Here is a 72,089-nt window from a genome sequence, read left to right as displayed (position 1 = left end):
TCACACTGTGCTCCCAGATCACTCCCGTTCACACTGTGCTCCCAGATCCCGTTCACACTGTGCTCCCAGATCACTCCCGTTCACACTGTGCTCCCAGATCACTCCCGTTCACACTGTGCTCCCAGATCACTCCCGTTCACACTGTGCTCCCAGATCCCGTTCACACTGTGCTCCCTGATCACTCCCGTTCACACTGTGCTCCCAGATCACTCCCATTCACACCGTGCTCCCAGATCCCGTTCACACTGTGCTCCCAGATCCCGTTCACACTGTGCTCCCTGATCACTCCCGTTCACACTGTGCTCCCAGATCACTCCCATTCACACCGTGCTCCCAGATCCCGTTCACACTGTGCTCCCTGATCACTCCCGTTCACACTGTGCTCCCAGATCACTCCCATTCACACCGTGCTCCCAGATCCCGTTCACACTGTGCTCCCAGATCACTCCCGTTCACACTGTGATCCCAGATCACTCCCGTTCACACTGTGCTCCCAGATCACTCCCGTTCACACTGTGCTCCCAGATCCCGTTCACACTGTGCTCCCAGATCACTCCCATTCACACTGTGCTCCCAGATCACTCCCATTCACACTATGCTCCCAGATCACTCCCGTTCACACTGTGCTCCCAGATCACTCCCGTTCACACTGTGCTCCCAGATCACTCTCGTTCACACTGTGCTCCCAGATCACTCCCGTTCACACTGTGCTCCCAGATCCCGTTCACACTGTGCTCCCAGATCACTCCCTTTCACACTGTGCTCCCAGATCACTCCCGTTCACACTGTGCTCCCAGATCACTCCCGTTCACACTGTGCTCCCAGATCACTCCCGTTCACACTGTGCTCCCTGATCACTCCCGTTCACACTGTGCTCCCAGGTCACTCCCATTCACACTGTGCTCCCAGATCCCGTTCACACTGTGCTCCCAGATCCCGTTCACACTGTGCTCCCAGATCCCATTCACACTGTGCTCCCAGATCACTCCCGTTCACACTGTGCTCCCAGATCCCGTTCACACTGTGCTCCCAGATCACGCCCGTTCACACTGTGCTCCCAGATCACTCCCGTTCTCACTGTGCTCCCAGATCACTCCCGTTCACACGGTGCTCCCAGATCCCGTTCACACTGTGATCCCAGATCCCGTTCACACTGTGCTCCCAGATCCCGTTCACACTGTGCTCCCAGATCACTCCCGTTCACACTGTGCTCCCAGATCACTCCCGTTCACACTGTGCTCCCAGATCCCGTTCACACTGTGCTCCCAGATCCCGTTCACACTGTGCTCCCAGATCACTCCCGTTCACACTGTGCTCCCAGATCCCGTTCACACTGTGCTCCCAGATCCCGTTCACACTGTGCTCCCAGATCCCGTTCACACTGTGCTCCCAGATCCCGTTCACACTGTGCTCCCAGATCACTCCCGTTCACACTGTGCTCCCAGATCCCGTTCACACTGTGCTCCCAGATCCCGTTCACACTGTGCTCCCAGATCACTCCCGTTCACACTGTGCTCCCAGATCACTCCCGTTCACACTGTGCTCCCAGATCACTCCCATTCACACTGTGCTCCCAGATCACTCCCGTTCACACTGTGCTCCCAGATCACTCCCGTTCACACTGTGCTCCCAGATCCCGTTCTCACTGTGCTCCCAGATCACTCCCGTTCACACTGTGCTCCCAGATCACTCCCGTTCACACTGTGCTCCCAGATCCCGTTCACACTGTGCTCCCAGATCACTCCCGTTCACACTGTGCTCCCAGATCACTCCCGTTCACACTGTGCTCCCAGATCACTCCCGTTCACACTGTGCTCCCAGATCACTCCCGTTCACACTGTGCTCCCAGATCCCGTTCACACTGTGCTCCCAGATCACTCCCGTTCACACTGTGCTCCCAGATCCCGTTCACACTGTGCTCCCAGATCACTCCCGTTCACACTGTGCTCCCAGATCACTCCCGTTCACACTGTGCTCCCAGATCCCGTTCACACTGTGCTCCCAGATCACTCCCGTTCACACTGTGCTCCCAGATCACTCCCGTTCACACTGTGCTCCCAGATCCCGTTCACACTGTGCTCCCAGATCCCGTTCACACTGTGCTCCCAGATCCCGTTCACACTGTGCTCCCAGATCACTCCCGTTCACACTGTGCTCCCAGATCCCGTTCACACTGTGCTCCCAGATCCCGTTCACAATGTGCTCCCAGATCCCGTTCACACTTTGCTCCCAGATCCCGTTCACACTGTGCTCCCAGATCCCGTTCACACTGTGCTCCCAGATCCCGTTCACACTGTGCTCCCAGATCACTCCCGTTCACACTGTGCTCCCAGATCCCGTTCACACTGTGCTCCCAGATCACTCCCGTTCACACTGTGCTCCCAGATCCCGTTCACACTGTGCTCCCAGATCACTCCCGTTCACACTGTGCTCCCAGATCACTCCCGTTCACACTGTGCTCCCAGATCCCGTTCACACTGTGCTCCCAGATCCCTCCCGTTCACACTGTGCTCCCAGATCACTCCCGTTCACACTGTGCTCCCAGATCACTCCCGTTCACACTGTGCTCCCAGATCCCGTTCACACTGTGCTCCCAGATCACTCCCGTTCACACTGTGCTCCCAGATCCCGTTCACACTGTGCTCCCAGATCACTCCCGTTCACACTGTGCTCCCAGATCCCGTTCACACTGTGCTCCCAGATCACTCCCGTTCACACTGTGCTCCCAGATCCCGTTCACACTGTGCTCCCAGATCACTCCCGTTCTCACTGTGCTCCCAGATCCCGTTCACACTGTGCTCCCAGATCCCGTTCACACTGTGCTCCCAGATCACTCCCGTTCACACTGTGCTCCCAGATCACTCCCGTTCACACTGTGCTCCCAGATCCCGTTCACACTGTGCTCCCAGATCACTCTCGTTCACACTGTGCTCCCAGATCCCGTTCACACTGTGCTCCCAGATCCCGTTCACACTGTGCTCCCAGATCCCGTTCACACTGTGCTCCCAGATCACTCCCGTTCACACTGTGCTCCCAGATCCCGTTCACACTGTGCTCCCAGATCACTCCCGTTCACACTGTGCTCCCAGATCCCGTTCACACTGTGCTCCCAGATCACTCCCGTTCACACTGTGCTCCCAGATCACTCCCGTTCACACTGTGCTCCCAGATCACTCCCGTTCACACTGTGCTCCCAGATCCCGTTCACACTGTGCTCCCAGATCACTCCCGTTCACACTGTGCTCCCTGATCACTCCCGTTCACACTGTGCTCCCAGATCACTCCCGTTCACACTGTGCTCCCAGATCAATCCCGTTCACACTGTGCTCCCAGATCACTCCCGTTCACACTGTGCTCCCAGATCACTCCCGTTCACACTGTGCTCCCTGATCACTCCCGTTCACACTGTGCTCCCAGATCACTCCCGTTCACACTGTGCTCCCAGATCACTCCCGTTCACACTGTGCTCCCAGATCACTCCCGTTCACACTGTGCTCCCAGATCACTCCCGTTCACACTGTGCTCCCAGATCCCCTTCACACTGTGCTCCCAGATCCCGTTCACACTGTGCTCCCAGATCACTCCCGTTCACACTGTGCTCCCAGATCCCGTTCACACTGTGCTCCCAGATCCCGTTCACACTGTGCTCCCAGATCACTCCCGTTCACACTGTGCTCCCAGATCCCGTTCACACTGTGCTCCCAGATCCCGTTCACACTGTGCTCCCAGATCACTCCCGTTCACACTGTGCTCCCAGATCCCGTTCACACTGTGCTCCCAGATCACTCCCGTTCACACTGTGCTCCCAGATCACTCCCGTTCACACTGTGCTCCCAGATCACTCCCGTTCACACTGTGCTCCCAGATCACTCCCGTTCACACTGTGCTCCCAGATCCCGTTCACACTGTGCTCCCAGATCACTCCCGTTCACACTGTGCTCCCAGATCACTCCCGTTCACACTGTGCTCCCAGATCCCGTTCACACTGTGCTCCCAGATCACTCCCGTTCACACTGTGCTCCCAGATCCCGTTCACACTGTGCTCCCAGATCACTCCCGTTCACACTGTGCTCCCAGATCCCGTTCACACTGTGCTCCCAGATCCCGTTCACACTGTGCTCCCAGATCACTCCCGTTCACACTGTGCTCCCAGATCCCGTTCACACTGTGCTCCCAGATCCCGTTCACACTGTGCTCCCAGATCACTACCGTTCACACTGTGCTCCCAGATCCCGTTCACACTGTGCTCCCAGATCACTACCGTTCACACTGTGCTCCCAGATCCCGTTCACACTGTGCTCCCAGATCACTCCCGTTCACACTGTGCTCCCAGATCACTCCCGTTCACACTGTGCTCCCAGATCCCGTTCACACTGTGCTCCCTGATCACTCCCGTTCACACTGTGCTCCCAGATCACTCCCATTCACACCGTGCTCCCAGATCCCGTTCACACTGTGCTCCCAGATCACTCCCGTTCACACTGTGATCCCAGATCACTCCCGTTCACACTGTGCTCCCAGATCACTCCCGTTCACACTGTGCTCACAGATCACTCCCGTTCACACTGTGCTCCCAGATCACTCCCGTTCACACTGTGCTCCCAGATCACTCCCGTTCACACTGTGCTCCCAGATCCCGTTCACACTGTGCTCCCAGATCACTCCCGTTCACACTGTGCTCCCAGATCACTCCCGTTCACACTGTGCTCCCAGATCACTCCCGTTCACACTGTGCTCCCAGATCCCGCTCACACTGTGCTCCCAGATCACTCCCGTTCACACTGTGCTCCCAGATCCCGTTCACACTGTGCTCCCAGATCACTCCCATTCACACAGTGCTCCCAGATCACTCCCATTCACACTATGCTCCCAGATCACTCCCGTTCACACTGTGCTCCCAGATCACTCCCGTTCACACTGTGCTCCCAGATCCCGTTCACACTGTGCTCCCAGATCACTCCCGTTCACACTGTGCTCCCAGATCACTCCCGTTCACACTGTGCTCCCAGATCACTCCCGTTCACACTGTGCTCCCAGATCACTCCCGTTCACACTGTGCTCCCAGATCCCGTTCACACTTTGCTCCCAGATCACTCCCGTTCACACTGTGCTCCCAGATCACTCCCGTTCACACTGTGCTCCCAGATCACTCCCGTTCACACTGTGCTCCCAGATCACTCCCGTTCACACTGTGCTCCCAGATCACTCCCGTTCACACTGTGCTCCCAGATCCCGTTCACACTGTGCTCCCAGATCACTCCCGTTCACACTGTGCTCCCAGATCACTCCCGTTCACACTGTGCTCCCAGATCACTCCCGTTCACACTGTGCTCCCTGATCACTCTCGTTCACACTGTGCTCCCAGATCCCGTTCACACTGTGCTCCCAGATCACTCCCGTTCACACTGTGCTCCCAGATCACTCCCATTCACACTGTGCTCCCAGATCACTCCCGTTCACACTGTGCTCCCAGATCACTCCCGTTCACACTGTGCTCCCAGATCCCGTTCACACTGTGATCCCAGATCACTCCCGTTCACACTGTGCTCCCAGATCCCGTTCACACTGTGCTCCCAGATCACTCCCGTTCACACTGTGCTCCCAGATCACTCCCGTTCACACTGTGCTCCCAGATCACTCCCGTTCACACTGTGCTCCCAGATCACTCCCATTCACACTGTGCTCCCAGATCCCGTTCACACTGTGCTCCCAGATCCCGTTCACACTGTGCTCCCAGATCCCATTCACACTGTGCTCCCAGATCACTCCCGTTCACACTGTGCTCCCAGATCCCGTTCACACTGTGCTCCCAGATCACGCCCGTTCACACTGTGCTCCCAGATCACTCCCGTTCTCACTGTGCTCCCAGATCACTCCCGTTCACACGGTGCTCCCAGATCCCGTTCACACTGTGATCCCAGATCCCGTTCACACTGTGCTCCCAGATCCCGTTCACACTGTGCTCCCAGATCACTCCCGTTCACACTGTGCTCCCAGATCACTCCCGTTCACACTGTGCTCCCAGATCCCGTTCACACTGTGCTCCCAGATCCCGTTCACACTGTGCTCCCAGATCACTCCCGTTCACACTGTGCTCCCAGATCCCGTTCACACTGTGCTCCCAGATCCCATTCACACTGTGCTCCCAGATCCCGTTCACACTGTGCTCCCAGATCCCGTTCACACTGTGCTCCCAGATCACTCCCGTTCACACTGTGCTCCCAGATCCCGTTCACACTGTGCTCCCAGATCCCGTTCACACTGTGCTCCCAGATCACTCCCGTTCACACTGTGCTCCCAGATCACTCCCGTTCACACTGTGCTCCCAGATCACTCCCATTCACACTGTGCTCCCAGATCACTCCCGTTCACACTGTGCTCCCAGATCACTCCCGTTCACACTGTGCTCCCAGATCCCGTTCTCACTGTGCTCCCAGATCACTCCCGTTCACACTGTGCTCCCAGATCACTCCCGTTCACACTGTGCTCCCAGATCCCGTTCACACTGTGCTCCCAGATCACTCCCGTTCACACTGTGCTCCCAGATCACTCCCGTTCACACTGTGCTCCCAGATCACTCCCGTTCACACTGTGCTCCCAGATCACTCCCGTTCACACTGTGCTCCCAGATCCCGTTCACACTGTGCTCCCAGATCACTCCCGTTCACACTGTGCTCCCAGATCCCGTTCACACTGTGCTCCCAGATCACTCCCGTTCACACTGTGCTCCCAGATCACTCCCGTTCACACTGTGCTCCCAGATCCCGTTCACACTGTGCTCCCAGATCACTCCCGTTCACACTGTGCTCCCAGATCACTCCCGTTCACACTGTGCTCCCAGATCCCGTTCACACTGTGCTCCCAGATCCCGTTCACACTGTGCTCCCAGATCCCGTTCACACTGTGCTCCCAGATCACTCCCGTTCACACTGTGCTCCCAGATCCCGTTCACACTGTGCTCCCAGATCCCGTTCACAATGTGCTCCCAGATCCCGTTCACACTTTGCTCCCAGATCCTGTTCACACTGTGCTCCCAGATCCCGTTCACACTGTGCTCCCAGATCCCGTTCACACTGTGCTCCCAGATCACTCCCGTTCACACTGTGCTCCCAGATCCCGTTCACACTGTGCTCCCAGATCACTCCCGTTCACACTGTGCTCCCAGATCCCGTTCACACTGTGCTCCCAGATCACTCCCGTTCACACTGTGCTCCCAGATCCCTCCCGTTCACACTGTGCTCCCAGATCCCGTTCACACTGTGCTCCCAGATCCCTCCCGTTCACACTGTGCTCCCAGATCACTCCCGTTCACACTGTGCTCCCAGATCACTCCCGTTCACACTGTGCTCCCAGATCCCGTTCACACTGTGCTCCCAGATCACTCCCGTTCACACTGTGCTCCCAGATCCCGTTCACACTGTGCTCCCAGATCACTCCCGTTCACACTGTGCTCCCAGATCCCGTTCACACTGTGCTCCCAGATCACTCCCGTTCACACTGTGCTCCCAGATCCCGTTCACACTGTGCTCCCAGATCACTCCCGTTCTCACTGTGCTCCCAGATCCCGTTCACACTGTGCTCCCAGATCCCGTTCACACTGTGCTCCCAGATCACTCCCGTTCACACTGTGCTCCCAGATCACTCCCGTTCACACTGTGCTCCCAGATCCCGTTCACACTGTGCTCCCAGATCACTCTCGTTCACACTGTGCTCCCAGATCCCGTTCACACTGTGCTCCCAGATCCCGTTCACACTGTGCTCCCAGATCCCGTTCACACTGTGCTCCCAGATCACTCCTGTTCACACTGTGCTCCCAGATCCCGTTCACACTGTGCTCCCAGATCACTCCCGTTCACACTGTGCTCCCAGATCCCGTTCACACTGTGCTCCCAGATCACTCCCGTTCACACTGTGCTCCCAGATCACTCCCGTTCACACTGTGCTCCCAGATCACTCCCGTTCACACTGTGCTCCCAGATCCCGTTCACACTGTGCTCCCAGATCACTCCCGTTCACACTGTGCTCCCTGATCACTCCCGTTCACACTGTGCTCCCAGATCACTCCCGTTCACACTGTGCTCCCAGATCAATCCCGTTCACACTGTGCTCCCAGATCACTCCCGTTCACACTGTGCTCCCAGATCACTCCCGTTCACACTGTGCTCCCTGATCACTCCCGTTCACACTGTGCTCCCAGATCACTCCCGTTCACACTGTGCTCCCAGATCACTCCCGTTCACACTGTGCTCCCAGATCACTCCCGTTCACACTGTGCTCCCAGATCACTCCCGTTCACACTGTGCTCCCAGATCCCCTTCACACTGTGCTCCCAGATCACTCCCGTTCACACTGTGCTCCCAGATCCCGTTCACACTGTGCTCCCAGATCCCGTTCACACTGTGCTCCCAGATCACTCCCGTTCACACTGTGCTCCCAGATCCCGTTCACACTGTGCTCCCAGATCCCGTTCACACTGTGCTCCCAGATCACTCCCGTTCACACTGTGCTCCCAGATCCCGTTCACACTGTGCTCCCAGATCACTCCCGTTCACACTGTGCTCCCAGATCACTCCCGTTCACACTGTGCTCCCAGATCACTCCCGTTCACACTGTGCTCCCAGATCACTCCCGTTCACACTGTGCTCCCAGATCCCGTTCACACTGTGCTCCCAGATCACTCCCGTTCACACTGTGCTCCCAGATCACTCCCGTTCACACTGTGCTCCCAGATCCCGTTCACACTGTGCTCCCAGATCACTCCCGTTCACACTGTGCTCCCAGATCCCGTTCACACTGTGCTCCCAGATCACTCCCGTTCACACTGTGCTCCCAGATCCCGTTCACACTGTGCTCCCAGATCCCGTTCACACTGTGCTCCCAGATCACTCCCGTTCACACTGTGCTCCCAGATCCCGTTCACACTGTGCTCCCAGATCCCGTTCACACTGTGCTCCCAGATCACTACCGTTCACACTGTGCTCCCAGATCCCGTTCACACTGTGCTCCCAGATCACTCCCGTTCACACTGTGCTCCCAGATCCCGTTCACACTGTGCTCCCAGATCACTCCCGTTCACACTGTGCTCCCAGATCACTCCCGTTCACACTGTGCTCCCAGATCCCGTTCACACTGTGCTCCCTGATCACTCCCGTTCACACTGTGCTCCCAGATCACTCCCATTCACACCGTGCTCCCAGATCCCGTTCACACTGTGCTCCCAGATCACTCCCGTTCACACTGTGATCCCAGATCACTCCCGTTCACACTGTGCTCCCAGATCACTCCCGTTCACACTGTGCTCACAGATCACTCCCGTTCACACTGTGCTCCCAGATCACTCCCGTTCACACTGTGCTCCCAGATCCCGTTCACACTGTGCTCCCAGATCACTCCCGTTCACACTGTGCTCCCAGATCCCGTTCACACTGTGCTCCCAGATCACTCCCGTTCACACTGTGCTCCCAGATCCCGTTCACACTGTGCTCCCAGATCACTCCCGTTCACACTGTGCTCCCAGATCACTCCCGTTCACACTGTGCTCCCAGATCCCGTTCACACTGTGCTCCCAGATCACTCCCGTTCACACTGTGCTCCCAGATCACTCCCGTTCACACTGTGCTCCCAGATCACTCCCGTTCACACTGTGCTCCCAGATCCCGCTCACACTGTGCTCCCAGATCACTCCCGTTCACACTGTGCTCCCAGATCCCGTTCACACTGTGCTCCCAGATCACTCCCATTCACACAGTGCTCCCAGATCACTCCCATTCACACTATGCTCCCAGATCACTCCCGTTCACACTGTGCTCCCAGATCACTCCCGTTCACACTGTGCTCCCAGATCCCGTTCACACTGTGCTCCCAGATCACTCCCGTTCACACTGTGCTCCCAGATCACTCCCGTTCACACTGTGCTCCCAGATCACTCCCGTTCACACTGTGCTCCCAGATCACTCCCGTTCACACTGTGCTCCCAGATCCCGTTCACACTTTGCTCCCAGATCACTCCCGTTCACACTGTGCTCCCAGATCACTCCCGTTCACACTGTGCTCCCAGATCACTCCCGTTCACACTGTGCTCCCAGATCACTCCCGTTCACACTGTGCTCCCAGATCACTCCCGTTCACACTGTGCTCCCAGATCCCGTTCACACTGTGCTCCCAGATCACTCCCGTTCACACTGTGCTCCCAGATCACTCCCGTTCACACTGTGCTCCCAGATCACTCCCGTTCACACTGTGCTCCCTGATCACTCTCGTTCACACTGTGCTCCCAGATCCCGTTCACACTGTGCTCCCAGATCACTCCCGTTCACACTGTGCTCCCAGATCACTCCCATTCACACTGTGCTCCCAGATCACTCCCGTTCACACTGTGCTCCCAGATCACTCCCGTTCACACTGTGCTCCCAGATCCCGTTCACACTGTGATCCCAGATCACTCCCGTTCACACTGTGCTCCCAGATCCCGTTCACACTGTGCTCCCAGATCACTCCCGTTCACACTGTGCTCCCAGATCACTCCCGTTCACACTGTGCTCCCAGATCCCGTTCACACTGTGCTCCCAGATCACTCCCGTTCACACTGTGCTCCCTGATCACTCCCGTTCACACTGTGCTCCCAGATCACTCCCGTTCACACTGTGCTCCCAGATCAATCCCGTTCACACTGTGCTCCCAGATCACTCCCGTTCACACTGTGCTCCCAGATCACTCCCGTTCACACTGTGCTCCCTGATCACTCCCGTTCACACTGTGCTCCCAGATCACTCCCGTTCACACTGTGCTCCCAGATCACTCCCGTTCACACTGTGCTCCCAGATCACTCCCGTTCACACTGTGCTCCCAGATCACTCCCGTTCACACTGTGCTCCCAGATCACTCCCGTTCACACTGTGCTCCCAGATCACTCCCGTTCACACTGTGCTCCCAGATCACTCCCGTTCACACTGTGCTCCCAGATCCCCTTCACACTGTGCTCCCAGATCCCGTTCACACTGTGCTCCCAGATCACTCCCGTTCACACTGTGCTCCCAGATCCCGTTCACACTGTGCTCCCAGATCCCGTTCACACTGTGCTCCCAGATCACTCCCGTTCACACTGTGCTCCCAGATCCCGTTCACACTGTGCTCCCAGATCCCGTTCACACTGTGCTCCCAGATCACTCCCGTTCACACTGTGCTCCCAGATCCCGTTCACACTGTGCTCCCAGATCACTCCCGTTCACACTGTGCTCCCAGATCACTCCCGTTCACACTGTGCTCCCAGATCACTCCCGTTCACACTGTGCTCCCAGATCACTCCCGTTCACACTGTGCTCCCAGATCCCGTTCACACTGTGCTCCCAGATCACTCCCGTTCACACTGTGCTCCCAGATCACTCCCGTTCACACTGTGCTCCCAGATCCCGTTCACACTGTGCTCCCAGATCACTCCCGTTCACACTGTGCTCCCAGATCCCGTTCACACTGTGCTCCCAGATCACTCCCGTTCACACTGTGCTCCCAGATCCCGTTCACACTGTGCTCCCAGATCCCGTTCACACTGTGCTCCCAGATCACTACCGTTCACACTGTGCTCCCAGATCCCGTTCACACTGTGCTCCCAGATCACTCCCGTTCACACTGTGCTCCCAGATCCCGTTCACACTGTGCTCCCAGATCACTCCCGTTCACACTGTGCTCCCAGATCACTCCCGTTCACACTGTGCTCCCAGATCCCGTTCACACTGTGCTCCCTGATCACTCCCGTTCACACTGTGCTCCCAGATCACTCCCATTCACACCGTGCTCCCAGATCCCGTTCACACTGTGCTCCCAGATCACTCCCGTTCACACTGTGATCCCAGATCACTCCCGTTCACACTGTGCTTCCAGATCCCGTTCACATTGTGCTCCCAGATCACTCCCATTCACACCGTGCTCCCAGATCCCGTTCACACTGTGCTCCCAGATCACTCCCGTTCACACCGTGCTCCCAGATCCCGTTCACACTGTGCTCCCAGATCACTCCCGTTCACACTGTGCTCCCAGATCCCGTTCACATTGTGCTCCCAGATCACTCCCATTCACACCGTGCTCCCAGATCCCGTTCACACTGTGCTCCCAGATCACTCCCGTTCACACCGTGCTCCCAGATCCCATTCACACTGTGCTCCCAGATCACTCCCATTCACACCGTGCTCCCAGATCCCGTTCACACTGTGCTCCCAGATCACTCCCGTTCACACTGTGATCCCAGATCACTCCCGTTCACACTGTGCTCACAGATCACTCCCGTTCACACTGTGCTCCCAGATCACTCCCGTTCACACTGTGCTCCCAGATCACTCCCGTTCACACTGTGCTCCCAGATCCCGTTCACACTGTGCTCCCAGATCACTCCCGTTCACACTGTGCTCCCAGATCACTCCCGTTCACACTGTGCTCCCAGATCACTCCCGTTCACACTGTGCTCCCAGATCCCGCTCACACTGTGCTCCCAGATCACTCCCGTTCACAATGTGCTCCCAGATCCCGTTCACACTGTGCTCCCAGATCACTCCCATTCACACTGTGCTCCCAGATCACTCCCATTCACACTATGCTCCCAGATCACTCCCGTTCACACTGTGCTCCCAGATCACTCCCGTTCACACTGTGCTCCCAGATCCCGTTCACACTGTGCTCCCAGATCACTCCCGTTCACACTGTGCTCCCAGATCACTCCCGTTCACACTGTGCTCCCAGATCACTCCCGTTCACACTGTGCTCCCAGATCACTCCCGTTCACACTGTGCTCCCAGATCCCGTTCACACTGTGCTCCCAGATCACTCCCGTTCACACTGTGCTCCCAGATCCCGTTCACACTGTGCTCCCAGATCACTCCCGTTCACACTGTGCTCCCAGATCACTCCCGTTCACACTGTGCTCCCAGATCACTCCCGTTCACACTGTGCTCCCAGATCACTCCCGTTCACACTGTGCTCCCAGATCACTCCCGTTCACACTGTGCTCCCAGATCCCGTTCACACTGTGCTCCCAGATCACTCCCGTTCACACTGTGCTCCCAGATCACTCCCGTTCACACTGTGCTCCCAGATCACTCCCGTTCACACTGTGCTCCCTGATCACTCTCGTTCACACTGTGCTCCCAGATCCCGTTCACACTGTGCTCCCAGATCACTCCCGTTCACACTGTGCTCCCAGATCACTCCCATTCACACTGTGCTCCCAGATCACTCCCGTTCACACTGTGCTCCCAGATCACTCCCGTTCACACTGTGCTCCCAGATCCCGTTCACACTGTGATCCCAGATCACTCCCGTTCACACTGTGCTCCCAGATCCCGTTCACACTGTGCTCCCAGATCACTCCCGTTCACACTGTGCTCCCAGATCACTCCCGTTCACACTGTGCTCCCAGATCCCGTTCACACTGTGCTCCCAGATCACTCCCGTTCACACTGTGCTCCCTGATCACTCCCGTTCACACTGTGCTCCCAGATCACTCCCGTTCACACTGTGCTCCCAGATCAATCCCGTTCACACTGTGCTCCCAGATCACTCCCGTTCACACTGTGCTCCCAGATCACTCCCGTTCACACTGTGCTCCCTGATCACTCCCGTTCACACTGTGGTCCCAGATCACTCCCGTTCACACTGTGCTCCCAGATCACTCCCGTTCACACTGTGCTCCCAGATCACTCCCGTTCACACTGTGCTCCCAGATCACTCCCGTTCACACTGTGCTCCCAGATCACTCCCGTTCACACTGTGCTCCCAGATCACTCCCGTTCACACTGTGCTCCCAGATCCCCTTCACACTGTGCTCCCAGATCCCGTTCACACTGTGCTCCCAGATCACTCCCGTTCACACTGTGCTCCCAGATCCCGTTCACACTGTGCTCCCAGATCACTCCCGTTCACACTGTGCTCCCAGATCCCGTTCACACTGTGCTCCCAGATCCCGTTCACACTGTGCTCCCAGATCACTCCCGTTCACACTGTGCTCCCAGATCCCGTTCACACTGTGCTCCCAGATCCCGTTCACACTGTGCTCCCAGATCACTACCGTTCACACTGTGCTCCCAGATCCCGTTCACACTGTGCTCCCAGATCACTCCCGTTCACACTGTGCTCCCAGATCCCGTTCACACTGTGCTCCCAGATCACTCCCGTTCACACTGTGCTCCCAGATCCCGTTCACACTGTGCTCCCAGATCCCGTTCACACTGTGCTCCCAGATCACTCCCGTTCACACTGTGCTCCCAGATCCCGTTCACACTGTGCTCCCAGATCCCGTTCACACTGTGCTCCCAGATCACTACCGTTCACACTGTGCTCCCAGATCCCGTTCACACTGTGCTCCCAGATCACTCCCGTTCAGACTGTGCTCCCAGATCCCGTTCACACTGTGCTCCCTGATCACTCCTGTTCACACTGTGCTCCCAGATCACTCCCATTCACACCGTGCTCCCAGATCCCGTTCACACTGTGCTCCCAGATCACTCCCGTTCACACTGTGATCCCAGATCACTCCCGTTCACACTGTGCTCCCAGATCACTCCCGTTCACACTGTGCTCACAGATCACTCCCGTTCACACTGTGCTCCCAGATCACTCCCGTTCACACTGTGCTCCCAGATCCCGTTCACACTGTGCTCCCAGATCACTCCCGTTCACACTGTGCTCCCAGATCACTCCCGTTCACACTGTGCTCCCAGATCACTCCCGTTCACACTGTGCTCCCAGATCCCACTCACACTGTGCTCCCAGATCACTCCCGTTCACACTGTGCTCCCAGATCCCGTTCACACTGTGCTCCCAGATCACTCCCATTCACACTGTGCTCCCAGATCACTCCCATTCACACTATGCTCCCAGATCACTCCCGTTCACACTGTGCTCCCAGATCACTCCCGTTCACACTGTGCTCCCAGATCCCGTTCACACTGTGCTCCCAGATCACTCCCGTTCACACTGTGCTCCCAGATCACTCCCGTTCACACTGTGCTCCCAGATCACTCCCGTTCACACTGTGCTCCCAGATCACTCCCGTTCACACTGTGCTCCCAGATCCCGTTCACACTGTGCTCCCAGATCACTCCCGTTCACACTGTGCTCCCAGATCCCGTTCACACTGTGCTCCCAGATCACTCCCGTTCACACTGTGCTCCCAGATCACTCCCGTTCACACTGTGCTCCCAGATCACTCCCGTTCACACTGTGCTCCCAGATCACTCCCGTTCACACTGTGCTCCCAGATCACTCCCGTTCACACTGTGCTCCCAGATCCCGTTCACACTGTGCTCCCAGATCACTCCCGTTCACACTGTGCTCCCAGATCACTCCCGTTCACACTGTGCTCCCAGATCACTCCCGTTCACACTGTGCTCCCTGATCACTCTCGTTCACACTGTGCTCCCAGATCCCGTTCACACTGTGCTCCCAGATCACTCCCGTTCACACTGTGCTCCCAGATCACTCCCATTCACACTGTGCTCCCAGATCACCCCCTCTTTCACACTGTGCTCCCAGATCACTCCCGTTCACACTGTGCTCCCAGATCCCGGTCACACTGCGATCCCAGATCACTCCCGTTCACACTGTGCTCCCAGATCCCGTTCACACTGTGCTCCCAGATCACTCCCGTTCACACTGTGCTCCCAGATCACTCCCGTTCACACTGTGCTCCCAGATCACTCCCGTTCACACTGTGCTCCCTGATCACTCCCGTTCACACTGTGCTCCCAGATCACTCCCATTCACACTGTGCTCCCAGATCACTCCCATTCACACTGTGCTCCCAGATCCCGTTCACACTGTGCTCCCAGATCCCGTTCACACTGTGCTCCCAGATCACTCCCGTTCACACTGTGCTCCCAGATCACTCCCGTTCACACTGTGCTCCCAGATCACTCCCGTTCACACTGTGCTCCCAGATCCCGTTCACACTGTGCTCCCAGATCACTCCCGTTCACACTGTGCTCCCAGATCCCGTTCACACTGTGCTCCCAGATCACTCCCGTTCACACTTTGCTCCCAGATCCCGTTCACACTGTGCTCCCAGATCACTCCCGTTCACACTGTGATCCCAGATCACTCCCGTTCACACTGTGCTCCCAGATCCCGTTCACACTGTGCTCCCAGATCACTCCCGTTCACACTGTGATCCCAGATCACTCCCGTTCACACTGTGCTCCCAGATCCCGTTCACACTGTGCTCCCAGATCCCATTCACACTGTGCTCCCAGATCCCGTTCACACTGTGCTCCCAGATCACTCCCGTTCACACTGTGCTCCTAGATCACTCCCGTTCACAATGTGCTCCCAGATCCCGTTCACACTGTGCTCCCAGATCCCGTTCACACTGTGCTCCCAGATCACTCCCGTTCACACTGTGGTCCCAGATCACTCCCGTTCACACTGTGCTCCCAGATCCCGTTCACACTGTGCTCCCAGATCACTCCCGTTCACACTGTGATCCCAGATCACTCCCGTTCACACTGTGCTCCCAGATCCCGTTCACACTGTGCTCCCAGATCCCATTCACACTGTGCTCCCAGATCACTCCCGTTCACACTGTGATCCCAGATCACTCCCGTTCACACTGTGCTCCCAGATCCCGTTCACACTGTGCTCCCAGATCACTCCCGTTCACACTGTGATCCCAGATCACTCCCGTTCACACTGTGCTCCCAGATCCCGTTCACACTGTGCTCCCAGATCCCGTTCACACTGTGCTCCCAGATCACTCCCATTCACACTGTGCTCCCAGATCACTCCCATTCACACTATGCTCCCAGATCACTCCCGTTCACACTGTGCTCCCAGATCACTCCCGTTCACACTGTGCTCCCAGATCCCGTTCACACTGTGCTCCCAGATCACTCCCGTTCACACTGTGCTCCCAGATCCCGTTCACACTGTGCTCCCAGATCACTCCCGTTCACACTGTGCTCCCAGATCACACCCGTTCACACTGTGCTCCCAGATCCCGTTCACACTGTGCTCCCAGATCCCGTTCACACTGTGCTCCCAGATCACTCCCGTTCACACTGTGCTCCCAGATCCCGTTCACACTGTGCTCCCAGATCACTCCCGTTCACACTGTGCTCCCAGATCACTCCCGTTCACACTGTGCTCCCAGATCACTCCCGTTCACACTGTGCTCCCAGATCACTCCCGTTCACACTGTGCTCCCAGATCACTCCCGTTCACACTGTGCTCCCAGATCACTCCCGTTCACACTGTGCTCCCAGATCACTCCCGTTCACACTGTGCTCCCAGATCCCGTTCACACTGTGCTCCCAGATCCCCTTCACACTGTGCTCCCAGATCCCGTTCACACTGTGCTCCCAGATCACTCCCGTTCACACTGTGCTCCCAGATCACTCCCGTTCACACTGTGCTCCCAGATCACTCCCGTTCACACTGTGCTCCCAGATCCCGTTCACACTGTGCTCCCAGATCCCGTTCACACTGTGCTCCCAGATCACTCCCGTTCACACTGTGCTCCCAGATCCCGTTCACACTGTGCTCCCAGATCACTCCCGTTCACACTGTGCTCCCAGATCCCGTTCACACTGTGCTCCCAGATCACTCCCGTTCACACTGTGCTCCCAGATCACTCCCGTTCACACTGTGCTCCCAGATCACTCCCGTTCACACTGTGCTCCCAGATCCCGTTCACACTGTGCTCCCAGATCCCGTTCACACTGTGCTCCCAGATCCCGTTCACACTGTGCTCCCAGATCACTCCCGTTCACACTGTGCTCCCAGATCACTCCCATTCACACTGTGCTCCCAGATCACTCCCGTTCACACTGTGCTCCCAGATCCCGTTCACACTGTGCTCCCAGATCACTCCCGTTCACACTGTGCTCCCAGATCACTCCCGTTCACACTGTGCTCCCAGATCCCGTTCACACTGTGCTCCCAGATCCCGTTCACACTGTGCTCCCAGATCACTCCCGTTCACACTGTGCTCCCAGATCCCGTTCACACTGTGCTCCCAGATCACTCCCGTTCACACTGTGCTCCCAGATCCCGTTCACACTGTGCTCCCAGATCCCGTTCACACTGTGCTCCCAGATCCCGTTCTCACTGTGCTCCCAGATCCCGTTCACACTGTGCTCCCAGATCACTCCCGTTCACACTGTGCTCCCAGATCACTCCCGTTCACACTGTGCTCCCAGATCACTCCCGTTCACACTGTGCTCCCAGATCCCGTTCACACTGTGCTCCCAGATCACTCCCGTTCTCACTGTGCTCCCAGATCACTCCCGTTCACACTGTGCTCCCAGATCCCGTTCACACTGTGCTCCCAGATCACTCCCGTTCACACTGTGCTCCCAGATCCCGTTCACACTGTGCTCCCAGATCACTCCCGTTCACACTGTGCTCCCAGATCCCGTTCACACTGTGCTCCCAGATCACTCCCATTCACACTGTGCTCCCAGATCACTCCCGTTCACACTGTGCTCCCAGATCACTCCCGATCACACTGTGCTCCCAGATCCCGTTCACACTGTGCTCCCAGATCACTCCTGTTCACACTGTGCTCCCAGATCCCGTTCACACTGTGCTCCCAGATCACTCCCGTTCACACTGTGCTCCCAGATCCCGTTCACACTGTGCTCCCAGATCACTCCCGTTCACACTGTGCTCCCAGATCACTCCCGTTCACACTGTGCTCCCAGATCCCGTTCACACTGTGCTCCCAGATCACTCCCGTTCACACTGTGCTCCCAGATCCCGTTCACACTGTGCTCCCAGATCACTCCCGTTCACACTGTGCTCCCAGATCACTCCCGTTCTCACTGTGCTCCCAGATCACTCCCGTTCACACTGTGCTCCCGGATCCCGTTCACACTGTGCTCCCAGATCACTCCCGTTCACACTGTGCTCCCAGATCACTCCCGTTCACACTGTGCTCCCAGATCACTCCCGTTCACACTGTGCTCCCAGATCACTCCCGTTCACACTGTGCTCCCAGATCCCGTTCACACTGTGCTCCCAGATCACTCCCGTTCACACTGTGCTCCCAGATCACTCCCGTTCACACTGTGCTCCCAGATCCCGTTCACACTGTGCTCCCAGATCACTCCCGTTCACACTGTGCTCCCAGATCCCGTTCACACTGTGCTCCCAGATCACTCCCGTTCACACTGTGCTCCCAGATCACTCCCGTTCACACTGTGCTCCCAGATCCCGTTCACACTGTGCTCCCAGATCCCGTTCACACTGTGCTCCCAGATCCCGTTCACACTGTGCTCCCAGATCACTCCCGTTCACACTGTGCTCCCAGATCACTCCCGTTCACACTGTGCTCCAGATCACTCCCGTTCACACTGTGCTCCCAGATCACTCCCGTTCACACTGTGCTCCCTGATCACTCCCGTTCACACTGTGCTCCCAGATCACTCCCATTCACACCGTGCTCCCAGATCACTCCCGTTCACACTGTGCTCCCAGATCACTCCCGTTCACACTGTGCTCCCAGATCACTCCCGTTCACACTGTGCTCCCAGATCACTCCCGTTCACACTGTGCTCCCAGATCACTCCCGTTCTCACTGTGCTCCCAGATCACTCCCGTTCACACTGTGCTCCCAGATCCCGTTCACACTGTGCTCCCAGATCCCTTTCACACTGTGCTCCCAGATCACTCCCGTTCACACTGTGCTCCCAGATCACTCCCGTTCACACTGTGCTCCCAGATCCTTTTCACACTGTGCTCCCAGATCACTCCCGTTCACACTGTGCTCCCAGATCACTCCCGTTCACACTGTGCTCCCAGATCCCGTTCACACTGTGCTCCCAGATCCCGTTCACACTGTGCTCCCAGATCACTCCCGTTCACACTGTGCTCCCAGATCACTCCCGTTCACACTGTGCTCCCAGATCACTCCCGTTCACACTGTGCTCACAGATCCCGTTCACACTGTGCTCCCAGATCACTCCCGTTCACACTGTGCTCCCAGATCACTCCCGTTCACACTGTGCTCCCAGATCACTCCCGTTCACACTGTGCTCCCAGATCACTCCCGTTCACACTGTGCTCCCAGATCCCGTTCACACTGTGCTCCCAGATCACTCCCGTTCACACTGTGCTCCCAGATCACTCCCGTTCACACTGTGCTCCCAGATCACTCCCGTTCTCACTGTGCTCCCAGATCACTCCCGTTCACACTGTGCTCCCAGATCCCGTTCACACTGTGCTCCCAGATCACTCCCGTTCACACTGTGCTCCCAGATCCCGTTCACACTGTGCTCCCAGATCCCGTTCACACTGTGCTCCCAGATCACTCCCGTTCACACTGTGCTCCCAGATCACTCCCGTTCACACTGTGCTCCCAGATCCCGTTCACACTGTGCTCCCAGATCACTCCCGTTCACACTGTGCTCCCAGATCCCGTTCACACTGTGCTCCCAGATCCCGTTCACACTGTGCTCCCAGATCACTCCCGTTCACACTGTGCTCCCAGATCACTCCCGTTCACACTGTGCTCCCAGATCACTCCCGTTCACACTGTGCTCCCAGATCACTCCCGTTCACACTGTGCTCCCAGATCCCGTTCACACTGTGCTCCCAGATCCCGTTCACACTGTGCTCCCAGATCACTCCCGTTCACACTGTGCTCCCAGATCACTCCCGTTCACACTGTGCTCCCAGATCACTCCCGTTCACACTGTGCTCCCAGATCACTCCCGTTCACACTGTGCTCCCAGATCACTCCCGTTCACACTGTGCTCCCAGATCCCGTTCACACTGTGCTCCCAGATCACTCCCGTTCACACTGTGCTCCCAGATCACTCCCGTTCACACTGTGCTCCCAGATCACTCCCGTTCACACTGTGCTCCCAGATCACTCCCGTTCACACTGTGCTCCCAGATCACTCCCGTTCACACTGTGCTCCCAGATCACTCCCGTTCACACTGTGCTCCCAGATCACTCCCGTTCACACTGTGCTCCCAGATCACTCCCGTTCACACTGTGCTCCCAGATCCCGTTCACACTGTGCTCCCAGATCACTCCCATTCACACTGTGCTCCCAGATCCCGTTCACACTGTGCTCCCAGATCACTCCCGTTCACACTGTGCTCCCAGATCCCGTTCACACTGTGCTCCCAGATCACTCCCATTCACACTGTGCTCCCAGATCACTCCCGTTCACACTGTGCTCCCAGATCACTCCCGTTCACACTGTGCTCCCAGATCACTCCCGTTCACACTGTGCTCCCAGATCACTCCCATTCACACTGTGCTCCCAGATCACTCCCGTTCACACTGTGCTCCCAGATCCCGTTCACACTGTGCTCCCAGATCACTCTCGTTCACACTGTGCTCCCAGATCACTCCCGTTCACACTGTGCTCCCTGATCACTCCCGTTCACACTGTGCTCCCAGATCACTCCCGTTCACACTGTGCTCCCAGATCACTCCCGTTCACACTGTGCTCCCAGATCACTCCCGTTCACACTGTGCTCCCAGATCCCGTTCACACTGTGCTCCCAGATCACTCTCGTTCACACTGTGCTCCCAGATCACTCCCGTTCACACTGTGCTCCCAGATCACTCCCGTTCACACTGTGCTCCCAGATCCCGTTCACACTGTGCTCCCAGATCACTCCCGTTCTCACTGTGCTCCCAGATCACTCCCGTTCACACTGTGCTCCCAGATCACTCCCGTTCATACTGTGCTCCCAGATCACTCCCGTTCACACTGTGCTCCCAGATCACTCCCGTTCACACTGTGCTCCCAGATCACTCCCGTTCACACTGTGCTCCCAGATCACTCCCGTTCACACTGTGCTCCCAGATCACTCCCGTTCACACTGTGCTCCCAGATCCCGTTCACACTGTGCTCCCAGATCACTCCCGTTCACACTGTGCTCCCAGATCACTCCCGTTCACACTGTGCTCCCAGATCCCGTTCACACTGTGCTCCCAGATCCCGTTCACACTGTGCTCCCAGATCCCGTTCACACTGTGCTCCCAGATCTCGTTCACACTGTGCTCCCAGATCACTCCCGTTCACACTGTGCTCCCAGATCCCGTTCACACTGTGCTCCCAGATCACTCCCGTTCACACTGTGCTCCCAGATCCCGTTCACACTGTGCTCCCAGATCACTCCCGTTCACACTGTGCTCCCAGATCACTCCCATTCACACTGTGCTCCCAGATCACTCCCATTCACACTGTGCTCCCAGATCACTCCCGTTCACACTGTGCTCCCAGATCACTCCCGTTCACACTGTGCTCCCAGAACCCGTTCACACTGTGCTCCCAGATCCCGTTCACACTGTGCTCCCAGATCCCGTTCACACTGTGCTCCCAGATCACTCCCGTTCACACTGTGCTCCCAGATCACTCCCATTCACACTGTGCTCCCAGATCCCGTTCACACTGTGCTCCCAGATCACTCCCGTTCACACTGTGCTCCCAGATCACTCCCGTTCACACTGTGCTCCCAGATCACTCCCGTTCACACTGTGCTCCCAGATCACTCCCGTTCACACTGTGCTCCCAGATCACTCCCGTTCACACTGTGCTCCCATATCCCGTTCACACTGTGCTCCCAGATCACTCCCGTTCACACTGTGCTCCCAGATCACTCCCGTTCACACTGTGCTCCCAGATCACTCCCGTTCACACTGTGCTCCCAGATCCCGTTCACACTGTGCTCCCAGATCCCGTTCACACTGTGCTCCCAGATCACTCCCGTTCACACTGTGCTCCCAGATCCCGTTCACACTGTGCTCCCAGATCCCGTTCACACTGTGCTCCCAGATCCCGTTCACACTGTGCTCCCAGATCACTCCCGTTCACACTGTGCTCCCAGATCACTCCCGTTCACACTGTGCTCCCAGATCACTCCCGTTCACACTGTGCTCCCAGATCACTCCCGTTCACACTGTGCTCCCACATCACTCCCATTCACACTGTGCTCCCAGATCACTCCCGTTCACACTGTGCTCCCAGATCACTCCCGTTCACACTGTGCTCCCAGATCACTCCCGTTCACACTGTGCTCCCACATCACTCCCATTCACACTGTGCTCCCAGATCACTCCCGTTCACACTGTGCTCCCACATCCCGTTCACACTGTGCTCCCAGATCCCGTTCACACTGTGCTCCCAGATCCCGTTCACACTGTGCTCCCAGATCCCGTTCACACTGTGCTCCCAGATCACTCCCATTCACACTGTGCTCCCAGATCACTCCCGTTCACACTGTGCTCCCAGATCACTCCCGTTCACACTGTGCTCCCAGATCACTCCCATTCACACTGTGCTCCCAGATCACTCCCGTTCACACTGTGCTCCCAGATCACTCCCGTTCACACTGTGCTCCCAGATCCCGTTCACACTGTGCTCCCAGATCACTCCCGTTCACACTGTGCTCCCAGATCACTCACATTCACACTGTGCTCCCAGATCCCGTTCACACTGTGCTCCCAGATCACTCCCGTTCACACTGTGCTCCCAGATCCCGTTCACACTGTGCTCCCAGATCACTCCCGTTCACACTGTGCTCCCAGATCACTCCCGTTCACACTGTGCTCCCAGATCACTCCCATTCACACTGTGCTCCCAGATCCCGTTCACACTGTGCTCCCAGATCACTCCCGTTCACACTGTGCTCCCAGATCCCGTTCACACTGTGCTCCCAGATCCCGTTCACACTGTGCTCCCAGATCACTCCCGTTCACACTGTGCTCCCAGATCACTCCCGTTCACACTGTGCTCCCAGATCCCGTTCACACTATGCTCCCAGATCCCGTTCACACTGTGCTCCCAGATCACTCCCATTCACACTGTGCTCCCAGATCACTCCCGTTCACACTGTGCTCCCAGATCCCGTTCACACTGTGCTCCCAGATCACTCCCGTTCACACTGTGCTCCCAGATCCCGTTCACACTGTGCTCCCAGATCCCGTTCACACTGTGCTCCCAGATCACTCCCGTTCACACTGTGCTCCCAGATCACTCCCATTCACACTGTGCTCCCAGATCCCGTTCACACTGTGCTCCCAGATCCCGTTCACACTGTGCTCCCAGATCACTCCCGTTCACACTGTGCTCCCAGATCACTCCCGTTCACACTGTGCTCCCAGATCACTCCCGTTCACACTGTGCTCCCAGATCACTCCCGTTCACACTGTGCTCCCAGATCCCGTTCACACTGTGCTCCCAGATCACTCCCGTTCACACTGTGCTCCCAGATCACTCCCGTTCACACTGTGCTCCCAGATCACTCCCATTCACACTGTGCTCCCAGATCCCGTTCACACTGTGCTCCCAGATCACTCCCATTCACACTGTGCTCCCAGATCCCGTTCACACTGTGCTCCCAGATCACTCCCGTTCACACTGTGCTCCCAGATCCCGTTCACACTGTGCTCCCAGATCACTCCCGTTCACACTGTGCTCCCAGATCCCGTTCACACTGTGCTCCCAGATCCCGTTCACACTGTGCTCCCAGATCACTCCCGTTCACACTGTGCTCCCAGATCACTCCCGTTCACACTGTGCTCCCAGATCCCGTTCACACTGTGCTCCCAGATCACTCCCGTTCACACTGTGCTCCCAGATCACTCCCGTTCACACTGTGCTCCCAGATCACTCCCATTCACACTATGCTCCCAGATCACTCCCGTTCACACTGTGCTCCCAGATCACTCCCGTTCACACTGTGCTCCCAGATCACTCCCGTTCACACTGTGCTCCCAGATCACTCCCGTTCACACTGTGCTCCCAGATCACTCCCGTTCACACTGTGCTCCCAGATCCCGTTCACACTGTGCTCCCAGATCCTGTTCACACTGTGCTCCCAGATCACTCCCGTTCACACTGTGCTCCCAGATCCCGTTCACACTGTGCTCCCAGATCACTCCCGTTCACACTGTGCTCCCAGATCACTCCCGTTCACACTGTGCTCCCAGATCACTCCCGTTCACACTGTGCTCCCAGATCACTCCCATTCACACTATGCTCCCAGATCACTCCCGTTCACACTGTGCTCCCAGATCACTCCCGTTCACACTGTGCTCCCAGATCACTCCCGTTCACACTGTGCTCCCAGATCACTCCCGTTCACACTGTGCTCCCAGGTCACTCCCATTCACACTGTGCTCCCAGATCACTCCCGTTCACATTGTGCTCCCAGATCCCGTTCACACTGTGCTCCCTGATCACTCCCGTTCACACTGTGCTCCCAGATCCCGTCCACACTGTGCTCCCAGATCACTCCCGTTCACACTGTGCTCCCAGATCCCGTTCACACTGTGCTCCCTGATCACTCCCGTTCACACTGTGCTCCCAGATCACTCCCGTTCACACTGTGCTCCCAGATCACTCCCGTTCACACTGTGCTCCCAGATCCCGTTCACACTGTGCTCCCAGATCACTCCCGTTCACACTGTGCTCCCAGATCACTCCCGTTCACACTGTGCTCCCAGATCCCGTTCACACTGTGCTCCCTGATCACTCCCGTTCACACTGTGCTCCCAGATCACTCCCGTTCACACTGTGCTCCCAGATCACTCCCGTTCACACTGTGCTCCCAGATCCCGTTCACACTGTGCTCCCAGATCACTCCCGTTCACACTGTGCTCCCAGATCACTCCCGTTCACACTGTGCTCCCAGATCCCGTTCACACTGTGCTCCCAGATCCCGTTCACACTGTGCTCCCAGATCACTCCCGTTCACACTGTGCTCCCAGATCCCGTTCACACTGTGCTCCCAGATCCCGTTCACACTGTGCTCCCAGATCCCGTTCACACTGTGCTCCCAGATCACTCCCATTCACACTGTGCTCCCAGATCCCGTTCACACTGTGCTCCCAGATCACTCCCGTTCACACTGTGCTCCCAGATCACTCCCGTTCACACTGTGCTCCCAGATCACTCCCGTTCACACTGTGCTCCCAGATCCCGTTCACACTGTGCTCCCAGATCCCGTTCTCACTGTGCTCCCAGATCACTCCCGTTCACACTGTGCTCGCAGATCACTCCCGTTCACACTGTGCTCCCAGATCACTCCCGTTCACACTGTGCTCCCAGATCCCGTTCACACTGTGCTCCCAGATCACTCCCGTTCACACTGTGCTCCCAGATCCCGTTCACACTGTGCTCCCAGATCCCGTTCACACTGTGCTCCCAGATCCCGTTCACACTGTGCTCCCAGATCCCGTTCACACTGTGCTCCCAGATCACTCCCATTCACACTGTGCTCCCAGATCACTCCCGTTCACACTGTGCTCCCAGATCCCGTTCACACTGTGCTCCCAGATCACTCCCGTTCACACTGTGCTCCCAGATCCCGTTCACACTGTGCTCCCAGATCCCGTTCACACTGTGCTCCCAGATCACTCCCGTTCACACTGTGCTCCCAGATCCCGTTCACACTGTGCTCCCAATCCCGTTCACACTGTGCTCCCAGATCACTCCCGTTCACACTGTGCTCCCAGATCCCGTTCACACTGTGCTCCCAGATCACTCCCGTTCACACTGTGCTCCCAGATCACTCCCGTTCACACTGTGCTCCCAGATCACTCCCGTTCACACTGTGCTCCCAGATCCCGTTCACACTGTGCTCCCAGATCCCGTTCTCACTGTGCTCCCAGATCACTCCCGTTCACACTGTGCTCCCAGATCCCGTTCACACTGTGCTCCCAGATCCCGTTCTCACTGTGCTCCCAGATCACTCCCGTTCACACTGTGCTCCCAGATCACTCCCGTTCACACTGTGCTCCCAGATCACTCCCGTTCACACTGTGCTCCCAGATCCCTCCCGTTCACACTGTGCTCCCAGAACCCGTTCACACTGTGCTCCCAGATCCCGTTCTCACTGTGCTCCCAGATCACTCCCGTTCACACTGTGCTCCCAGATCCCGTTCACACTGTGCTCCCAGATCACTCCCGTTCACACTGTGCTCCCAGATCACTCCCGTTCACACTGTGCTCCCAGATCCCGTTCACACTGTGCTCCCAGATCACTCCCGTTCACACTGTGCTCCCAGATCACTCCCGTTCACACTGTGCTCCCAGATCACTCCCGTTCACACTGTGCTCCCAGATCCCGTTCACACTGTGCTCCCAGATCACTCCCGTTCACACTGTGCTCCCAGATCCCGTTCACACTGTGCTCCCAGATCACTCCCGTTCACACTGTGCTCCCAGATCCCGTTCACACTGTGCTCCCAGATCACTCCCGTTCACACTGTGCTCCCAGATCCCGTTCACACTGTGCTCCCAGATCACTCCCGTTCACACTGTGCTCCCAGATCCCGTTCACACTGTGCTCCCAGATCCCGTTCACACTGTGCTCCCAGATCACTCCCGTTCACACTGTGCTCCCAGATCACTCCCGTTCACACTGTGCTCCCAGATCCCGTTCACACTGTACGCCCAGATCACTCCCGTTCACACTGTGCTCCCAGATCCCGTTCACACTGTGCTCCCAGGTCACTCCCGTTCACACTGTGCTCCCAGATCACTCCCGTTCACACTGTGCTCCCAGATCACTCCCGTTCACACTGTGCTCCCAGATCCCGTTCACACTGTGCTCCCAGATCACTCCCGTTCACACTGTGCTCCCAGATCCCGTTCACACTGTGATCCCAGATCACTCCCGTTCACACTGTGCTCCCAGATCACTCCCGTTCACACTGTGCTCCCAGATCACTCCCGTTCACACTGTGCTCCCAGATCACTCCCGTTCACACTGTGCTCCCAGATCCCGTTCACACTGTACGCCCAGATCCCGTTCACACTGTGCTCCCAGATCACTCCCGTTCACACTGTGCTCCCAGATCCCGTTCACACTGTGCTCCCAGATCCCGTTCACACTGTGCTCCCAGATCCCGTTCACACTGTGCTCCCAGATCCCGTTCACACTGTGCTCCCAGATCCCGTTCACACTGTGCTCCCAGATCACTCCCATTCACACTGTGCTCCCAGATCACTCCCGTTCACACTGTGCTCCCAGATCACTCCCGTTCACACTGTGCTCCCAGATCACTCCCGTTCACACTGTGCTCCCAGATCACTCCCGTTCACACTGTGCTCCCAGATCCCGTTCACACTGTGCTCCCAGATCACTCCCGTTCACACTGTGCTCCCAGATCACTCCCGTTCACACTGTGCTCCCAGATCACTCCCGTTCACACTGTGCTCCCAGATCACTCCCGTTCACACTGTGCTCCCAGATCACTCCCGTTCACACTGTGCTCCCAGATCACTCCTGTTCACACTGTGCTCCCAGATCACTCCCGTTCACACTGTGCTCCCAGATCACTCCCGTTCACACTGTGCTCCCAGATCACTCCCGTTCACACTGTGCTCCCAGATCCCGTTCACACTGTGCTCCCAGATCACTCCCGTTCACACTGTGCTCCCAGATCACTCCCGTTCACACTGTGCTCCCAGATCACTCCCGTTCACACTGTGCTCCCAGATCCCGTTCACACTGTGCTCCCAGATCACTCCCGTTCACACTGTGCTCCCAGATCCCGTTCACACTGTGCTCCCAGATCACTCCCGTTCACACTGTGCTCCCAGATCACTCCCGTTCACACTGTGCTCCCAGATCACTCCCGTTCACACTGTGCTCCCAGATCACTCCCGTTCACACTGTGCTCCCAGATCACTCCCGTTCACACTGTGCTCCCAGATCACTCCCGTTCACACTGTGCTCCCAGATCACTCCCGTTCACACTGTGCTCCCAGATCACTCCCGTTCACACTGTGCTCCCAGATCACTCCCGTTCACACTGTGCTCCCAGATCACTCCCGTTCACACTGTGCTCCCAGATCACTCCCGTTCACACTGTGCTCCCAGATCACTCCCGTTCTCACTGTGCTCCCAGATCACTCCCGTTCTCACTGTGCTCCCAGATCACTCCCGTTCACACTTTGCTCCCAGATCACTCCCGTTCACACTGTGCTCCCAGATCACTCCCGTTCACACTGTGCTCCCAGATCACTCCCGTTCACACTGTGCTCCCAGATCCCGTTCACACTGTGCTCCCAGATCACTCCCGTTCACACTGTGCTCCCAGATCCCGTTCACACTGTGCTCCCAGATCACTCCCGTTCACACTGTGCTCCCAGATCACTCCCGTTCACACTGTGCTCCCAGATCACTCCCATTCACACTGTGCTCCCAGATCACTCCCGTTCACACTGTGCTCCCAGATCACTCCCGTTCACACTGTGCTCCCAGATCACTCCCGTTCACACTGTGCTCCCAGATCACTCCCGTTCACACTGTGCTCCCAGATCACTCCCGTTCACACTGTGCTCCCAGATCACTCCCGTTCACACTGTGCTCCCAGATCCCGTTCACACTGTGCTCCCAGATCACTCCCGTTCACACTGTGCTCCCAGATCCCGTTCACACTGTGCTCCCAGATCACTCCCGTTCACACTGTGCTCCCAGATCCCGTTCACACTGTGCTCCCAGATCACTCCCGTTCACACTGTGCTCCCAGATCCCGCTCACACTGTGCTCCCAGATCACTCCCGTTCACACTGTGCTCCCAGATCCCGTTCACACTGTGCTCCCAGATCACTCCCGTTCACACTGTGCTCCCAGATCACTCCCGTTCACACTGTGCTCCCAGATCACTCCCGTTCACACTGTGCTCCCAGATCACTCCCGTTCACACTGTGCTCCCAGATCACTCCCGTTCACACTGTGCTCCCAGATCCCGTTCACACTGTGCTCCCAGATCCCGTTCACACTGTGCTCCCAGATCACTCCCGTTCACACTGTGCTCCCAGATCACTCCCGTTCACACTGTGCTCCCAGATCCCGTTCACACTGTGCTCCCAGATCACTCCCGTTCACACTGTGCTCCCAGATCCCGTTCACACTGTGCTCCCAGATCACTCCCGTTCACACTGTGCTCCCAGATCCCGTTCACACTGTGCTCCCAGATCACTCCCGTTCACACTGTGCTCCCAGATCCCGTTCACACTGTGCTCCCAGATCACTCCCGTTCACACTGTGCTCCCAGATCACTCCCGTTCACACTGTGCTCCCAGATCACTCCCGTTCACACTGTGCTCCCAGATCCCGTTCACACTGTGCTCCCAGATCACTCCCGTTCACACTGTGCTCCCAGATCACTCCCGTTCACACTGTGCTCCCAGATCACTCCCGTTCACACTGTGCTCCCAGATCACTCCCGTTCACACTGTGCTCCCAGATCCCGTTCACACTGTGCTCCCAGATCCCGTTCACACTGTGCTCCCAGATCACTCCCGTTCACACTGTTCTCCCAGATCACTCCCGTTCACACTGTGCTCCCAGATCACTCCCGTTCACACTGTGCTCCCAGATCACTCCCGTTCACACTGTGCTCCCAGATCACTCCCGTTCACACTGTGCTCCCAGATCCCGTTCACACTGTGCTCCCAGATCCCGTTCACACTGTGCTCCCAGATCACTCCCGTTCACACTGTGCTCCCAGATCCCGTTCTCACTGTGCTCCCAGATCCCGTTCACACTGTGCTCCCAGATCACTCCCGTTCACACTGTGCTCCCAGATCACTCCCGTTCTCACTGTGCTCCCAGATCACTCCCGTTCACACTGTGCTCCCAGATCCCGTTCACACTGTGCTCCCAGATCACTCCCGTTCACACTGTGCTCCCAGATCACTCCCGTTCTCACTGTGCTCCCAGATCACTCCCGTTCACACTGTGCTCCCAGATCCCGTTCACACTGTGCTCCCAGATCACTCCCGTTCACACTGTGCTCCCAGATCACTCCCGTTCACACTGTGCTCCCAGATCCCGTTCACACTGTGCTCCCAGATCCCGTTCACACTGTGCTCCCAGATCCCGTTCACACTGTGCTCCCAGATCACTCCCGTTCACACTGTGCTCACAGATCACTCCCGTTCACACTGTGCTCCCAGATCACTCCCGTTCACACTGTGCTCCCAGATCCCGTTCACACTGTGCTCCCAGATCACTCCCGTTCACACTGTGCTCCCAGATCACTCCCGTTCACACTGTGCTCCCAGATCACTCCCGTTCACACTGTGCTCCCAGATCCCGTTCACACTGTGCTCCCAGATCACTCCCGTTCACACTGTGCTCCCAGATCACTCCCGTTCACACTGTGCTCCCAGATCCCGTACACACTGTGCTCCCAGATCACTCCCGTTCACACTGTGCTCCCAGATCCCGTTCACACTGTGCTCCCAGATCACTCCCGTTCACACTGTGCTCCCAGATCACTCCCGTTCACACTGTGCTCCCAGATCCCGTTCACACTGTGCTCCCAGATCACTCCCGTTCACACTGTGCTCCCAGATCCCGTTCACACTGTGCTCCCAGATCACTCCCGTTCACACTGTGCTCCCAGATCCCGTTCTCACTGTGCTCCCAGATCACTCCCGTTCACACTGTGCTCCCAGATCACTCCCGTTCACACTGTGCTCCCAGATCCCGTTCACACTGTGCTCCCAGATCCCGTTCACACTGTGCTCCCAGATCACTCCCGTTCACACTGTGCTCCCAGATCCCGTTCACACTGTGCTCCCAGATCCCGTTCACACTGTGCTCCCAGATCACTCCCGTTCACACTGTGCTCCCAGATCCCGTTCACACTGTGCTCCCAGATCCCATTCTCACTGTGCTCCCAGATCACTCCCGTTCACACTGTGCTCCCAGATCCCGTTCACACTGTGCTCCCAGATCCCGTTCACACTGTGCTCCCAGATCCCGTTCACACTGTGCTCCCAGATCCCGTTCACACTGTGCTCCCAGATCACTCCCGTTCACACTGTGCTCCCAGATCCCGTTCACACTGTGCTCCCAGATCCCGTTCACACTGTGCTCCCAGATCACTCCCGTTCACACTGTGCTCCCAGATCACTCCCGTTCACACTGTGCTCCCAGATCACTCCCGTTCACACTGTGCTCACAGATCCTGTTCACACTGTGCTCCCAGATCACTCCCGTTCACACTGTGCTCCCAGATCACTCCCGTTCACACTGTGCTCCCAGATCACTCCCGTTCACACTGTGCTCCCAGATCACTCCCGTTCACACTGTGCTCCCAGATCACTCCCGTTCACACTGTGCTCCCAGATCCTGTTCACACTGTGCTCCCAGGTCACTCCCGTTCACACTGTGCTCCCAGATCCCGTTCACACTGTGCTCCCAGATCACTCCCATTCACACTGTGCTCCCAGATCCCGTTCACACTGTGCTCCCAGATCACTCCCGTTCACACTGTGCTCCCAGATCCCGTTCACACTGTGCTCCCAGATCACTCCCGTTCACACTGTGCTCCCAGATCCCGTTCACACTGTGCTCCCAGATCACTCCCGTTCACACTGTGCTCCCAGGTCACTCCCGTTCACACTGTGCTCCCAGATCCCGTTCACACTGTGCTCCCAGATCACTCCCGTTCACACTGTGCTCCCAGATCACTCCCGTTCACACTGTGCTCCCAGATCCCGTTCACACTGTGCTCCCAGATCCCGTTCACACTGTGCTCCCAGGTCACTCCCGTTCACACTGTGCTCCCAGATCACTCCCGTTCACACTGTGCTCCCAGATCACTCCCGTTCACACTGTGCTCCCAGATCCTGTTCACACTGTGCTCCCAGGTCACTCCCGTTCACACTGTGCTCCCAGATCACTCCCGTTCACACTGTGCTCCCAGATCACTCCCGTTCTCACTGTGCTCCCAGATCACTCCCGTTCACACTGTGCTCCCAGATCCCGTTCACACTGTGCTCCCAGATCCCGTTCACACTGTGCTCCCAGATCACTCCCGTTCACACTGTGCTCCCAGATCCCGTTCACACTGTGCTCCCAGATCCCGTTCACACTGTGCTCCCAGATCACTCCCGTTCACACTGAGCTCCCAGATCCCGTTCACACTGTGCTCCCAGATCACTCCCGTTCACACTGTGCTCCCAGATCACTCCCGTTCACACTGTGCTCCCAGATCACTCCCGTTCACACTGTGCTCCCAGATCACTCCCGTTCACACTGTGCTCCCAGATCCCGTTCACACTGTGCTCCCAGATCACTCCCATTCACACTGTGCTCCCTGATCACTCCCGTTCACACTGTGCTCCCAGATCACTCCCGTTCACACTGTGCTCCCAGATCCCGTTCACACTGTGCTCCCAGATCACTCCCGTTCACACTGTGCTCCCAGATCCCGTTCACACTGTGCTCCCAGATCACTCCCGTTCACACTGTGCTCCCAGATCACTCCCGTTCACACTGTGCTCCCAGATCCCGTTCACACTGTGCTCCCAGATCACTCCCGTTCACACTGTGCTCCCAGATCACTCCCGTTCACACTGTGCTCCCAGATCCCGTTCACACTGTGCTCCCAGATCACTCCCATTCACACTGTGCTCCCTGATCACTCCCGTTCACACTGTGCTCCCAGATCACTCCCGTTCACACTGTGCTCCCAGATCCCGTTCACACTGTGCTCCCAGATCCCGTTCACACTGTGCTCCCAGATCCCGTTCACACTGTGCTCCCAGATCCCGTTCACACTGTGCTCCCAGATCCCGTTCACACTGTGCTCCCAGATCCCGTTCACACTGTGCTCCCAGATCCCGTTCACACTGTGCTCCCAGATCACTCCCGTTCACACTGTGCTCCCAGATCACTCCCGTTCACACTGTGCTCCCAGATCACTCCCATTCACACTGTGCTCCCAGATCACTCCCGTTCACACTATGCTCCCAGATCACTCCCGTTCACACTGTGCTCCCAGATCACTCCTGTTCACACTGTGCTCCCAGATCACTCCCGTTCACACTGTGCTCCCAGATCACTCCCGTTCACACTGTGCTCCCAGATCACTCCCGTTCACACTGTGCTCCCAGATCACTCCCGTTCACACTGTGCTCCCAGATCCCGTTCACACTGTGCTCCCAGATCCCGTTCACACTGTGCTCCCAGATCACTCCCGTTCACACTGTGCTCCCAGATCACTCCCGTTCACACTGTGCTCCCAGATCACTCCCGTTCACACTGTGCTCCCAGATCACTCCCGTTCACACTGTGCTCCCAGATCACTCCCGTTCACACTGTGCTCCCAGATCACTCCCATTCACACTGTGCTCCCGGATCACTCGCTTTCACACTGTGCTCCCAGATCCCGTTCACACTGTGCTCCCAGATCACTCCCGTTCACACTGTGCTCCCAGATCCCGTTCACACTGTGCTCCCAGATCCCGTTCACACTGTGCTCCCAGATCACTCCCGTTCACACTGTGCTCCCAGATCCCGTTCACACTGTGCTCCCAGACCCCGTTCACACTGTGCTCCCAGATCACTCCCATTCACACTGTGCTCCCAGATCCCGTTCACACTGTGCTCCCAGATCACTCCCGTTCACACTGTGCTCCCAGATCCCGTTCACACTGTGCTCCCAGATCACTCCCGTTCACACTGTGCTCCCAGATCACTCCCGTTCACACTGTGCTCCCAGATCACTCCCGTTCACACTGTGCTCCCAGATCACTCCCGTTCACACTATGCTCCCAGATCACTCCCGTTCACACTGTGCTCCCAGATCACTCCCGTTCACACTGTGCTCCCATATCCCGTTCACACTGTGCTCCCAGATCACTCCCGTTCACACTGTGCTCCCAGATCACTCCCGTTCACACTGTGCTCCCAGATCACTCCCGTTCACACTGTGCTCCCAGATCCCGTTCATACTGTGCTCCCAGATCACTCCCGTTCACACTGTGCTCCCAGATCACTCCCGTTCACACTGTGCTCCCAGATCACTCCCGTTCACACTGTGCTCCCAGATCACTCCCGTTCACACTGTGCTCCCAGATCCCGTTCACACTGTGCTCCCAGATCCCGTTCACACTGTGCTCCCAGATCCCGTTCACACTGTGCTCCCAGATCCCGTTCACACTGTGCTCCCAGATCCCGTTCACACTGTGCTCCCAGATCCCATTCACACTGTGCTCCCAGATCACTCCCGTTCACACTGTGCTCACAGATCACTCCCGTTCACACTGTGCTCCCAGATCACTCCCGTTCACACTGTGCTCCCAGATCCCGTTCACACTGTGCTCCCAGATCACTCCCGTTCACACTGTGCTCCCAGATCACTCCCATTCACACTGTGCTCCCAGATCACTCCCGTTCACACTGTGCTCCCAGATCACTCCCGTTCACACTGTGCTCCCAGATCACTCCCGTTCACACTGTGCTCCCAGATCCCGTTCACACTGTGCTCCCAGATCACTCCCGTTCACACTGTGCTCCCAGATCACTCCCGTTCACACTGTGCTCCCAGATCACTCCCATTCACACTGTGCTCCCAGATCACTCCCGTTCACACTGTGCTCCCAGATCACTCCCGTTCACACTGTGCTCCCAGATCCCGTTCACACTGTGCTCCCAGATCACTCCCGTTCACACTATGCTCCCAGATCACTCCCGTTCACACTGTGCTCCCAGATCACTCCTGTTCACACTGTGCTCCCAGATCACTCCCGTTCACACTGTGCTCCCAGATCCCGTTCACACTGTGCTCCCAGATCCCGTTCACACTGTGCTCCCAGATCCCGTTCACACTGTGCTCCCAGATCACTCCCGTTCACACTGTGCTCCCAGATCCCGTTCACACTGTGCTCCCAGATCACTCCCGTTCACACTGTGCTCCCAGATCACTCCCGTTCACACTGTGCTCCCAGATCCCGTTCACACTGTGCTCCCAGATCCCGTTCACACTGTGCTCCCAGATCACTCCCGTTCACACTGTTCTCCCAGATCACTCCCGTTCACACTGTGCTCCCAGAACACTCCCGTTCACACTGTGCTCCCAGATCACTCCCGTTCACACTGTGCTCCCAGATCACTCCCGTTCACACTGTGCTCCCAGATCCCGTTCACACTGTGCTCCCAGATCCCGTTCACACTGTGCTCCCAGATCACTCCCGTTCACACTGTGCTCCCAGATCACTCCCGTTCACACTGTGCTCCCAGATCCCGTTCACACTGTGCTCCCAGATCACTCCCGTTCACACTGTGCTCCCAGATCCCGTTCACACTGTGCTCCCAGATCCCGTTCACACTGTGCTCCCAGATCACTCCCGTTCACACTGTGCTCCCAGATCCCGTTCACACTGTGCTCCCAGATCACTCCCGTTCACACTGTGCTCCCTGATCCCGTTCACACTGTGCTCCCAGATCCCGTTCACACTGTGCTCCCAGATCACTCCCGTTCACACTGTGCTCCCAGATCCCGTTCTCACTGTGCTCCCAGATCCCGTTCACACTGTGCTCCCAGATCACTCCCGTTCACACTGTGCTCCCAGATCACTCCCGTTCTCACTGTGCTCCCAGATCACTCCCGTTCACACTGTGCTCCCAGATCCCGTTCACACTGTGCTCCCAGATCACTCCCGTTCACACTGTGCTCCCAGATCACTCCCGTTCTCACTGTGCTCCCAGATCACTCCCGTTCACACTGTGCTCCCAGATCCCGTTCACACTGTGCTCCCAGATCACTCCCGTTCACACTGTGCTCCCAGATCACTCCCGTTCACACTGTGCTCCCAGATCACTCCCGTTCACACTGTGCTCCCAGATCACTCCCGTTCACACTGTGCTCCCAGATCCCGTTCACACTGTGCTCCCAGATCACTCCCGTTCACACTGTGCTCCCAGATCACTCCCGTTCACACTGTGCTGCCAGATCCCGTACACACTGTGCTCCCAGATCACTCCCGTTCACACTGTGCTCCCAGATCCCGTTCACACTGTGCTCCCAGATCACTCCCGTTCACACTGTGCTCCCAGATCACTCCCGTTCACACTGTGCTCCCAGATCCCGTTCACACTGTGCTCCCAGATCACTCCCGTTCACACTGTGCTCCCAGATCCCGTTCACACTGTGCTCCCAGATCCCGTTCACACTGTGCTCCCAGATCCCGTTCACACTGTGCTCCCAGATCACTCCCGTTCACACTGTGCTCCCAGATCCCGTTCACACTGTGCTCCCAGATCACTCCCGTTCACACTGTGCTCCCAGATCCCGTTCTCACTGTGCTCCCAGATCACTCCCGTTCACACTGTGCTCCCAGATCACTCCCGTTCACACTGTGCTCCCAGATCCCGTTCACACTGTGCTCCCAGATCCCGTTCACACTGTGCTCCCAGATCACTCCCGTTCACACTGTGCTCCCAGATCCCGTTCACACTGTGCTCCCAGATCCCGTTCACACTGTGCTCCCAGATCACTCCCGTTCACACTGTGCTCCCAGATCCCGTTCACACTGTGCTCCCAGATCCCGTTCACACTGTGCTCCCAGATCCCATTCTCACTGTGCTCCCAGATCACTCCCGTTCACACTGTGCTCCCAGATCCCGTTCACACTGTGCTCCCAGATCCCGTTCACACTGTGCTCCCAGATCCCGTTCACACTGTGCTCCCAGATCCCGTTCACACTGTGCTCCCAGATCACTCCCGTTCACACTGTGCTCCCAGATCCCGTTCACACTGTGCTCCCAGATCCCGTTCACACTGTGCTCCCAGATCACTCCCGTTCACACTGTGCTCCCAGATCACTCCCGTTCACACTGTGCTCCCAGATCACTCCCGTTCACACTGTGCTCACAGATCCTGTTCACACTGTGCTCCCAGATCACTCCCGTTCACACTGTGCTCCCAGATCACTCCCGTTCACACTGTGCTCCCAGATCACTCCCGTTCACACTGTGCTCCCAGATCACTCCCGTTCACACTGTGCTCCCAGATCACTCCCGTTCACACTGTGCTCCCAGATCCTGTTCACACTGTGCTCCCAGGTCACTCCCGTTCACACTGTGCTCCCAGATCACTCCCGTTCACACTGTGCTCCCAGGTCACTCCCGTTCACACTGTGCTCCCAGATCACTCCCGTTCACACTGTGCTCCCAGATCCTGTTCACACTGTGCTCCCAGGTCACTCCCGTTCACACTGTGCTCCCAGATCCTGTTCACACTGTGCTCCCTGATCACTCCCGTTCACACTGTGCTCCCAGATCCCGTTCACACTGTGCTCCCAGATCCCGTTCACACTGTGCTCCCAGATCACTCCCGTTCACACTGTGCTCCCAGATCCCGTTCACACTGTGCTCCCAGATCCCGTTCACACTGTGCTCCCAGATCACTCCCGTTCACACTGTGCTCCCAGATCACTACCGTTCACACTGTGCTCCCAGATCACTCCCGTTCACACTGTGCTCCCAGATCACTCCCATTCACACTATGCTCCCAGATCACTCCCGTTCACACTGTGCTCCCAGATCACTCCCGTTCACACTGTGCTCCCAGATCACTCCCGTTCACACTGTGCTCCCAGATCACTCCCGTTCACACTGTGCTCCCAGGTCACTCCCGTTCACACTGTGCTCCCAGATCCCGTTCACACTGTGCTCCCAGATCACTCCCGTTCTCACTGTGCTCCCAGATCACTCCCGTTCACACTGTGCTCCCAGATCCCGTTCACACTGTGCTCCCAGATCCCGTTCACACTGTGCTCCCAGATCACTCCCGTTCACACTGTGCTCCCAGATCCCGTTCACACTGTGCTCCCAGATCCCGTTCACACTGTGCTCCCAGGTCACTCCCGTTCACACTGTGCTCCCAGATCCCGTTCACACTGTGCTCCCAGATCACTCCCGTTCACACTGTGCTCCCAGATCACTCCCGTTCACACTGTGCTCCCAGATCACTCCCGTTCACACTGTGCTCCCAGATCACTCCCGTTCACACTGTGCTCCCAGATCACTCCCGTTCACACTGTGCTCCCAGATCCCGTTCACACTGTGCTCCCAGATCACTCCCATTCACACTGTGCTCCCTGATCACTCCCGTTCACACTGTGCTCCCAGATCACTCCCGTTCACACTGTGCTCCCAGATCCCGTTCACACTGTGCTCCCAGATCACTCCCGTTCACACTGTGCTCCCAGATCACTCCCGTTCACACTGTGCTCCCAGATCCCGTTCACACTGTGCTCCCAGATCACTCCCATTCACACTGTGCTCCCTGATCACTCCCGTTCACACTGTGCTCCCAGATCACTCCCGTTCACACTGTGCTCCCAGATCCCGTTCACACTGTGCTCCCAGATCCCGTTCACACTGTGCTCCCAGATCCCGTTCACACTGTGCTCCCAGATCCCGTTCACACTGTGCTCCCAGATCCCGTTCACACTGTGCTCCCAGATCCCGTTCACACTGTGCTCCCAGATCCCGTTCACACTGTGCTCCCAGATCACTCCCGTTCACACTGTGCTCCCAGATCACTCCCGTTCACACTGTGCTCCCAGATCACTCCCATTCACACTGTGCTCCCAGATCACTCCCGTTCACACTATGCTCCCAGATCACTCCCGTTCACACTGTGCTCCCAGATCACTCCTGTTCACACTGTGCTCCCAGATCACTCCGGTTCACACTGTGCTCCCAGATCACTCCCGTTCACACTGTGCTCCCAGATCACTCCCGTTCACACTGTGCTCCCAGATCCCGTTCACACTGTGCTCCCAGATCCCGTTCACACTGTGCTCCCAGATCACTCCCGTTCACACTGTGCTCCCAGATCACTCCCGTTCACACTGTGCTCCCAGATCACTCCCGTTCACACTGTGCTCCCAGATCACTCCCGTTCACACTGTGCTCCCAGATCACTCCCGTTCACACTGTGCTCCCAGATCACTCCCATTCACACTGTGCTCCCGGATCACTCGCTTTCACACTGTGCTCCCAGATCCCGTTCACACTGTGCTCCCAGATCACTCCCGTTCACACTGTGCTCCCAGATCCCGTTCACACTGTGCTCCCAGATCCCGTTCACACTGTGCTCCCAGATCACTCCCGTTCACACTGTGCTCCCAGATCCCGTTCACACTGTGCTCCCAGATCCCGTTCACACTGTGCTCCCAGATCACTCCCATTCACACTGTGCTCCCAGATCCCGTTCACACTGTGCTCCCAGATCACTCCCGTTCACACTGTGCTCCCAGATCCCGTTCACACTGTGCTCCCAGATCACTCCCGTTCACACTGTGCTCCCAGATCACTCCCGTTCACACTGTGCTCCCAGATCACTCCCGTTCACACTGTGCTCCCAGATCACTCCCGTTCACACTATGCTCCCAGATCACTCCCGTTCACACTGTGCTCCCAGATCACTCCCGTTCACACTGTGCTCCCAGATCCCGTTCACACTGTGCTCCCAGATCACTCCCGTTCACACTGTGCTCCCAGATCACTCCCGTTCACACTGTGCTCCCAGATCCCGTTCACACTGTGCTCCCAGATCCCGTTCACACTGTGCTCCCAGATCCCGTTCACACTGTGCTCCCAGATCCCGTTCACACTGTGCTCCCAGATCCCGTTCACACTGTGCTCCCAGATCCCATTCACACTGTGCTCCCAGATCACTCCCGTTCACACTGTGCTCCCTGATCCCGTTCACACTGTGCTCCCAGATCACTCCCATTCACACTGTGCTCCCAGATAACTCCCGTTCACACTGTGCTCCCAGATCACTCCCGTTCACACTGTGCTCCCAGATCACTCCCGTTCACACTGTGCTCCCAGATCCCGTTCACACTGTGCTCCCAGATCACTCCCGTTCACACTGTGCTCCCAGATCACTCCCGTTCACACTGTGCTCCCAGATCACTCCCATTCACACTGTGCTCCCAGATCACTCCCGTTCACACTGTGCTCCCAGATCACTCCCGTTCACACTGTGCTCCCAGATCCCGTTCACACTGTGCTCCCAGATCACTCCCGTTCACACTGTGCTCCCAGATCACTCCCGTTCACACTGTGCTCCCAGATCACTCACATTCACACTGTGCTCCCAGATCACTCCCGTTCACACTGTGCTCCCAGATCCCGTTCACACTGTGCTCCCAGATCACTCCCGTTCACACTGTGCTCCCAGATCCCGTTCACACTGTGCTCCCAGATCACTCCCGTTCACACTGTGCTCCCAGATCCCGTTCACACTGTGCTCCCAGATCACTCCCGTTCACACTGTGCTCCCAGATCACTCCCATTCACACTGTGCTCCCAGATCACTCCCGTTCACACTGTGCTCCCAGATCACTCCCGTTCACACTGTGCTCCCAGATCACTCCCGTTCACACTGTGCTCCCAGATCCCGTTCACACTGTGCTCCCAGATCCCGTTCACACTGTGCTCCCAGATCACTCCCGTTCACACTGTGCTCCCAGATCCCGTTCACACTGTGCTCCCAGATCACTCCCGTTCACACTGTGCTCCCAGATCCCGTTCACACTGTGCTCCCAGATCACTCCCGTTCACACTGTGCTCCCAGATCACTCCCGTTCACACTGTGCTCCCAGATCACTCCCGTTCACACTGTGCTCCCAGATCACTCCCGTTCACACTGTGCTCCCTGATCACTCCCGTTCACACTGTGCTCCCAGATCCCGTTCACACTGTGCTCCCAGATCACTCCCGTTCACACTGTGCTCCCAGATCCCGTTCACACTGTGCTCCCAGATCCCGTTCACACTGTGCTCCCAGATCCCGTTCACACTGTGCTCCCAGATCACTCCCGTTCACACTGTGCTCCCAGATCACTCCCGTTCACACTGTGCTCCCAGATCACTCCCGTTCACACTGTGCTCCCAGATCCCGTTCACACTGTGCACCCAGATCACTCCCGTTCACACTGTGCTCCCAGATCGCTCCCGTTCACACTGTGCTCCCAGATCACTCCCGTTCACACTGTGCTCCCAGATCACTCCCGTTCACACTGTGCTCCCAGATCACTCCCGTTCACACTGTGCTCCCAGATCACTCCCGTTCACACTGTGCTCCCAGATCACTCCCGTTCACACTGTGCTCCCAGATCACTCCCATTCACACTGTGCTCCCAGATCACTCCCGTTCACACTGTGCTCCCAGATCACTCCCATTCACACTGTGCTCCCAGATCCCATTCACACTGTGCTCCCAGATCCCGTTCACACTGTGCTCCCAGATCCCGTTCACACTGTGCTCCCAGATCACTCCCGTTCACACTGTGCTCCCAGATCCCATTCACACTGTGCTCCCAGATCACTCCCGTTCACACTGTGCTCCCAGATCCCATTCACACTGTGCTCCCAGATCCCATTCACACTGTGCTCCCAGATCACTCCCATTCACACTGTGCTCCCAGATCCCGTTCACACTGTGCTCCCAGATCCCGTTCACACTGTGCTCCCAGATCCCGTTCACACTGTGCTCCCAGATCACTCCCGTTCACACTGTGCTCCCAGATCACTCCCGTTCACACTGTGCTCCCAGATCCCGTTCACACTGTGCTCCCAGATCCCGTTCACACTGTGCTCCCAGATCCCGTTCACACTGTGCTCCCAGATCACTCCCGTTCACACTGTGCTCCCAGATCACTCCCGTTCACACTGTGCTCCCAGATCACTCCCGTTCACACTGTGCTCCCAGATCACTCCCGTTCACACTGTGCTCCCAGATCACTCCCGTTCACACTGTGCTCCCAGATCCCGTTCACACTGTGCTCCCAGATCACTCCCGTTCACACTGTGCTCCCAGATCACTCCCGTTCACACTGTGCTCCCAGATCCCGTTCACACTGTGCTCCCAGATCCCGTTCACACTGTGCTCCCAGATCACTCCCGTTCACACTGTGCTCCCAGATCCCGTTCACACTGTGCTCCCAGATCACTCCCGTTCACACTGTGCTCCCAGATCACTCCCGTTCACACTGTGCTCCCAGATCACTCCCGTTCACACTGTGCTCCCAGATCACTCCCGTACACACTGTGCTCCCAGATCACTCTCGTTCACACTGTGCACCCAGATCACTCCCGTTCACACTGTGCTCCCAGATCCCGTTCACACTGTGCTCCCAGATCACTCCCGTTCACACTGTGCTCCCAGATCACTCCCGTTCACACTGTGCTCCCAGATCACTCCCGTTCACACTGTGCTCCCAGATCACTCCCGTTCTCACTGTGCTCCCAGATCCCGTTCACTCTGTGCTCCCAGATCACTCCCGTTCACACTGTGCTCCCAGATCCCGTTCACACTGTGCTCCCAGATCCCGTTCACACTGTGCTCCCAGATCACTCCCGTTCACACTGTGCTCCCAGATCCCGTTCACACTGTGCTCCCAGATCCCGTTCACACTGTGCTCCCAGATCCCGTTCACACTGTGCTCCCAGATCCCGTTCACACTGTGCTCCCAGATCACTCCCGTTCACACTGTGCTCCCAGATCACTCCCGTTCACACTGTGCTCCCAGATCACTCCCGTTCACACTGTGCTCCCAGATCACTCCCGTTCACACTGTGCTCCCAGATCCCATTCACACTGTGCTCCCAGATCACTCCCGTTCACACTGTGCTCCCAGATCCCGTTCACACTGTGCTCCCAGATCACTCCCGTTCACACTGTGCTCCCAGATCACTCCCGTTCACACTGTGCTCCCAGATCACTCCCGTTCACACTGTGCTCCCAGATCACTCCCGTTCACACTGTGCTCCCAGATCACTCCCGTTCACACTGTGCTCCCAGATCACTCCCGTTCACATTGTGCTCCCAGATCACTCCCGTTCACACTGTGCTCCCAGATCACTCCCGTTCACACTGTGCTCCCAGATCACTCCCGTTCACATTGTGCTCCCAGATCACTCCCGTTCACACTGTGCTCCCAGATCACTCCCGTTCACACTGTGCTCCCAGATCCCGTTCACACTGTGCTCCCAGATCACTCCCGTTCACACTGTGCTCCCAGATCACTCCCGTTCACACTGTGCTCCCAGATCCCGTTCACACTGTGCTCCCAGATCCCATTCACACTGTGCTCCCAGATCACTCCCGTTCACACTGTGCTCCCAGATCACTCCCGTTCACACTGTGCTCCCAGATCACTCCCGTTCACACTGTGCTCCCAGATCCCGTTCACACTGTGCTCCCAGATCCCATTCTCACTGTGCTCCCAGATCACTCCCGTTCACACTGTGCTCCCAGATCACTCCCGTTCACACTGTGCTCCCAGATCACTCCCGTTCACACTGTGCTCCCAGATCCCGTTCACACTGTGCTCCCAGATCCCGTTCACACTGTGCTCCCAGATCACTCCCGTTCACACTGTGCTCCCAGATCCCGTTCACACTGTGCTCCCAGATCCCGTTCACACTGTGCTCCCAGATCACTCCCGTTCACACTGTGCTCCCAGATCCCGTTCACACTGTGCTCCCAGATCACTCCCGTTCACACTGTGCTCCCAGATCCCGTTCACACTGTGCTCCCAGATCCCGTTCACACTGTGCTCCCAGATCACTCCCGTTCACACTGTGCTCCCAGATCACTCCCGTTCACACTGTGCTCCCAGATCACTCCCGTTCACACTGTGCTCCCAGATCCCGTTCACACTGTGCTCCCAGATCCCGTTCACACTGTGCTCCCAGATCCCGTTCACACTGTGCTCCCAGATCACTCCCGTTCACACTGTGCTCCCAGATCCCGTTCACACTGTGCTCCCAGATCCCGTTCACACTGTGCTCCCAGATCACTCCCGTTCACACTGTGCTCCCAGATCACTCCCGTTCACACTGTGCTCCCAGATCACTCCCGTTCACACTGTGCTCCCAGATCCCATTCACACTGTGCTCCCAGATCACTCCCGTTCACACTGTGCTCCCAGATCCCATTCACACTGTGCTCCCAGATCACTCCCGTTCACACTGTGATCCCAGATCACTCCCGTTCACACTGTGCTCCCAGATCACTCCCGTTCACACTGTGCTCCCAGATCACTCCCGTTCACACTGTGCTCCCAGATCACTCCCGTTCTCACTGTGCTCCCAGATCTCTCCCATTCACACTGTGCTCCCAGATCACTCCCGTTCACACTCTGCTCCCAGATCACTCCCGTTCTCACTGTGCTCCCAGATCACTCCCGTTCACACTGTGCTCCCAGATCACTCCCGTTCACACTGTGCTCCCAGATCACTCCCGTTCACACTGTGCTCCCAGATCACTCCCGTTCACACTGTGCTCCCAGATCCCGTTCACACTGTGCTCCCAGATCCCGTTCACACTGTGCTCCCAGATCACTCCCGTTCACACTGTGCTCCCAGATCACTCCCGTTCACACTGTGCTCCCAGATCCCGTTCACACTGTGCTCCCAGATCACTCCCGTTCACACTGTGCTCCCAGATCCCGTTCACACTGTGCTCCCAGATCACTCCCGTTCACACTGTGCTCCCAGATCACTCCCGTTCACACTGTGCTCCCAGATCACTCCCGTTCACACTGTGCTCCCAGATCCCGTTCACACTGTGCTCCCAGATCACTCCCGTTCACACTGTGCTCCCAGATCACTCCCATTCACACTGTGCTCCCAGATCACTCCCGTTCACACTGTGCTCCCAGATCCCTCCCGTTCACACTGTGCTCCCAGATCACTCCCGTTCACACTGTGCTCCCAGATCACTCCCGTTCACACTGTGCTCCCAGATCCCGTTCACACTGTGCTCCCAGATCACTCCCGTTCACACTGTGCTCCCAGATCCCGTTCACACTGTGCTCCCAGATCACTCCCGTTCACACTGTGCTCCCAGATCACTCCCGTTCACACTGTGCTCCCAGATCCCGTTCACACTGTGCTCCCAGATCCCGTTCACACTGTGCTCCCAGATCACTCCCGTTCACACTGTGCTCCCAGATCACTCCCGTTCACACTGTGCTCCCAGATCACTCCCGTTCACACTGTGCTCCCAGATCACTCCCGTTCACACTGTGCTCCCAGATCACTCCCGTTCACACTGTGCTCCCAGATCACTCCCGTTCACACTGTGCTCCCAGATCCCGTTCACACTGTGCTCCCAGATCACTCCCATTCACACTGTGCTCCCAGATCCCGTTCACACTGTGCTCCCAGATCCCGTTCACACTGTGCTCCCAGATCCCGTTCACACTGTGCTCCCAGATCACTCCCGTTCACACTGTGCTCCCAGATCCCGTTCACACTGTGCTCCCAGATCACTCCCATTCACACTGTGCTCCCAGATCCCGTTCACACTGTGCTCCCAGATCACTCCCGTTCACACTGTGCTCCCAGATCCCGTAAACACTGTGCTCCCAGATCACTCCCGTTCACACTGTGCTCCCTGATCACTCCCGTTCACACTGTGCTCCCTGATCACTCCCATTCTCACTGTGCTCCCAGATCACTCCCGTTCTCACTGTGCTCCCAGATCACTCACGTTCTCACTGTGCTCCCTGATCACCCCCGTTCATACTGTGCTCCCAGATCACTCCCGTTCACACTGTGCTCCCTGATCACCCCCGTTCATACTGTGCTCCCAGATCACTCCCGTTCACACTGTGCTCCCAGATCACTACCGTTCACACTGTGCTCCCAGATCACTCCCGTTCATACTTTGTTCCCGGATCACTCCCGTTCACACTGTTCTCCCTGATCACTCCCATTCACACTGTGCTCCCGGATCACTCCCGTTCACACTGTGCTCCCTGATCACTCCCGTTCACACTGTGCTCCCAGATCACTCCCGTTCACACTGTGCTCCCAGATCACTCCCGTTCACACTGTGCTCCCGGATCACTCCCGTTCACACTGTGCTCCCGGATCACTCCCGTTCACACTGTGCTCCCTGATCACTCCCGTTCACACTGTGCTCCCAGATCACTCCCATTCACACTGTGCTCCCAGATCATTCCCATTTACACTGTGCTCCCAGATCACTCCCGTTCTCACTGTGCTCCCAGATCACTCCCGTTCTCACTGTGCTCCCAGATCACTCACGTTCTCACTGTGCTCCCTGATCACCCCCGTTCATACTGTGCTCCCTAATCACTCCCGTTCATACTGTGCTCCCAGATCACTCCCATTCACACTGTGCTCCCAGATCACTCCCGTTCACACTGTGCTCCCAGGTCACTCCCGTTCATACTGTGTTCCCGGATCACTCCCGTTCACACTGTTCTCCCTGATCACTCCCATTCACACTGTGCTCCCAGATCACTCCTGTTCACACTGTGCTCCCAAATCATTCCCATTCACACTGTGCTCCCTGATCACCCCCAGGAATGAGAAAGTCTGTCACTGTTTTCTATCAGTCCTGTTCACCTGTTCGTTCACATACCCGATCCGGTTCACTCAGCAGAAAACTGTTTTAAAGACCCAGCCAAAGTTCACAAATTGCACACATAATTGCGTTCCCTCCTCCCCCTTAGAGAATTAATGAGTTGAATGGCCAAGGAAGTTAATACGTGCCAACAGATCCCCCCAATTACAATTACTTGGCAAGCAAGCAAGAATCACAAGTGAGGTAATTGATTCTGCAGTGCACAGCAAGGTGTCAAATGTTGACATATGAAGGCCAGAGATATTGTTTACTCCAAGTCAGGAATTCCACTTACCTCATTCAGCCTGGCAAAAGGTGTAAGAAGTATTTCACTAGATTTTCCTCACCTCCAGGTTCAAGTCGCAATCCAGGACTTGCATTCAAAAATCAAGGCTGATATTCCAATGCAATATTGAAGGGGTGCTGCACTGTCAGAGGTGTCATTGTTCAGATAAGACGTTAAACTGACGCCCCATCTGCCTTCCCGGGTGAATGTAAAAGATCCCATGGTACTATTTCGAAGAGAAACAAGGGAGTTATCTCCAGTGTCCTGGCCAATATTTATCCCTCAATTAACATCACAAAAACAGATTATCTAGTCACTATCGCATTGCCATTTGTGGGAGCTTGCTGTGCACAAAAATAGCTGCCATATTTCCTATATTACAGCAGTGGCAACGCTTCAAAAATACTTCACTGGCTGCAAAACATTTGAGACATCCAGTCATCATGAAAGGCGCTATATAAATGCAAGTCTTCTTCCTCTGTTCCTCATTTTTCTTCCCTTCCACCTCCCCTTCCTAAGACATTGTACATAGATGCAGTCTATAGGGCCTGATCTACTGAAACAGCTCCTAAAATATGTGAATGTTTGCACCTGCGCGTGTGTTTGTGCATGCATGTGTGCGCACGTGTGAGTGCGTGTGTATGTGTGTGTGTGTGTAAGAGTGCATGTGTATGCGCACGTGTGTGTGTGTGTGTCCATATATGTGTAAGAGTGCATGTGTGTGCGCACATATGTATGTGTGTGTGTGTGTGTGTGTGTGTGAAAGATGGTTTTTCTCTCAGTTATTACCAGTATAATTGAATAATGAATTAGGCAGATTGATATATATTGATCCAGGAGCCTGGCAAATATTTCCTCCTCCAATTAGGACATGCTGATCTTCATTAAATCCAACACCCTGTGCATTAAAAGCACAAGACACTGCTAATAAAGCAAGAGTTTCCATCTCCAATCCCTTTGAATTCCAATCTCAGTTCTGTCGTCATGGTGGACAAGGAAGGGGGGAAGGAAGAACCAAAGGGAGCAGTGGGGTGGACCTTGGCCTTCAACCTTGGATACTTGAGTTCCAACCCAGACTAAGAAATGAAAGTGGTCTCCTCTACATTGGAGAGACCAAACGTAAACTGGGCGACCGCTTTGCAGAACACCTGCGGTCTGTCCGCAAGAATGACCCAAACCTCCCTGTCGCTTGCCATTTTAACACTCCACCCTGCTCTCTTGCCCACATGTCTGTCCTTGGCTTGCTGCATTGTTCCAGTGAAGCCCAACGCAAACTGGAGGAACAACACCTCATCTTCCGACTAGGGACTTTACAGCCATCCGGATTGAATATTGAATTCAACAACTTTAGGTCGTGAGCTCCCTCCCCCATCCCCACCCCTTTTCTGTTTCCCCCTTCCTTTTTTTTTCCCAATAAATTATAAAGATTTTCCTTTTCCCACCTATTTCCATTATAAAAAAAACCCCACTAGAGCTATACCTTGAGTGCCCTACCATCCATTCTTAATTAGCACATTCGTTTAGATAATATCACCAACTTTAACTTTAACACCTATGTGTTCTATTGTACTATTGTCATTGACATCTTTTGATGATCTGCTTCTATCACTGCTCGTTTGTCCCTACAACCACACCGCACCCCCCCCCACCTCTCTGTCTCTCTATCTCTCCGCCCCCCACACACACACCTTAAACCAGCTTATATTTCAACTCTTTCTTGGACTCGAACTCAAGTTCTGTCGAAGAGTCATGAGGACTCGAAACGTCAACTCTTTTCTTCTCCGCCGATGCTGCCAGACCTGCTGAGTTTTTCCAGGTAATTCTGTTTTTGTTTTGGATTTCCAGCATCCGCAGTTTTTTTGTTTTTATTTAAGAAATGAAAGACTCTGCAAAAAGAAGATCCTACATGGCATGGATTTGGAGATTCTGAGGGAGTACAGATGACATTAAAGCAAGACATCATGGATGTAAAAGATCTCACGGATGTATTATTTTGAAATGGGGAGGTGTCTGGTCACATTTCTGTTAGTTAGACCTTGCTATGCACAAATTGCTGGCTGGACTTCCTTCTTTATAACAATGACTCAAAAGTTCTTCATTAGCTATAAAGTGTTTTGGGAGAGCCAGAGGTTGCAAAAGGCACTATGTAAATGAAAGTCTTTCTTATTTTCTTTTTCTAGGCCCACAGCATAAAACCTTTTCAGCCTGGAGTCTCTTGGGCCCGTAGCTAAGACTCAAGAGCTGGGCTCACAACCCAGAGATCAATGAGGTATTTTTATTAATTATACTTTTGTGAGATGTGGGCAGCGCTGGCTAAGCCTGCATTTATTGCCTATCTCTAATTGCCCCTTAGAAGGTGGTGGTGAGCCGCCTCCTTGATCCACTGCAGTCCGTATGGCGTAGGTACACCTACAGGGCTGTTAGGCTAACAGCACTGTGGGTGACAGTGAAGGAACAGCAATATAGTCCCAAGACGGGATGGTGTGTGGTTTGGAGGGGAACTTCCGGGGGTGGTGTTCTCCTGCATCTGCTGCCCTTGTCTTACTAGGTGGTAGAGGTCGTATGTTTGTAAGGTGCTGTCGAAGGAGCCTTTGCGAGTTGCTGCAGTGCCGCTCAATCTGAAATGAAGTTCAAGTATTAAAAACGCAGAAGGCTTTTGCTTCGAGTAAAAAAACAACATTAAAGTCTTTTTAAATCTGTCAGTGCTAACTCTATAAATGTCTTATTTATATTGCATTTGCCTGGGGCAGTTCAGCTCATATAAGTTTACCTTATTTGGCATCCCTTACTTTAATTTCCTGTCCAGGTTACAAGCCCAGGCACAGACAACAAGCCCCATTCAAATCTAACAAGAAGATGATTTCGTTACCACTTGTGTGGACAGCAATGAAGAATGTCAGTCACACCAGCATCTGGGCACCAGTTCCATTCATGCTGTGCCTTAAAATCCCTCACACAAGTTGTAGTCTCAAAGGCAAAAAGGAACAGGCTTTTTGGGCCAACAAGCCTTTTCTCAATGCCGGCAATGGCATTGGTTTTATTTTTCAAATCTTGAGCACAATTTGGTGATGAGAAGAGGCCATTCAACCTCACACAAACCCCCCCCCCACCCCCCCACCCCTCACCACCCCACACCTGTAGCCCACTGTGTAATTTAGATGCACCTGAGAGGATGGTCAGGCCATTTCTGTCTACCTCCTGCCCTTCCGCTAACTCCACATTCCCCCACCCCCTCCCTATATAGGGAATATAGGAACATAGGACTTCAGAGCAGGAGTAGGCCTTTCAGCCCTTCGAGCCTGCTCTGCTATTCAATAAGATCATGGCTGATCTGGTTGTGTCTCAACTCCATTTGGCTGTCTTCCCCCCTTCCCCACAACTCTTGACTCCCTTTTCTATCAGAAATCTGTCTAACCCTGCCTTGAATAAATTCAATGACCCAGCCTCCAAGGCTTTCTGGGGAAGGGACTTCCAGACTAACGACCATTTGAGCGAAAAATTTCTCCTCTTCTCCATCTTAAAAGGAGACCTCTTATTCTTAAACTGCGTCCACCAGTTGTAGTCTCTCCCACAACTGGAAACATCATCCAAGTATCCACGCCATCAAATCCCCTCAGAATCTTTTATGTTTCAATAAGATGACCTCTCATTTTTCTAAACTCCAATGGGCATAGGCCCAGCCTGTCCACCCTTCCTTCATAAAATAAGCCCCTCATCCCAGGAATGAGTCGAGTGAACCTTCTCTGAGCTGCTTCTAACACAATGATATCTTTTTTTCAAATAAGGAGACCAAAGCTGTGCACAGTATTCCAGATGTGGTCTCACCAAGGCCCTGTACAGCTGCATGAAAATGGGGAGAATGGCTGAGCCACCTGGTGAGAAGAAAAGGGATAGCATTCAAACTTTTTTCCCAAGGACTTCTGAACCCTGCTGTCGGGGCCAAATGGGAGTCAGAAGCCGGCGTTATGTGAGAAGCAGTCACAGGGGGTTTTCCTCTATTTGGCTAATTAATGGTCAGCGGGTGGGCTCACCATCCAATTGAAGGTGCAGAAAATTTGGATTTATTTTAAAGTGCCCAGTCAGGACCAGCGGCTCGGGTGCCAAAGCATAACCAGACAATCCCAGCCTTACGTGAAAGCTAAAAACGCGTACAAAGGGCTCAGCTGTAAATTTGCAATTAGGAAATGGGAAACACACACACACACAAACAAGGACACGGGATGACTCGGCCAAGAAAAGGGGAAGGCCATTTCACACCGTCTGATGGCCCCGAATCACATCCAGTCAGCCCCCATAAACCTTTTGTATCGGACAAACATACATTCTTTGCTGTCTCCTAAAGGACAATACCCAATCTCTGAATTGCAATTACCGTACAAGAACACAATTATCAGCCCACCGGGGGGTCATTGTGCTGTGACCTTTGTCTGAATAATACCATTAAGTTGTATCTGATAGTGAAAAATATATAAACTGTGCTCATTTGAACCTCGGCGGAGAAGCGCCTGGACTGCCCAGCGTTTGCTCCCCGCGTGTGTAATAAAGGAACCACTTGAATATTGCATCTGGACGCTGAGTGTTGAAATTTTGGACCAGAGTATCCCTCGGACCTTTCACAATTGAGGAGAGTGGCCGAGCGCTTGAAGCTGGACGGACAATAGGAGGTCGTCCAGCTTGAAAGCAGCAGCAGGGTGTCATGCAAGTAAGTGAGAGAGAGGGTGCTTCAAAATGGAGAGGCCTTCTCTCTAACTTTAATAAATTAAAAATAACAAAAGGTCTTTGCAACAGGATCACCATTGGGGAGGGGGCAACAAGCAAGCAGGGAGTTGGCGGGGTGGGGTTGGGGGCACTCTAAGTCTGCATGGAGCGCTGGCACCTCGGACTATCACCAGGAGGCTGCATCCACTGCCCCTGTCACTTGCGGGTTCCTAGAGACCGATTGGAAAATCCCACTTGACCTCTGACAAGAGGCCTAATAGGCCCTTAACCTGCTCAGTTGGTTCTCCACCACTGCTGGGCAGGTAGCCCAAACACGCATCCCTCCCCCACAATCCTGCCTTTGGGAAGATGTCCTGGGTGCAATGGAGCCAGGGAACGGTGGCTTGAAATTCCACACCAGCCCGCTTCCATTCCCAACCCCAGTCCAGCCCCAAAGCCCCAAACCCCTGATTGTATGTCATTGGTAAGTCTCTCATTAGCTTAGCAACGTGAAAACATTAGAAATGCATTGGAGGATGGTCCTAAATATCATGTTTTACTGTGAATGACTTGTTCAACTGAAAAATTACTTCCAACAGAATTGTTAAATATTTGCACAAGTATTGCAAGCAAGACTGTGAGAGGTTACCTGAAGCCCTCACACAAATATTACATATTGTAAAAGCAACACATAAATATGTACAGCTTCCAGCCACAATGCAGTGCCTGTCAGATACAATTTTCCCTTCCAGGGCATTCATTTAATGAGGAAGGATGTCAGGTCAGCAACAGCTCCACCAAGTAAGACAGAAGCTTTTCTCCATTTTAGCATGTTCCGCGTTGAATAAGGACAGTCAGCAATTGCTGGAGGTGATATCTGTTGAGCGAGTAGAGCTGGCTGCAGCATGGAGGAACAAGTCGCATGTTTGATCTCAGACCAGTGTAATACGTCAACTGCTTCTCAATGTCCTGCCGCAACAGAGTGGGGGGCAGTGTTCCCGCTAAGCAGTGGAGGTGCGGGTTTGTGCAGCAGCCTGGAAGGTACCGCAGGCTTTATTCTGTGACAAACACAGCACTTGCACGGCCAGTCAAAGAACAGAAATTAAAGGGATTGAACACTGAAAACGTTGACTGCACGCAATAATTAAATGGGTGGGCCGGGGAAAGGAACAGCCTGGATTTCTGCTCGCTCACCAGACTCCCCTTGATGGAAAGTAGACTCTTGTGAACACTAGGTGAGGACAGCATTGGTCCCACTGCTGAGGCTCCTGCAGTCAAATAGCCTGCAGCCTGCTAACAAAATTGTCAAGGCTCACAAATAGAGAGGGCAGAGAGCTTGGGCAAGGTACGGGGAGATGGCCGGCACCTACACAATAACAGCAATCAGTGGCATACAGGAGTGCCTTGTTGTAATGTCCATTGGATAAATATTACAGCCAAATAGAGGTTGGCATCTACTGTCACACAGGCAGCAGATGAGAACACTATTGATAAACTACTGTTCCAAGAATTACAAATGTAAAAATGAAAAGAAAGACTTGCATTTATATCACACTTTTCATGCCCACCAGACGTCTCAAAGCACTTCACAGTCAATCAGGTCCGCCACTATCACTAGGCGATCTAGGCAGTTGCCTAGGGCAGCAAGATTTTTTGCAGGGGGGAAGGCAAAACGTCTGCCGGCTTTTTTAAAAAATAGAATTGAAAACGTCAGAAACCCCCGAAGCCGTCCAAAGGTTGGAAGCAACAGTTCCCACCTCTGTCAGTTTCTGATAGTTGCTGAGAGCGGGGAATGACTGCAGAGTTGTGATTGGAGGAGCGGCTGCTCATTGGCTGTTTGAGAAAGAAAGAGAGATTGAGAGACCCAGTTGCTTGGTGGAAAAGATTCTGACTTCACGTGGTGTGACTCGGTTGGACCTGCGGGTGATGCCAGCTGGAGGGGCTGACAAACAACACAGTGCCCAAAGCTGGCACCCAGCTTTTACTGGTTTTATAACCAATGTTGTGCTTGTCTACGCCATTCTGTGCACAATCATGAAGGCCTGGCAAGACCTGCAGAGAGCAAGGGAGAAGGTGCTGGGAACCCCAGCACATGTGCTCTTTCAAACCAGCCAGGGGGCTGGACGCTATTCATATACAGAAAGCGGGGACGTTCCATCTGAACATTATGAATTATGGAGTCATTTCAGCAAGAGAGCATAAATTAAATGTTAGATAGCATGATTTCCACACTGTGCAGTCTTGAGAAAGTAACATGCTTAAAATGACAAACAATTTACTTTGAGTTCTCAGCGTCTTCCACTTCACACATTATGAGGTTTAAGTGATGTTCAGGGAGTTCCCCATTTACACTGATTACTTGCAGCGTTACCTATATCTAGACAATAAATGTGCTACTGAGTACACAACATTGGTCAGAGGCGTTCACTGCAAGCTGCACACAACACAATACATCTATTGGTGCGTATTTCAATTGAGGGAAATATAAATATAAATATAATCCAATGAACCTGATGTTGGAGGTTTTATTTTTGATTGTTTAACCTCATTATTCCAGACTGGCAAATACATTGACAAAACTTCCGTCCCTGTTAAAATGACAATTACAAATTGCTGAAAAAATACATATTTTTGTATGTATATAAAACTATGACTGGAGAGAGCATCAGAATAGCACAGCCCACATTTTCACCTCAGAATCATTCACTCATATCACAGCTGAGTCTCGTCCATCTATCAGTCTCAATTGTTAAACAAAATCGTTCTGAAATGTTGGCTTGTCACAGGAACATACCTCAGCAAGGAGATTAAATATTGACCCCAAGATCATTTTTGGAACAAAATGGTGCACTCTTAAAGGGTCTAATATTGAAATCTCTGACAGGAATAATCCTGGGAATAAATTGATATGCCATCCTTTACGGAAATGAAAGTTTCTACAAACCAAGTAGAAAATGGGTGAAATATTACTGGGGGTGGCGGGGGGGGGGGGGGGGGGGGGGGGGGGGTGGGGGGGGGGGGGAGGTTGTTATTATTTGTGGGGAGGTGGTGGTATAGTGGGATTGTCACTAGTAGTCCAGAGACTCAGGGTAATACTCTGAGGAGCCAGATTTAAATCCCACAATGGTAGAATCTGAATCCAATAAAAATCTGGAATTAAAGGTCTGACGACAGTCACAAAGCCATTACCAGTTGTTGTAAAAGCCCATCTGGTTCACTAATGTCCTTTTGTGTCCACACTGCTGTGGGTCTGGAGTCACATGTAGGCCACGAAAGTGTGACTCTGCAGCAATGTGCCTGACTCTTAAATGCCCTCTGAACAAGGGCGATTAGGGATGGGCAGCTGGCCAAGCCAGCAACACCCACGTCCCATGAACAAAAAATAAATAAATGGTGCTCAAATCATATTCTCAGAACAACAGCAGAAGCATCAATGCAGAAACGTACAACTATTTGAAAGTTTAATACTTAATCAGTCTTTGAAAGGGCCATTACAGCACAGGTGATCTATTTAGTTTGCATGTGTTACTTCATCAAGGTATCAGCAGACTGCAATCCATTGAATCAATAAACGTGAATGCTCCGTATATTTTTACATTCTTGCATTAATACCAAGTATCTGGCAGCCTGAAGATGACGAGGTTGGTGTTGCTATGGGCTGCTTTCAACAGAGACTGAGGCACCACTCAAGCAGGGGATGGATGAAGGTTTGCCTAGGGCGGTAAATACCCTTGCACCGGCCCTTCAGCCAATGAGGTACTTTTGAAGTGTAGTCACTGTCATAATGTCGGAAACCCGACAACCAATTTGCACACAGCGAACTCCCACAAAAAGCAATGTAATAATGACCAGATAAGCTGTTTTTCCTGATGTTGATTGAGGACACGGGGGAACTCGTCTTCTCTTCTTCAAAATAATGCTATGAGCTCTGTTACATCACCCCAGAGCAGCATGCAGGTGATCGAGGCTTCAGTTTGACATCTCATTCAAATGGCAACACTTGTCACAGTGCAGCATTCCCTCAATACTGCACTGGAGTGTCAGCCTTGTTTTTTATTTACACACAAGTCCTGGAGTGGGACTTGAACCCAGATTCTTAGGTCTCAGAGATGAGAGTGCTGCCAGCTGAATCACAGATGACACTGGGAGCGTTTTAACACTGTGAAAGCTGTGGACATTATTACTGACTCAGATTTATATCTGCAATGTAAGTGGTACCGGTGCACGTTAAGTATGCCGATGCCAGCTTGTTTTCCTAATTCTGTTAACAGATTTGGTGAAAAAGAGAACAAAAAAGGAAAAGGATTTGAAGTGCGGAATTTATTTCACTGCACGTTCCGACCAATTGCCCGAGAGACAGGCACAATGCTCCTGCACCCTGATGCTGGCAGTCCCAGACCAGCAAGCTGCATCTAATCCCAGTCTTAGAAGTTCCTTAAGGAACTCCAAGTTGCCAGCCAGGGTTGCTGGAGTGCAGCGGAGCTCATGTGTCATTCCATTAGGGATCAGTTACTTTAATGACGATCAAAGTCAGATTACTGCTGTTGCAATAGTCGCCTCCAATTCCGAGATAAATCTGCTGGAAACCTCCATTACAGAGCTGTCTGGGGAACGTTCCTCCACTGACTGCAGTGACTAATGTGCATCATCTCTGATATACGATGTTCATGTGATCCACTGACCTTACAGCAATTTTATAGGAAAGAAATAGCACAATTTAATAAAGAGGAATATTGTTTTGTTCTCTGAAGACTGGGGTAATGTGGTGCTGGTTAGAGAGGATTCCATGAATGGAAACTGTTTTTTGCTCTCCCATGCTTATAAATCAGCCCTGAATATTGCTAGCAATAGATGTGAATCTTTGCCATCCAATACTGAGGTCAAAATTACCAGGTGGCAGAGCAGAGTTGCCACTAGTCGGCAGTGACATTTTTTTGAATGATCTGCCCATAAATTGCTAAAATATAAACTGGACGCCTAAGCTCTATTTGTTAAAATGTAACTATACTTCCTAGGATCTTACAGCACGGAAGGAGGCCATTCAGCCCATTGTGCCTGCACCAGCCCTTTATAAGAGCTGTACAATCACTCCCATTCCCTGCTCTTCCCCCATAGCCTAGCAACTTCTTTTCCCCCATTTTCAAGTATTTATTAAGTTCCCTTTTGAAAATTATTGAACTGCCTCCATGCCTCTTTCAGACAATGCTTTCTGGATCATAACAATTCGCTCTACAAAATAATTCTCCTCAACTCTCTCCCTTTTCCATTTATTTTGTAATGGAGAATTACAAAGAAAGGAGGCCATTCAACCCAACAGGTCAATGTCAGTGTTTATGTTCCACATATAAGCTTCCTCCATCTAACCCCAGCAATATATTTTTCCTATTCCTTTTTCCCTCATGTGTTTATCTCGATTCTTCTTGAAATCATCTACAAAATTTCTCTCCTTGCGGTAGCAAGAGCTATATCTTAAACACTCTCTGCTAAATAAGAATTTTACCCTGAATTCCCTCATTAATTTATAAGTGACTATTTTATATTTGTGCCCCTAGATCTGGTCTCCCATGCAAGTGGAAACATCTTCTCTACGTCCATATCAAACCCTTTCAAAATTTTGAGAGTCTTCTGTGTCCTAGAAAAAAAGAGTTCCAGACTGTCCAATCTTTCCTGTTAGGTGTAACCTCTCAGTTCAGATATCATTCAATGGTTATTCAGTTTTTCAGTCCAAATAACTGAAAAACTCACCCAATCCCTATCCCCAATGTAATCACTGGCCTGTTCTGCACTCACAGGACATGCATAGTTTCGATGGTCAACCAGACAAAGTCTTTTCTGCAACAACAAATACTCTGTATTTATATTCCCAATTATAATTGCTCCAGCACTGATGGCCATGCCTTCAGCTGCCTACGCCCCAAGCTCTGGAATTCCCTCCTCACACCTCTCTGCCTCTTTCCCTTGCTTTCCTCCTTTAAACCTACTTCTTTGACCAAACTCTTGGACATCTGACCACTTCTGTGACTCGGTGTTGCACTTTGTTTTATAATGCTCCTGTAAAGCACTGTGGGACGTTGCATTAAATGTGCTATGTAAATATAAGTTGTTGTTGTTGCATTCAATGAAAGCTCTGTTTGTCCCAGTTACTACGTGCAGCTTAGTTGGCAGAGGATGTGCAGATCTATTATATAAAGAAATACAAGTGCCTTCCTCACTCACTTCAGTCCTAATGTTCATCAGGCCAGCTATGACAGACTCACATTTGTTGGTGAAGGAACTCCCCAGAGGAACTGAATGTCCAATGCCAAATGCAAAAGGAGGAGCATGCAAAGATTGCACAACTTTTCAATCACCCCCTAATTCTCGGTTGCAGGAGGCAAAGGCAAAGTTTTCATGGGGAGGGGTCACCTCTCTGCCCTTTGGGGAGCTGATACACGTGGCACACCGTGAGGGACATGCATGGCTTACGAGATCGCTTGCAGAGGTCTTCAAAAAAGTTTTCTTTCTTTGCTTCTTGAAGAAATGGAAATCTTCTTCAAAGGACAATAAGGAGCAGAATCTACAGGTTGAAGGAGAAAATGGGAACCTTAATCTCCAGGAAAAATAGAAACCGGCTGCTCCCAGTGGTTGAAGGGTCCAGAATGAGCGGTCATAGGTGTAGGCCGGGATCTTACGGCCCCGCCTACTGCCAGGATCTTCTGGTCCCACCAAAAGTCGATGGAGTTTTGGCTGGCCTACCGCATCCATCACAGTGGGTCCCACCACGGCAGAGCTAAAAAATCCCTGCCATAAAGTTTACTGTAAGAGATTTAGGACAGAGAACAGGAGAAACTTTCTAATAAAAACACAGGTGATTGCAAGGCTCTGGAATGTTTTACTGGAGTTAGCAACTAAAGCAGAAACCATGGGCAGAGCCTTGTGGTGGCAACAGGGGTCTCAGCCACCGGAGGGAGAGCCAGCCAGAGCTCCGCGTCGCCTCTTTTCAGGAAGGCCTGTTGCATCTTGTTCCACTCAGGCATTTGACAGGCCAGCCAAGGGCTTTCCCGCAGGGTCAAGGACCACGTGGGCCAATCAGAAGCCAGCTGCTCTATTGAACAGCAGCGCCACCGGGGAGGCAGTGGCTGCTGCCAGTAACAACACCCATTCAAGGCCTAGAGTCATAGATGGATCCCAGAGCAGAGGTGAGCGATGGAATAATGGTCCAAGGAGGGGTGGAGATTTGGCAGCAAGGGCAGGGGGTAGCTCTCAGTGGGCCCACCCCTGCACTCCCCCACTCCTTTCCCATTGCCAAGGCCCCCAATCAGGCACAAGGGTGCCTTAGAACGAGGGTCCCCTTCTGGGAGCCTGCAAGCAACACCATGGGTTTGCTTGTCATGCTCCCCACTAGGTGAGCCCCACCCTTCAGCCACTGGACTAATACAAGTGACAGTGGGATGAGACCCTTAAGTGGGAAATCAATTGGCCATTCAAGAGCTTCAATTGGTTGCGGGGCAGGAAGGCCGTCCATGGGCCTTTCTGTCATGGATTTAATTGGGGTGGAGGTGGGAAGCTGGTGAGGTCCTCGCCCCCTACCCTCCCACTTGATTAAATGATCCCCACCACAAAACTCGCCACAGGAGAGGGAACAGGGTCCCAAAGTGAAGTCATGGAAATCTGGAAATAAACAATAGGTTAGCTAACTTCTGATGTGGGTTTACACATAACGTGTCTTTTCCCTTTAAAGGTGCTGATTGGCTGCTTGCATATTTTTCCCGCAATCCTTTTATTGGCTGCTCCTTTCTCGGAGCCACTCCCACTCGCGACACCATCACTGCTCGCTGCTTTGCCAAGAAATGCTGGGGGGCATTTTGCCAGTCCCATGGAGGCAGATTTGGAGGCGGGGAGGGGGGGGAAATAGCAGAAAATGTCACTGGGATGGCTCCCTGATGTGGCCCCCATCTCTGAGCAAGTATTCCAGGGGCAGACGGCCTCTGGAATCAGGAAGCCACACGTCAGAGGCAGGGAATCAAGCCCCAGTTAGGGGCCATTTTCTGAGTTTAATGCAAGTCAGCCAGCTTTACACAGGTCCCCGCTGCTGTGTTGGGAGCCCAGCAATCCTATGGAAGCAGCCTCAGGGGGAGTGATGGGAAGGCATCAATGGCTGCTGCAAATGCAGGCATCACAGGGTGCAAAGGTCAAAGGGGAGCAATCGTGGCTGAACTCATTCACATGGAGAGGATTCCCATTCCACACTGAGGATACTCAAAGTTTTGGGCCCTTTTTTTCACTCCTCATTTGCACCCTTTCATGAGCACCTCCATTTTGAGCCACCCGTGAGTCCCCCTCTTCCTCAGGAGCACCCCCTCTTCCAGTGGGTCTCGCAGCTGGCCCCCCTATTGGCCCTACAACAAACTGGTGATGAGGATAAAACAGAAAAAATCAAGTTAGAATGAAACTGACACTGTACCTCACCCAGCGATTGTAAGTAGCAAGTTCTGTTAGAATTGAAGAAGTTATCCTCAAAATGCCACAATTTGGGAGAACTGATCCTTTTGAACCAGCCACAACTGATTGATCTCAATATATTAAACACCTCACATTCTTTGTTTCAAGCAAATGAGATTATGGGGGAAGAGAAGAGGTGAGCGATCTTCTTGAGTACTTGTGGCAGCAAAACCTATGGTTTGATTTGAAGTTTGACAGCACCCAGTGCCCCAGATTTGAAGAATTTTGATGAATTGGTGGATCTCGTGCAGGGTCACTTTCAACACAAGCTCCCAGTCACGAAGCAGAGGTTTAGGTTTAATTCACGAAATAGAGCCCTAGGTGAGGAAATTGCATGCTACGTGGCAAATTTGAAGCAGCTAATTTGAGTTTGGTACTGCTCTGAAAGCTTCCTGCAGAGGCTGCTCCAGGCTGTAGTCTTGTTAGATGATGTATTGGTGACAGGATCCACTGAAAAACAGCATTTGGCAAACTTAGAAGAAATCTTAAAATATTTCTTGCAAGCTGGAACGCGTCTAGAAAAAGGATAGTGCACGTTCCAAACGAGGGAGGTAATCAATTTGTGTCACCGGGTAGATTCACAGGGCCCCACCTGGCTGAGGAGAAAGTGAGAGCCATAAGAGAGGCACCTGCGCCAAAGAACACCCCGGAGTTCAGATCATTCCTAGGAACGATCAATTATTATGGACGGTTCTTACCCAATTTGTCCACAATGCTGGCCGACTATGCATTCTCTACTCAAAAAGAACCAACGTTGGTCTTGGGAGGCACCCCAGAAAGAAGCTTTCATAAAGGTGAAACAAGTATTGCACTCGTCCAATCTGTTAGTGCATTATGACCAGACGAAAGAATTGGTGCTGACATGTGATGCATCTCCTTACGGAGTGGGAGGAGTACTATCACATCGGATGGAAAACGGCATCGAATGGCCAATAGGTTATGTGTCAAAGATGCTCACCCCAAAAGGGATACTCGCAGATAGAGAAAGAAGGCCTGTCTATCATCTTTTGTGTCAAGAAATTTCACCAGTACGTACACAGCTGCCATTTTACAATCATTTCAAACCACAAACCATTGCTAGGATTGTTTAATGAGAAAAAGGCTATACCACCCATAGCCTCAGCAAGAACACAACAATGGGCTTTAATTCTGGCAGCATACGAATACACTTCCGTACACAGACCTGGCAATCAAATCGCAAACACTGATGCCCTTAGTCATTTGCCTTTACAAGAAAATGATGAGCATGCCCCAGTTCCACAGGAATTTGTTTTCCTGTTAAATTTCTTAGATTCCTCGCCGTTATGTGCTCGACAGGTCAGAGACTGGACAAGTCTGGACCCAGCCCGATCTCAGGTACAAGAACAAGTGCTACATGGTTGGTCACAGGAGCCTGTATCTGATGAAATGAAACCGTACTTCAACAGAAGGCAAGAAATAACCAGCCAGGATGGCATCTTATTGTGGGGAGCACGAGTGATAGTTCCTCCAAAGTGGAAGGAGCCTCTTTTAATTGACCTACACAGTGCCCATCCAGGAATTTCCTGAATGAAGACCATAGCACGCAGCTATCTATGGTGCCCAGGGATGGATGGCGAAATAGAGAGTGTGGTAAAGCATTATGGGCAATGTCAGTAACTGGAAAAGTTGCTAGTGACAGCTCCATTACACCCATAGGAGTAGCCAGGTAGACCCCCCCGACATTGACTACGTTGGACTTTTCCTGGGAACAATGTTTCTGCTCATTGTCAATACCCATTCAAAATGGTTGGACAAAAATGAGGTGAAGTCACCAACGTCAGGCGCTACAATTAAGAAACTATGTCAGAGTAGTCGTTTCCAATAACAGCACAACATTTACAAGTGCTGAGTTTCAACAGTTTATCGGCCTCAACAGTATCACTCATGTAAAAGCTGTACCACCCTTCCTCAAACGAACTGGCCGAAAGGGCGGTTCAAACGTTCAAGACAGGCTGAAAAAGCTAACTGCTGATTCCTTGACAGCCAAGCTAGCACGCTTTCCTTTTCATTACAGGACTACCCCTCACACAACAACAGGTGTCACACCTGCGGAGTTATTGTTAAAACGCTGTCTCATGACCAGATTGAGCCTAATAATGCTGAATTTAGAGGGGAAGGTGGAAGGGAGTCAGAAAACTAGACTTGACTGGTGTAGTTGCGAGAGGAAATTTACGGTGGGAGAGCCGGTATATATCAAAAACTTCGGGGAAGGACCAAAGTGGTTACCGGGTGAAATAAGTGTGGTGACTGGACCTCTATCTTACCACGTGGAGGGGAAAGGCCAGATCATCCATAAACATGTGGACCATTTAAGGGAGAGAGAGACAAATCACCAAGATTTGGTTCCACCAGTGACCATGACCAGGTCGGCGTTTCCTGTTGAGGATACTCAACCCAGGACTGACATGTCTGATGTTCCTGTAAGAGTTGAGGATACAGAACTACAAGTGCCCACCAAAGCACCTGATGTTCAGGCAACTCCAGAAAAGAAGGTTCCTGACAAAGAATCTAAAATTGTGGAGCTGTGATGTTCCACACGTACCAGGAAACTACCTGAGAGACTGAACTTGTAAATTCCTTACCCAGTGTAAATATTGTGTTGTCTTGAAAAATATGTACTTGTAAATATATGTACAGCCGAGTTAAAGGGGGCGGAAGGTAGTAATTATGGTTTTATTTAGAGTGTAATATACCTTTAAGAATAATACTTGTTAGGAAAGATCATGAATCTGTAGTAACCATAGAATAGCGCTGGCTACCTCAGCAGACAGAGTAGAGATAGAAAATAAAAACAGAATTACCTGGAAAAACTCAGCAGGTCTGGCAGCATCGGCGGAGAAGAAAAGAGTTGACGTTTCGAGTCCTCATGACCCTTCGACAGAACTTGAAGTTCTGTCGAAGGGTCATGAGGACTCGAAACGTCAATTCTTTTCTTCTCCGCCGATGCTGCCAGACCTGCTGAGTTTTTCCAGGTAATTCTGTTTTTGTTTTGGATTTCCAGCATCCGCAGTTTTTTTGTTTTTATTAGAGTAGAGATAGAGTTGGAGTTGAAAGCACACGCGTAGTTGCTGCTGAGTATATTGTAAATAGACTTAATGTTTCCACTTACGAAGTATCTGATGTTCAACTCTAATACTAATAAAACAACTTGGCCACCCTACAGCAAAATGGACAAACAGCTGCCAAGTTAAAGCCATACACGGGTGAAGACATTCAAGTAAAAGGCATAAGCAGAGTAACTGTCCAGTATGGAAGCCAATCAGCAAAGCTACCAGTGTTGATATTGAGAGGCAGAGGACCACACACCTTCCAGGGAGGAATTGGCTGAGGGAATCAACCTTGATTGGCCACCAAGATTCCAAAAGGAAGCTGGAAGCGTTCCTGTTTTGAAAAAGGAGTGTGTAAGGACTCTATAACCTGAAGAAACGCGGGCTGTCTTAAGACAAAACCTGGAAGAACAGCAGAAGAAATTTGAAGAGACTCTGTTTGATGACAAAGTTCGAGATGAGGTGAGCAACCTTTGCAGGGAAAAAGAAAACCTGTTGAAGAACCTTCAAACACTACAAGATTCCTCAGGACAAAGCTTGTAACTCTGGAAAAGTATGAAGAGAAACAGAAAGAATTCAGCACTTCCCTGAACAAACTGAAGAATGAGTTGGCAGAGAAGACACAACAATGAAAATTTTCCAGGAGGCAGCAAACAAATTTCAAAAAGAGACTGAAGAGCTGAAGAATCAGCTAAATGAAGCCAAAGAGGCTTTGGAAGCAAAAGTTGCAGAGTTTTCCAAGGAGCAGACAGTGTAGAGATGGAGTTGGAGTTGAAAGACATGTATAGTTGCTGTGGAGTATATTGTAAATAAACTTAATATTTCCACTTGAGAAATGTCCGCAATTCAACCCTACTACACCTCGACCGCCCTGGAACAGTATCCTTATGCAGCAAGACTTGGACAACATTCAGGTTTGGGCTGACAAGTGGCAAATAACATTCACACCACACAAGTGCTAGGGAATGACCATCTCCAGCAAGAGAGAGTCTAACCGTCGTCCCTTGACATTCAATGGCATTATCATCGCTGAATCCCCCACTATCAACATCCTGGGGGTTACTATTGACCAAAATCGAACCTGGACCAGCCATATAAATACCATGGCTACAGGAGCAGGTCAGAGGCTGGGAATTCTGCAGTGAGTAACTCACCTCCTGACTCCCCAAAGCCTGTCACCATCTACAAGGCACAAGTCAGGAGTGTGATGGAATACTATCCACTTGCCTGGATGAGTGCAGCTTCAACAACACTCAAGTAGCCCAACACCAACCCGGACAAAGCAGCCTGTTTGATTGGCACCCCATCCAACACCTTCAACACTCACTCCCTCCACCACAGATGCACAGTGGCAGCAATGCATACCATCTACAAGGTGCACTGCAGCAACTCACCAAGGATCCTTCGAGAACACCTTCCAAACCCATGACTGCTACCACCTAGGACAAGGGCAGTAGATGCATGGGAACACCACCACCTGCAAATTCCCCTCCAAGCCACACACCATTCTGACTTGCAATATATATCGCCGTCCCTTCACTGTCACTGGGTCAAAATCCAGAAACTCCCTTCCTAACAGCACTGTGGGCTCAAGAAGGCAGCTCACCACCACCTTCTCAAGGGCAGTTAGGGATGGGCAATAAATGCTGGCCTAGCCAGCAACACACAGATCCTGTGAAATAATTAAGAAAGGACTTCCCTCTGCTTCCATTCCTCCTTCCCCTGTCTCCGCATCAGCCAACATCTATTCTCTCACCAACCCCTGGCCTACATTCTCCCTTTCTCCTTCACCCCACAACCCTTGAACATAAACAACTAAGAGGTGATATAGCTTAGGTGCTTAAAGGATTTTGTATGGTAGATAGCGAGAACCTCTTCTGTTTGGGGTGGGGGGGATAGTAGATACAGAACAAGGCATATAGATATAAACTGAGAACTAAGCTGTTCAGGAATGATGTTCAGATAGTCATCTTCACACAAAGGTAGTGGAAATCAGGAACTTGATCTCCCAAGACGCAGTTGAGGCTAAGTCAATTGCAAATTTCTAAAGTGATTGATAGATCTTTGTTCAATAAGGGTGTAAATGGAGGTCTTGAGGTGCAGTGGGAAACATCCCTGCCTCTAAAGCAGGAGCTCCAGCTTCAGGTCTGGGTCCAGGGCTTAATGGCCAAAGAAAGTACGCTCGTCACACAGCCAACACAGGTTGAGTATCAACCTCAAATCCTTCCAACACATACCAATAGCAGGCGGTAAGAGTGGGAGAGATTCCTGGTCAGCCGTGTGATGGAAAGAAATCTGGAGCCTTTACCATCATTAGCCATAGCTCCAGACTACAACATGTTGCCACCACAACTCAGACTCCCTGAGTGAACTGTAACACACCAAAGGGATTATGGAACAAAAGGCAATTTAAAGGAGTTGTGGTACAGATCAGCCATGATCTAATTGAATGGTGGACGGGTACAAAGGTTGAATGGGCTACTCCTGTTCCCATGTTTCCTGAGCTTCACTGTTCTTTCCCGATCCCTGACCACCATTCCATAGTCCTCCAACTCTCCTTCTCTCCCCCATTTTACAGATCCATTCACTAGTCTTCTACTCATGAATCCCCAACTTGCACTCAAAGCCCCTGTGGACTCCTGACACAGGTCACTCCCAGGTTTCCGTGGGGGACATGTTGTCACCAAGTGGGTAGGGTGAGATTGGGGAGGGGGAACGGAGTGCTGCTGCAGTGGGGAACTTAAACCATGGCCTTCTCCCAGACTGCAAGAATACTCCAGGAGGCTTGGTGAAAACCTTCTTTCAGTGACACTTCCTAACTGTTGACAGTGCAGTTAAAATTGTTACTTTGCCTACTTTTCACCTCTATTGACATTCATCCCTCACAGGAGCATAATACCCACAAACACAAAAATATTGGCAGACACTTAGCTCTTATGAGCCCCAGATGGAAGTATTATTACCATGAAAAGTTCAGGCTTTAGCAGTGGCTGCTTCACATCACAAATGCACCAGCATATCAAGAGAAGGACGCCTTTGCTAACCTCACAAAGTTGGGTGGAGGGGGTGGAATCCTAATGTGAGGGTGGAGGGGGTGGAATCCTAATGTGAGAGGTGCTTTACAGGGACCGTTCATAACTGTCATCGCTTTTTGCATAAGTGGTCTTTTATTTTCCTCTTGCCTTCTCCCAAATGTGTACTGAGAAAACAAAACAAAGAAAAACACACACGCACGATGAAAATTGATGGATTTCATACACATGAAGAAAACTTACTGGCTCAGTCCCTCCCCAATGCTTTTTGACTCAGCCCTGTGAAAATGATGGATGGTCCCCTTGAGATAGGGCACTTTACCTGGTTTCTCGATTACAAATGGAGGCATTTTTAAAAATCAACTTGCAACTTGTGGCCAGCCGGCATTCATTTCGTTTTTTGTAGCTCCCTAGTGTTTCAATATTTACTGGGATTCTGGTATTTAATGTGAAATTCAATCACCACACTCCTATGAACAGGTGGGTGACAGGCAAATTGCGCTGTCATCAGGACAGGCAAAATGCGCTGTCATCAGGACAGGCAAAATGCGCTGTGATCAGGACAGGCAAAATGCGCTGTGATCAGGACAGGCAAAAAAAAAGCCTCATAACCTTTTCACAACCAACAGACACTTTGCAGCCAATGAAGTACTTTTTTGGAGTGTATCTCACTGTCCTAACTGAGAAATGCAACAGCCAATGTGCACACTGCGAGCTCCCACAAACAGCAATGTGATAATGAGCAGGTAATTTGTTTTTGCAGTGTTGATTGAGGGATAGATATTGGCCAGACGTCCCCAGAGGCGGCACAGCTGCAGAAGTAACTCCAGAACCTACAGTGACAGTATGAACTGCCAGTTCTGTGGACAACCATGTCGATCCCACATCAAAATTTTTATACAAACATTCGAACATATGAAATAGGAACAGAAGTAAGCCATTCGGCCCCTCGAGCCTGTTTTGCCATTCAGTAAGGTCTGGCTGATCTGTTTATGTTTTGAGTTCCACGTTCCCATCGACCCTCAATAACTTTTGATTCCCTAGCCCAACAAGAACATATCTATCTCTGCCATAAAAATATTCGGTGACCCCACATCCACTGCCTTCTGAGGCAGAGAGTTCCAAAGCCATACAACCTTCTGAGAGAAAAAAATCTCCCCTCATCTCTGTCCTAAAAGGGCAACCCCTCATTTTAAAACAGTGACCCTTAATTCGGGACATAACAGGACCCACAGAAGACAATGAAATCATTTACATAATGGATGTACTCATAGAACGAGGCGTCTACCATGAAATATTGGACAGGACATCCGGCATAACCCCCACCCCCCTACAACTCTTCTTAGAGATAGTGTCATGGGATCTTTTACATTCACCTGAGCAGGCAGCTTTACATCTCATCCAAAAGGCAGCATCTCCAATAGTGCAGCATTCCCTCAGAACTGCACTGGCATATCAGCTTTGATTTGTGTGCTCAAACCCTGGAGTTGGATTTGAACCCAGAACCTTGTAACTCAGGAGCAACAGTGCGAACAACTGAGCCGTGGCTAACACATGATCATATGCATTGCTGAAAAAAAACTTGCCAGCCAATCAGCACCCTTTCCTCATGCAGTGTTATTTGCTGTTCCCTTTGAAATTTGACATTCTTGCACCTGTGCTGATGGGTGCAAGATGAAAAACTTCGGCAGCAGGACTCTTTTTTCAGCAATACTCACATTCTGTGCTACCAAGAGCTGCATGTTATCGTACGTGGGACATAAAACACTGCAGGATTGAGATTCCACAGCCCAGCAAGACTGTGGTGATCCTGGAGAAAAAGCCATAAGTCAAAGAAACACAAAGAATAAGAGGGACAGAGGGCAGTGAGATAACTGGAAACAGAAATGAACCTTGTGTGGTGGTGAATTTGCAATGAATACATTAATGTGTTGAATGAAATATTTCTCTTCTGTGTTTTTTCCATGGATAGCCTTAAAATCCACAAAGACGTATCAGTGGGGCAGAACGTTAGTCAGGCCCCATCTGGAATATTGCATTCAGTTCTGAGTACCCACACTCAGTAAGGATCTATCAACCTCGGAAGGTAAAGAAACAGGAGCTGGAGTGGGCCATTTGGCCCTTCAAGCCTGCTCCACTATTCAGTGAGACCATGGCTAACCTACCACCTCAAATCTATCCATCCACACCTTCCCCAATATCCTTTAATTCCCTTATGCACCCAAAAAATCTTTCGATCTCTGTCTGGAATATACTTATCGATTGAGCACCCGTAGTTCTCTGGGGTAGAGAATTCCAAAGATTCACAACCCCTTGAGTAAAGAAGTCTCTCCTCACCTCAGTCTAAGATAACTGATCCCTTATTCTGTGACCTTGTGTGCTAACTTCCTTAGCCCAAGGGGAGCAGCATTGATTCACCCGAATTATATTAGTGTTTAGAGGGTTAGCCTATACATGAACTTGTATTCCCTTGAGATTGAGGAGTGACCCAATCGAGGTGTTTAAAATGTTAAAAGGACTTGATAGGGTGGATTCGGATGAACTATTTCCTCTGATGTGGAAAATCAAGAGAATGGGGGACATAATCTTAAAATAAGAGCCAAGCAGTTCAGGAGCAAAATCAGAAAGCACTTTTACACATCAAGGGTGGTGGAAATTTAGAATTCTCTCTCAAAAGGATGTGGATGCTGGGTCAGATCTTTCAAGGCAGGCAGATCTCTGTTAGGATATCAAGGGAGATGGAACAAAGGCAGAAAAATGGGATTGAGGCATAGATGAGCCCAAGGGGCTGAATAGCCTTCTCCTGTTCTTAAGAACAACAGAAAAATTTCACAAAAATTCTATAACTTTTCCTCCTGGGACCTTCGGCCCCTATAATAAGAAGAGTTGAGGCCTTCCTTGGCCTGGGAAAGCTACCTCGCTCCTGGTCGTGAGGCTCTTCCAAACCTGCCTGTCCCTGTGACTTACCTGAGTGTCATGGCCCATTCCCTCAGTCCCGGGCAGTGACCTCTTGCCACCCTTCATCATACACCCAGCAGCCAACCGCTGCTTCCTGCCAATCATCAGGCCTGTATAGATGGGGCCCAGAAGGCCTTACGCTTGAGACGTAACCTGTCTGCCCAACTCCCACTCCCAGTTAAAGCAGTGCTTATTTATTAAGATGATACCAATACACTAATCATGAAAAGGTGTGCTTCTGCCACCATTGTGCAATGTAAAAACCTTTCCACATTCAGTAAATCTGCTAAATAAATAGAGTAATAAGGAGTTAAAGTCACCACGAAAATATCTGACAGAAGTATTAATCATTTCTCTGGGAAAAGGTTATGGCACCTTGTGGAAACAACCCTTAAATGGTGTTTGCCTTACAACCTGTTTTGCTTCAATCAGAGGTCAATTGAGTTGGTCAATTTTAAGAACCCAGTCATTTTAAACAAAGCATAGCAGTGGCAGGATTTTCATTTACACTGAGTCCCAGCTGAGAAGGTTGGATTAGGTCCCTTTTTCACATATTCCTGTCTGATATTTGGCAGAAGGAAGAAAAAAACAAAATCATTTGCAGGTTTATTCTGGATGGACACAGATTGAATCTAGGTGCAGAATTTCTAATGTCCAAACTATTCTGCAATTGCTCCATTTATAGTGTCAGTTTGGTCCCAGTCGCTAACACTCCCATCTTCAAGGCAGAGGGTTGTGAGTATGAGCCCCACTCTGCCTTTTGAAAGAGATGGCAAACTGAGGCTCTGCCCACCTATTCACATTGATGTTAAAGATCCCATTCCAGTGCTTGTAGAATACCCAGGAAATTTGGCTGGGGTCCTGGTCAACCCTCCTTCCTCGACCAACTGGTCATTCATTTCATTGTCCTTTTTCCTGTCCCTCTGCTCTCAAAGAAAATTCCTGACTTGTGGTTGTAGATGGTGGACAGGCTTTGGGGAGTCTGGGGGTGAGTTACTTGCCACAGGATTCCTAGCCTCTGACCTGCTCTTGTAGCCACAGTATTTATATGTCTAGCCTAGAGTTCAGTGCCTGGTTCATTTTAACCTCTCCGCAAAATTTGACATGGTCGGCCATTTCATCATTCTCCTTTGTTGCTCCTCCACTTTCCCATTCTTATCAAACTCAAAGGTGACATTCCAGTGCTGCACTGAGAGAATGGTGCACGGTCAGAGGTGCTGCCTTTTGGATGAGAAGTGAGCCGAGGACCCATCTACCTGCTCGGGTGGACGTAAAAGATCCCGTGGAACTATTTCGAATAAGATCATGGGAGTTATTCCCAGTATCCCAGCCAATATTTATCCCCAAATCAATATCACCAGGAAAGCAGATTTATTTGGTCATTATTGCATTGCTGTCTATGGGAGTTTGCTGTGTGCAAATGGGCTGCCACGTTCCCTTCATTATACTTGACCCCCCACCCCCTCCCCCCCACAACCACCCACCCCCCACCCCCAGAAGAAAATCTTTAGGAAACAGACCAACTTTATAAAAAAGGCCGCTTTGCAATTATATTACATGGGGCAGCCTTAAAAAGCCGAAGGTTGGACTTCGTCCCTCAGTCAAAGGAAGTCCTGCCCTTAAGAGTTGCCGGCCAATCCGACTGGCTGGCAGCTGTTGCAACGTCAGCAGTGCCAGAGCTGGGTAGATGGCACCGATGGGACTGCAAGCAGTCCCCGGAATGAAAAGGGCATGGCCACCGGAGAGAGGCAAGTCTGGGGTTTAGGACAGGGAGGGATGGAGGAGCCTAGGGAGAGGGCTGGGTTGCAGGCGTGGGCGAGTTTTGAAGGCCGGATGGGTAGGCACAAAGGGGTAAATGCTTGGGGGGAGCATGCCCTTGATGCATACAGGGCATCCCCTCATAGGAGGTAACCCTTTTCCTTCCCACCCTTTCACCAAAGGCTGCCAGCCCATTTTGGTCCACCTTCTGCTGGCTAGTGAATTATAGCAGCAGAGGGGGACTTAGACCCTTAAGTGCCCAATAATTGGCCACCTGATGTTCTAAATAAACCTAAGGAAGGGCATCCTAATGGGCACCTTACCCACCCCTGGATTATGGGGTATGGTTCAGAGGTGGGCAGGAAGCCAGTGCGCTGGCCACCCAACATATTTTACATGCTACCTTGCCTTCAAACATGGCCAGCGGAGGCTGTAAAATCCAGCCCACTGTGGAGCAAATCTATTCTTAAGTATTGGAAGTGAAGTAAAATAGCCATTCAGGACATCTCTCCCACCTAGTAATATAGTAGCTTCTAGGTACTTTGTTCTACCTGAACTTAGGGGATGGGCTATCCAAAGATGAATTTTAGGCTGGCAGCATGACACCTTTACATCACTCCATTTTCATTTATAAGGACTGCATTGTTC

The sequence above is a fragment of the Carcharodon carcharias genome, chromosome 7, assembly GCF_017639515.1.
Source record: "Carcharodon carcharias isolate sCarCar2 chromosome 7, sCarCar2.pri, whole genome shotgun sequence".
Taxonomy (NCBI): domain Eukaryota; kingdom Metazoa; phylum Chordata; class Chondrichthyes; order Lamniformes; family Lamnidae; genus Carcharodon; species Carcharodon carcharias.
Note: the sequence above shows the minus strand (reverse complement) of the source record.